Below are 71,921 nucleotides of genomic sequence, written 5' to 3'. Positions count from 1 at the left end.
GATTTATATTTTTTAGCTCATTTAGCTTTCCTAGGACAACGGGTTTGGTTTCTTTATCAGGAAATTACAGATCTCCATTTCTTTGGGATCAGCACTGGAAAATTGTTGTGTTTTTTGGTGGTGTCATTTTTTCCTGTTCCTTGAAGTTTTGCATTACTCTCTCTGCATTTGAAGTAGTCTCTTCTTCCAGTCTGTAATGACTGGCTTTAGGAGAGAAATACTTTCCTTCAGCTGTTACAATATTCTGAAGCTTTCCTTGGATACACCTACTCTACACTCCTTGTTTCCTCTTAAGGGGTAATTTTTAAGATTGTATTCTGCAAAGCCCGGTGGGTGTTAATAGCTTCCCTTGTCTTCACTGCAGATAAACCTGGCCTTTATGGGAAGTATGTGCCGCTGAACCATTTAACTGCCAAGAGAACCCTGTGTTAGGGTGTAAGTCACAGTTCTACTCTTGCTGGGACCATGCTTTAGCAGAATCTAAGCTAAGCCATAATTACCTGTCACTAAGTGACAGCCAACATTCTCTTCCTGTGCAGCTGCATTTGCCACATTGGGGTTTAAAGTTACTAGATAGACATATAACGTTCTGAATTTCATTTTCTTTTATTAGCATTCATTTTACAGTATACTAGAGGCCCAGTGCACAAAATTCGTGCAGGGGGTGGGTGTCCCTCAGCCCAGCCTGCACCCTCTCCAATCTGGGATCCCTCTCACAATCCAGGACTGCTGGCTCCCAAACTCGCCCGCCTACCTGATTGCCCCTAAATGCTTCTGCCTTCCGGCCTGATCACCCCTTAACCACTCCCCTGCCAGCCTGATTGATGCTTAACTGCTCCCTTGCTGGCCCTATTGCCCCTAACTGCCCTCCCCTGCAGGCCTGGTCACCCCTAACTGCTCTCCCCTGTAGGCCTGGGTCACCCTAACTGCTCTCCCCTGCAGGCCTGGTCGCCCCCAACTGTCCACCCCTGCAGGCCTGGTCACTCCTAACTGCCCTCTCTTTCAGGCCTGATTGCCCACAACTGCCCTCCCTGACGGCCATCTTGTGTCCACATGGGGGCAGCCATCTTGTGTGTTGGGGTGATGATCAATTTGCATATTACCTCTTTATTAGATAGGATAACATTTTATAATCTGTCTATTAATTGTATTATAGTTTAAATAATCATGTAAACCCATAACTCTTATATAGTAGACCCTTGAACAACATGGAGGATAGGGGCATTGATCCTCATGCAGTTGCAAGTTCGTGTAAAACTTTGGGCTCAACAAAAATTTGGTTTCAGGACCCCCCCTGGATAGTAAAGTCCAAGGATGCTCAAGTCCCTTATATAAAATGGCATAGATTATTGTATACAGTTGGCACTCTACATCATGGATTCCCAACCACAGACTGGAAACAATTCAGGTATTTGTAGAAAAAATTCACATATAAGAGGAACCTTGCAGTTCACAGCCAGTTGTTCAAGGGTTGCTGTAATAAGTTAGGAATTCAGGAGCACACCTTTACCGAGACCATCATATAATGACCCATAACTGTGCAGATTTAGACCTCCAGATGTTTGAACGCAGTCATGATATTAAATGCTATGTGCTAAGCTTTTTACAAATTTTATCTCAATCGTCAAGATTCAAACTTGGCTACTGCAAGGAAATAAAATTTAGGTGTTAGCCAAACAACTCATGAACTCTGTGAGGGTTTAGAATTTATAGGCAAAAACTGAGTGCCTACTTAGTGCCAAACACTCTTACTGAGCACCTGCAATCATATTAAGAAAATGAGAATAAATTCTTTCTTCCTCCATGACTGACCTGGCAATTGGTCATCCTATCTAATAATAGACAAACATGGTAATTAACCGTACCTCTGACATGCTTCCCATAGGCTAATCAGGGCGATATGCAAATTAACTGCCAACCGAGATGGCGGCCGGCAGCCAGGCAGCTGAAGCAAACAGGAGGCTTGCTTACTCCAGTGATGGAGGAAGCCAAGGTTCCCCACCTGCTGCTGCCCAGCTCTGAGCTGCAGTCTAAGAAACAATGTTGCAATTATAGAAGCCAAACAAACCCAGCTACCTGCTTTCAGCAGCTGAGGTCTCAGAGCTGGAGCCGAGCCTCAGAGCTAAAGCCAGCTCTCAGCTCCAGTGACAGCCATAGAAGGTAAATAAATCCCAGAATTAAAAAAAAAAAGAAAAAAAGGAGAGGTTGGGAGCTTCAATCACCCGCCAGCCTGAAAACGGCCCTCAGCCCCTTACCCAGACTGGCCAGGCACCCCAGTGGGGACCCCCACCCTGAAGCAACAAGATGGCAGCTAATTTGCATACTGAAGGCGGGTGGCAGCAGGCAAGGCTGTCCGCGGTCTGGGACCCGGATCTGTGACCCTGCTGGGCGGGGGGCACCATGGGAGGCTGTCCACGGTCTGGGACCTGGATCTGTGACCTGCCGGGCATGGGGCAGCACTTGAGGCTGTCCGTGGTCCCGGGACCCGGAACTGTGACCCTGCCAGGCGGGGGGCAGTGCTTGAGGGTGTCCGCAGTCCCTGGACCCGGATCCGTGACCCTGCCAGGCGGAGGGCAGTGCTTGAGGCTGTCCGTGGTCCCGGGACCAGGATCTGTGACCCTTCCTGGCGGGGCAGCAGCTTGCACAGGGGCGGATCAGCCAGGGTTGGGCAGGGCAGGATGCCTGGCTTCCGCCCAGCCCCAGTCACTCTGGGCAGGAGAGCAGCGCAGAGAGCCACTGGACAGGGGAGGCAGGCCGGTGGAGGGCGGCCTGTACTCCCACATGGCGGTGGTGACAGCTGTGAGCGCGCCAAGTGGAGCCTGCAGGCTGAGCTGAAGTAGTGCCTGCAGGCCATCAGCGCCCAGGAGTGGCTGCACAAGATCCGCCTCCTGGCCCAGAAGGTGCAGGATTGCAGGGACAGCCACCATAGCGGGCCAGACTGACGTCCTCCTGGCTGCACCACGGGGGTTTGCAGATCTGCAAAGCCAGAGGCCTCTGGTGTGCACATCCCCCCCCTGGTGTGCGAACATCCCCCAGCACACTGTCACCCTCCCACGCCTGCAACAGTTGCAAACCAAGGCGTGCATAAGTTCCCCCGCCTCTCCACCACACTTCCATCAACCTGGCATGCCTAACACCCCCACAGGATGTGCACACATCCCCTCTGATGCGCTCACGTCCTTTGGAGAGTGTCTGGGTATTCTGGGTGCTGAGAGTGGGCGCCTGTGAGATGACAGTGAGAGGGCGGAGTGGTGATGCCCTGTTCCCACAGAGGCCAGTGCAGCTACGAGATCACCTCTGGGGGGTTAATGCAGATGCTGAGGCAGGAGCAGGTGCAGACAGACACACCTGGTGGGCGCCGGTGGCCCTCTCTGAGGTGCCTTTGGTCAGCATTCAAGATCAAGAACCCAGAGGCAGAGAGGAATTCCGTCCTCTCAGTGAAACAGTGGGATAGTCGGGGCGACTGTAGAGGAGGAATGTGCACTTTGGGTGCCAGCACCCATGAGTGAAGGCTGCCCTGACTGAGCCTCACTTGTTTGGGGCCTAGCACACTCCTGCTGGGCAGTGGGTGACAGGACGTGCTTTTCCAAATAAATGAGAGAAAACGTTGATTCTCCTGCTGCCCACGAAGGTGGAAAGTGAAGTGGGGAGACATGTGGGGAGTGAGTGAGGTTCCCTGTCTGGGGGTTCCAAATCTGCTGTTGGTTTCTTTCACCACTGACTAGAGATATACAGGGTGTCCCCCCAAAATGTATACACACTTTGAATACTTACTAATTCCAATGGTTTTAAGCATAAGAAAGAAACAACAATGGAGCTGTTATATGTTAAAAGTGTGGGCACAAACAGGTAGTTGGACATTCCCTGAAGGGTCTCAGATTGGAGAGGGTGAAGGCCAGACTGAGGGGCCCCTTTGCCCCCCTACCCCAGTGCACGAATTTCGTGCACCGGGCTACTAGTCTATATATATAAAAGCCTAAGTGACCGACAGACCGAACAAAGACCGAACAAAGGACTGAATGTCCAAACAACCCGTCGACCGTTCGACAGGTCACTATGATGCTCACTGACCACCAGGGGGCAGATGCTCAATGCAGGACCTGCCTCCTGATGGTCAGTGCACTCCCACAGTGGGAGCACTGCTCAGCTGACCACCCATCCCAGCAGCCCAGCAGCCCAGCAGTCTGGTGGCAGCCACTCTCTCCCTCAGTAGTCCTGTAGGTCCAATCTCTGGAGAATGGGCCAGACACTGACAGACCAGCACCACCAGCATGATCCTGACAGTGCCACTGGTCTCCTGGAAGTCGGCCTCGGGTACTGCAGCTGCTTCCCCTCCCTAGACACTCAGCAAGAAAGAAAAATATAAAAGTGGCCGCCAGGTGGCTCCCAACAACAGGCTAGAATGTCAGCGGGATAGATCCAAATCCCGGGCCAGCAAGGGCATCCCACTGCCCACCCAGAGGGGCGATTGTGGTCCCGCACCCCCAGCTCCCTTGGGATGGGAGCCAGATGCAGGGCTCATGGCTGGTGAGCGCCGCTGCGGTGGTGTGAGCCTTTCTCAATTGGAACTGACAAGGCACAAGCCCGCGGCAGGTACAGCAGGGCCAGGATGAGCAGGAGCAGCAGGCAGGAGAGGCAGGTGGCTTTGTACTGCTGGTTTCTGCCCGATCCACGCAGGCCACCCTGAGGGACCCCACCCATGCACAAATTCGTGCACCAGGCCCCTAGTTCAGTAATAACTTTCCTTAATCACTTAGGACTTATATTCAGCTACAAATAACAGATACTCAGCATGGACAATAGTGTGATGATTGCTGAAGCGGGGGGGCGGGGGGGCGGTGGAGGTGAAAGAGGGCGTAGAGGGGATAAATGGTGATGGGATAAATAAAATAAAATAAAATAAAATAAAATAAAATAAAATAAAATAAAACAGTGGCTCATTCCAATGAAGGGTTTTTCTCACACAATGTGCAGTAGTCAGTGCAGAAGCGGAAGGGCAGCTCTGTAATGTCATCAGAGCCCAGGCTTCCCTCTTACTGCTCCATCACCTGAGTGCCTGCTTGCCTCATGGCACAATATGGTTGCCATCCTCCAGCCATCCCAGTTGCCTTTCTGGCAGGAAGAGAGGATGGGCAAGGGGTAAACAAAACATGCCCACCGAGTCAGCTCCCCTTCAATGGAGGTTTCCCAGCATCCTCACCTAGTAGCTTCCTCTTGCTTCTCATTGGCCAGATTTTTGTTACCTATTCACCCCTAAATGGAAAGGTGGCTGAGAAACTGGGGAGAGGGATGTTTACTATCCTAGGCCTGCCGTGCACCTTTGAGTGTTGGTAGACTGCTTCTTGCTTATACAGTCACTCTGGTAACTCTTGGACTGGGGCTCTAGGCTTAGGAAGACTCACAGCTGCCTGTACGTTGGGGATCAAGTAGCGCAGAAGGCTCAGAGGCCAAGTTCTGCTGCTTGGTATATATGACTAAGGTTTACCGGGTGAGTGACTTGCTCTAGGACATACAGGAAGTTTGAGTTAGCTTCTCATCCTGTGTCTTCCCCCACACTACACAAACCTCATAACAGACTTTAATCTCCTTGGTGCAATTAGGAACAACCTGGGGTGGGCGAGTTCAAAGGTCTGGTGAAATATTCTCTCTTCACTGTGAAGTGCATGGGAAATCCCCTTTTGGCCATGTTTGCGCTTGTCCAGGAGATGGCAGCAGACAGCTTCGAATCAGTTCCAGAGACAGCTCACTGGAGAGGGACCCAGCAAAGGCTCAGGTGCCCCTCCAGGGAAAGACTCTCAGTCAGACCCAGCACAGAGGCATGTAAGCACTCTCGATTGCTCCAGGGCCCTCTGGGCGGATGTGGGGGGGGGGGGAGGAGATCGCAGCCTCTGAGTGTCCAGGTGACAGGATGGTCACAGAGACGTAAATGAGGGCAGAGGGAACAGAGTCCACAGTATCGTGATAACTATGCCGGGGCCAGGTGGGTCCTGCTATAATCAGGGGAGCACTCTGTAAAGTACATAATTTTCTAACCACTATGCTGTACTCCTGAAACGAATGCAGATTGATATTGAATGTAAAGTGTAACTAAAAACAAAAGATGCTCGTGATGAGGGTTTTGGTAAGGGGACGGCCTTACCAGGTGAGGCTGGTTTCAGAAAAGGTGAGGCTGGCTGTGGACTCCTTAGAAAGAAACAACGAAACAACCAGCTTCAGTCTGTGAGGACATGGACCCTCCCTGGTCCGGGGAAATCTCCCCAGTGATCTCATCATGTTATTATCTAAATATTTGGTCTACACAGAGGAGTAGGAAGTGCAGGGCTGCTAAAGCCACAGGACAGGGAACAAGTATCACCTCTCAGTGGTGCCTGTCTCTTTTTGAGGCAAAACTGAAGGAAAAAAGGAAACCAAAACAAACATCCCCCAACTCCAAAAGAATCCTTTTCTGTGTGTCAAATGACACTGAGGCTTGTCCTCTAAAGCTGCTACCAGCAAAAGTACAGACACCTCCCCATCCGCCCTCCCTGCCATCACACTGAGCAGCCAGCCCACACAGTGTGAGGCAGGCCCCTGTCCGCTGGGCTCTGGGCTTGGTCCAGCTGTCGGGTGATGTCAGCTGCCTGTCCTTATTTCGGGAGCCCTTTCAGGTTCCATTTCACATTACAAATCAGTGCTTTCACCTGTGCCTTGAGTCACTAGGGCTTTCCCCAGTGGCCCAAAGCTGTCTCCCTCCACAACCCCTCAGGTGTTTCTACTTCTCCCTGTTGAGTCTATTTTCGTTTGGCAGGGTGCAAGAGTTTTTAGATGTATTTATAAATGTTAGCAAAATGATAGCAACTGAAGCCTTGTGAAGAACTTATAGATCTTTGAAGCCGTCTGATTCAGAAACAGATAAATGGACCATTCTACAGTGTGCCTTTAAGCTCCTGCTGTCTGCCACAGCAAGCCTGTGGGTACATGCATCTGAAGCTCAGAGCCCAATGTTCCCTGTGCCCTTGCTAACCAAAGTGTGGTCCATGGACCAGCAGCAGCAATGCCATCAGGGAGCTTGTTAGATGTGCATGATTTTGAAGCTCAACCCAGAGCTACTGGGTCAGAGTCTGTATGTTAAGAAGATCCCCAGGGGATTGGTGTGTTCTTTAGAGTCTGTGAAACGCAGCCCATGAGACCCTTTTTAAAGCTAGTTCCAATAGCTAGTAGTCTAAGACCGGGGAGGACCAGAGAGCTGGGCCCTGCCTCTCGGGTGGGCAGGTTATTATCAATCACCCGGAACTGTTTTCTGTCCCATCGTCCAATCTGAGGAGAGACTAGGGCTGGAGGTGGGTATCAGCACATTTCCTTAGATAATAGTCTGGGGCTACATCTCTGGGCCATTTTAGAGCAAAAGGCGTGGATTAGTGACCTAGAGACAAAGATAGCTCTACTGATGAGCAAGTAATGAACACAGAGTGTCCTGGAGGGAGAGGAGGCGGGAAAGGGCAGGAGAGCAGTGGGATGTTGGCACAGACACGTTAGTTCAGCAGCCAGAGACCTGGAAGTGTATGGCAGTTCCTCCCATGAGAGTGGGGTGAGCAGCTGGAGCTGAGCATACCCAGCCTTTGCAGGGAAAACCAAGGATGCCGTGGGATTTCCTCGGGCCAAGGGCTCCAGGCACCGCCTCAGACTGCCCAGGGCTGTCCCCAGGGTCGCTCTGTGCTTAGTGAGACAATTTGGCTGTAGCGTTGGGTGGCAAATGGAGACAACATGCAGGCAGCAGCCTGCAGGAGACAGCACTCAGGGTGAAAGATTTTCGTGCCCATGAAAGAGGATATTGGTGCCTAACGAGGCCATCCCTGTGCTTTCCCTGACCATTGCAAATGCCAGTCATGTCTGCCTCTGTGCAAGGGCCACAAGTGCTTTGAAGCTGGATCCAGCTTTTGTCTGAGGTGAAGACAAACTCCTCTCTATTAAATTCACAGACTAGTGCAATGGATATCGTCTCAGATCTGGATTCTCTTTCTTTTAAATAAGAGCAATATTCATTTCTACCGTTCAGGAAAAAGATGGAGTGAGGGAGGTGGTGCCGCCCTGCAGAGAGGCACGGCCCCAGCTTGGGTGGGGAGAGCACAGGTGGCGTGTTTGGGTGGAAGCAACAACCTGTTCCTTTCTCATCATTAGACACCAGGCTGCCCACTCAGATGCTTAGTTTCCTCCCTTACCCCTGAGCTCCAAGGCCAGCCAAGTCTTTGGAATTTAGTCTTGGCACAAGGAGAGGAAAGAGCACCCCTCTCCCCCCTGGCTCCTTTATTCCCGGGGCCTCAGCTCCTGGGCAGGCTCTAGTTCCCATCTGCAGGATACAACCAGGGAGAAATAGGACCCTGAGGGGAAGTGGTGCTGGCCGCTGCTGGGCAGGTGGGCCTTGAAATTAGGCCAGAATCTCAAATCCGGAAGCTGTGTCCCCTGCAGTCAGGCTGTGTGCCCCTGTGATTCCTCAGCAGCCAGCCAGCCACTGCTCTGGTCTCCGCCCCTTCAGTGTCTGCCCCAAGGACAGGGTCCTGCCATGTCCTCTTCTGCAGCTGTGTCTGTGGCTCGCCCCCCTCTGGACCCTGGCGGGGGAATCTGAGCCACTGGATGCTGGGCCCCGCCAGCTGTAATTAAGCAGGTGGTTTTATTCTGATGTTTTGACATCTGGGCCCTGGAGAGACTGTCCCCCAGGGTCACCAATTCCTCAGCACAGTGAAGATCCCACCTAGGAGAGACCCTTCAGATGCAAACTAACCAATCCAGGGCCCATACCCACCTCCTCCCCTACCAGGAACTCACCCTTGGGCACTGTCTCCTCCTGTAAGTGCAGCAGGGCCAGCTGCTGGACAACTAGGGGCAACCTCGATGCCCGGAGCCTGCCACGCCCAGGCTGCTCATCCATTCCTTCCCAGGGGAACCACGAGGAGGGTGGTGCCCACGTTTCCTCCTCACCCCCAGTGTCTCCTGGCTGCCCCGGTGCTCCCCGACCCAGCCCTGTGTCGCGTGCTATGGCTCCTGTTCTAGAAATTGTGAGTGTAAACACTCCTTTTCTGCTCTAGCTGATTTGCCTTGGTGGATAGAGCATCGGCTTGAGGACTGAAGGTTCCCGTTTGATTCTGCTCAGGGGCACATGCCAGGGCTGCTGGCTTGATTCCCCAGTGGGGGGTGTGCAGGAAGCAGCCAATCAATGATCCTCTCTCATCAAGGATGTTTCTATCTCTCCCTCCCTCTCCCTTCCTCTCTGAAATCAACAAAAATATGTTTTTAAAAACCATCTTTTTGTGTGACAGTTATTTGGAAATAAATGTCTGTGTGTCTTTCCATCCCTGTCTTTCCATTGAAATCTGGGATACATTTTAAAACATGAGCCATCCTACCCCTAGATTGAGACTGGATCCAGCTCCTTGAACCCACAGTTCATGTCCCCTCTGGGTACACTTTCTGTCCTTCCTGAATTCCAATTTGGAACCCACCCCCACCTTGTGATACTTTATTTTTATCTGATTAGCTATTCCAGTACCAGCGGCATCTGGAAATGAGGAACAGGAGTATGGTGTACATGCCAAACACTGCACCTGAGCCTCTGAGATGCATTTCCTGAACTGGGGCTCTTACTTCTGGTGGGTGGATTCCAGGAGTGAAACCGCTGGGCTGGGGGATGCCTCTGCAGTTCATTTTGGTAGATGTTTGCAGATAGCTTTCCAAAGAGCCTGTCACATTCACATTGCCACCAGCAGGACATGCAGTGACCTTTCCCTGCCAGCCCTGGGGATCCTGGCATTCTTTGGAGTCTAACCCTCCAGCGGCCCAGGAGTGTATCCTCTCTGCTAGGAGGGTGGGGCACCCATGGGGCTGGGCTGGGGCTCCTGGCAGCTCGCGTGTGTTGAAGTCACCCAAGAACTCAAGCTGACTGAAGGCTGGGTCCTCCCACAGGTGGTGCTGGTTCTTGAACTTGAGGTCATGCACTGACGTTGCTCTGGCCATGCTGCCCGAGGGGCAGTTACTGTGCTAGAATGAATCTACAGGGCAGGAGGAGAGAAGTCCCTCTCAAATGGCTTCTGCTACATTTGTTTTCATGAGTAGTTGGATACCAAGAATATTGTGGTTACTGTGTTGTCTGGTCTGTTTTCTGACTTTCTCATCTACGTTAATGCCAAGTTAAGACCAGTCTTGGTGGCAGGTAGCTCTGTAGGGTGTGGGATTTCCTGCTGACACTCAGGACCCAAGGCCTTGCTGCTTACTCCTCAAGACCATGCCAGTGACTTCCCCTGTTGTGCGGGGCTTCCCTTTAAAATTTTTTTAGACTGTCACACCATTATTATTTTATAGGGAAAAGCACAGTTAATCAGGAGGAAAAATTACTTAAGATCTCACTAATTAGAAATAGCAATTACTAGCAATTTTGGCTGGGTTGTTTTCCAGACTTTTTTATGAAAAAAATTAGTTTTGGTCTGTAACCTGCATATTTCTACCTGAACAAAGTCATGCCTGTTATTCCTTGTCAGAATATTGACTCACAGCAGCACTTTCTATGGATGCCTAAGTATTTTGTCATACCTCACATTGTTTAACTGCCTATTGTTGGTTGACTTTCCCTGACTTTTTGCTATTGTAATAACTTCTATAATAAACAGTTTTGCACATATGTCTGTATAATTGTCCAATTAAATTCTTAGGCAAAATGCCTAGAGTGAGATTACAGGATGAAAGCATCGTCACAATTTTAAGGCTTTTGTGTTGAATTGCACTCCAGAAAATGTGCATCAACTTACTCTCTTCCAATAGGTGTTTGAGTAACTATTTCCTCAAACTCCCCAACAGTTAAAAATTCTTACTATTTTTTTTATTGGACAATTTGTTAAGTTCATTTAATATACTTACCAATAAGGGCAATAAACCTCATTCTCACTTTTAATGAACCTCTATCCTTCACCACCTCACTGTCTCCCCTGAAGGGCTAAGAACTTGGGGTCTGCAGTCAGAAAGACCATGTGTATGTGATCCTAGGAAAGGCACTTGATTTTTGTGTCTCAGTTTCCTCAACTCTAAAATGGGCATAATAGAGAAACTTGCATCGCTGCATTGTTGAGGGTTTGAATGAAGTAATGTAGGGGAAGTGCTCAGCATGGCGCTTGGCACGCATGCACTTTCTCTTTATTAAAAAAGGATTTTTTGTTGGTTTACAGAAACATTGATGTGAGAATGAAGCACCAATCAGCTGCCTGCTATAGGCTCACTAGCAGGTCTGTGGCCTGACCAGAAATTGAATCAGCAACCTGTTGGTACATGGGACCTGGGACAATGCTCAACCAACTGAGCCACACTGGCTAGGGCAGGCCCATGCAGTTTCAATAAATATCTTTTTAGAGAGTCTTCAAGATGTCACCTGGTCTGTCTTTTGCCTTAAGCAAACCCCTACTCAAGCCATAGGGACCTCTCTTCAAGAGGCAAGACCCCAACACAGAGCTATGGGGGTGCATTTGACACTTGCTTACTAATGAGGAGCTCTATGCACACTTAAGTTCTGTTTTAAGTTTTGTGCACCCTACATATAAGTTTGCTCTTTGTGTTCTCTCTCTCTCTCTCTCTCTCTCTCTCTCTCTCTCTCTGTCATGTGCACACGCACAATCAGTCAGATTTTGGTTTGATCGAAAATTTATGAGGACCTACAATATGCAAGATTTGGCTTCTGGGAAAATTTGAGCAAATTTACCTTTTTGTGCCCCAGTTTCCTCATCTGTAAAATGGGAATAGTACCTACCTCAGAGTTAGTATGAGGATTAAATGGGTTGGCACATGGTGAGTGCAGTGTTTCTTACCTAAGGGAATGAGTGCTGGCCCAGTATGCCCATGAGTATAAGGGCCCTACAGGAAGTAGGGGAGAGGCCCACAGGCCAGGGTCCCTGTAGAGTGCATGCAGAGGATGCTGGGAGGGTTCCTCAGGTGCCAGCTGCACAGATGGAGGAGTTGATGAGGATACATTTGTATTCAGCCTTTCAATGGAGCGGACAGACAGAAAAAAAGGGAGATTTAATAGAGAGTTCTGCCAGTCCAAGGAGGGTCAGATGACTTGATCAAGCGTCTATCTCATCTTATCTCCCTCCTTGTCATTTCAACTCCAGTATCACCTCAGGAAGATGATTCCCCCAAGAAACTTGAAACTAGAAGCTCAGCTGATATCAGGGTCACAGGCTGGACACCTGACTTTCCATGTGAGAATAATCGGGGCCCGCAGCCATCGTTACCTTCCTCGTTTAGGGGCATAGTTGCAGTCTCCTTTCTCCCAGGTTGGGCCTCAAAAATGGAGAGGATGAGACCCTTTAAGCAGGGTTGTCACCCTGTCACTGAAGTCAGCATCAGGCTGGCCATTTGGACAAATCCACGCTCCATAAATGAGAAAGAAGGGCCCAGTGAGGGCTGTGGCTCTCTTGTGCGGCTGAGGCCTGGCGAGGGCCTGCAACCTGGAATCTGCCTCCCTCAGGGGTGCTGGCCCCAGAGGGGCTGAGTGTGTTTGGCTCCGTGTGTTCTAAAACTTCTAATTGGGATGCCTGTAGGGTGGAGGGTGAGTGTGGGAGTTGCCCTGGCTCTCTGAGCCCTGCCCTGTTCATCTGATTCATTGCCTGCTTCCCAGGGGACCTGCCTGTGGGGTAGCTGCCTTCACATGGAGGAGACCCTGAGTCTTGTGTGATTCTCACTGAGTGGCAGCTGGGCTGGCCCAAAGCACAGGATGTGGCCTCTGCCTCTTCCCTTTAGACCCCAGGCCCTGCAGGGTCCAGTGCTCTGTTCCTGCCCCAGCCTGAGGCAGGAACTCTCTCCACTGTGGCCTCCGACTGTGGGGGAACTCTGAGCTCCTCATCACAGCAACCTGCCGCTCCTCCCAGGAAGACCTTGGGAACTCCCTATGGTCCGCATTATCTCACCACCGAGCCCCCCACCCCCAGCTCCTCATAGAGGAGCATCTGCCAGAACTAAGACCAACTTCATGACACCCCCTCAGTGACTGCTAAGGGCTACCCCTCAGGGTCCAGCCTGAAAGTAAGGTCCACTCTCCTGGCCCCTCTCTCCCTCCCGGCTGCTCCCTTCCCGTTGGCCAAACTGTGTGGCCCAGACTCTAGAACAGTGATGACGAACCTTTTGAGCTCGGCGTGTCACCATTTTGAAAAACCCTAACTTAACTCTGGTGCCATGTCACATATAGAAATTTTTTGATATTTGCAACCATAGTAAAACAAAGATTTATATTTTTTGATATTTATTTTATATATTTAAATGCCATTTAACAAAGAAAAATCAACCAAAAAAAATGAGTTCGCGTGTCACCTCTGACACGGGTGTCATAGGTTCGCCATCACTGGCCTAGAATCCTCATCATGGTCTCCAATCTCTATTCAGAGCTCACTGATTCAGTTTAGGCTCTATCCTAGCAGCTTTGGTTCTCTGACTCAGCCTGCAGGGGGTGCAAACAATGAATTAGAAAGCAGGACAAAAGGTATCCAGAGGAAATGGAACAGTTGACAAAGTGGAAGTTGAGACCATTGAAACACCTCGGTACTGTGTGGACTCTACTGAGAGGCCGCCTGGAGCCCCACAGATGAGGTGTCAGTGTGCCTGCCAGTCAGTGAAGGCCAAGGGAGCAGGAGCCTCTGGGAGGGAGATGCTTGTTATCTAGGCAGGTGGTGTGCACAGGACTAAGGTGGGCACGGAGTTTAGAAATCTCCCCCTCCCCAACTCTGTCACCCATAGGGCAGACAAAACTCCAAATTCCTCATGGTGAGGAGAGGAGATCAGCCCCCTGTGTCTGGTGGAAGCCACTTTGAGAGCCAAAGCACTGCGGCAGGCACATAGTAGGCCTTCAGTGGGCACACAGTTCCCCTTCTGTTCCATGGGGCTGGGTTGAGATGGACTTGGACTTGGGACATGAGTGGCGGGATGGTACACTGATGACTTATAGTTTCATAGTTACTCATCTCTGTTTCATAAGCTCCATTGTAAGAGGCATCTGGATTTCAAAGATTTTAAAATGGGGAGTTGTGTGTGTGTGGGGGGCTTTGCATCTTAGAATTGATGCCATACTTCATCGGTTCAGGAAATCCTTGCCTTTGGGAGATCTATACTGCTCGTTAATGTGTGGATGGCACCAAGAAGTCCTGTATTAAAGGCACCTGCTTAACTCGAGTGAGCTCTCTTCTCCCAGACTCCCCCCAGAGAGCCTTCTCTGCGTGGCTCCGCAGCATTCTTCCACCCTGGAACACATTTTAAGTCATTTAGAAAAGTTTAAATTGTAGTCAGTATACTTCCTTCATTAACCGTAGTTCTAAGCCATGATACATTTTATAAAGATTTCCATTTAAAATGCTTAAAGAAATGTCACTTTTAGCTACAGATTTGCATGAATGCTTCAGGGAGCTTGGGACTCTCCAGGCCTGCTCCAGGGGCTGATTTGCATAAAGGGCCCTAGGCTTTGGGGAAATTGCTGTCAGGCCTTTCCACATTTAAATTTAGATTGTGCTCTCCAGAAAGGCTGCTGTGGAATAGGTCACCTTCCCAGATCCACCAAGAGCCAGAAAGAAGTACCTCCTATCCCACTCTCTTCCCATAGCCGGTGACCAGCTATGAAATCCTTGCCTGACAGTGGGACAGAGGGCAGTGTAATATCCACTCCAGAGCTCCCTACAGGATCAGCCTGAGGCTGAGACTTTACCTCAAATTGCACCCTTGCCCCATCTCTTCTCCTTCCCTCACTCCCTTACCAGGTTTTCTTGGGGGCACTTCCTTCATAAAGCGCTGACAGGTGAATTCTTGTCTCAGCGCCTATCTCCAGGAACCCTAACCCCAAAACAGGCATCTAAAAATTAATTGCACTTCCGAGGTAAAGTACAGCATAGGGAATATAGCCAACAGTATTGTAGTAAGTATGTACAGTGTCAGGTGCATATTAGAAATACTTTGTAAAGTATATGATTATCTAACCACTCTGCTGTACACCTGAAACTAATACAAAATAATTTTGAATGTGATGTGTAATTGAAAAATTAAAAAATACAAAGAAAAAACTCCAAAACATTTAATTATGCTTCTTAAATATTTTAAACATCAATTTATATTAAAACTAGAGGCCTGGTGCACAAAACTTGTGTACAGGTAGAGTCCCTAAACCTGACCAGTGGGGGGTGGGGGGTGGGGGGCCCGCCCCTGGCTGGCACCTGCCTTGGCTGGCCTGGGGGTTGGGGGCAGCTCCTGCGTTGAGTGTCTGCCCCCTGGTGGTCAGTGCATGTTATAGCAACCAGTCATTTTGCCATTTGGTTACTTTGCATATAAGGCGTTTATTATAAAGGATTTCTTCAGTATTTCATTATTTCTTTTAATAGCTGCCTGTTTGCATCCAGATCCAAATATGGTCCATACATGTAAGCAGGGTAACTTTTTAGGTCCATTTTAAGTTTCAGGTTCCCTTTGTTCTCTCTCCCTGCAGTTTTATTGTTTGGTTTGGTTTTTGAGAAACCAGGATGCCTGTCTTGAGAGTTTTCCGCAGTCTGGTTCCAAATGCTGGCATGGACTTGGTTTTATTTAACACGTTCTTCTGCCCTTGTTCTCCCTGTAAACAGGTAGTTGCCTCTTGAGACAGGATTAGAGTCAGCTTTGATTTTGGGGCAAGAGGTGTTGTGTCTTCCATTAGCAGGTGACTTATTTTTGGTTGTTTTTCTCTTTGTGATGTTAACATTCATTGATACTCAATATTCAGACACATTAATTTATTGGGGTTGCCAAATGATGATATTCAAATTCCATTATTTCTTTTCTATGGGATGGAATATTCTAGAATATTGACTGAAACATCCCCTTATCAACTATTTGGTAACCTTGAAGTACAATTTGTATAAGGAATGCAAAGAAGAAATGTTTGCTTTTATCCTTTATTTAACTATTTTCAAAATAATGAGTTGTTTCTTTTTTTAAAATATATTTCTTTATTGATTCAGAGAGGAAGGATGAAGGAGAGAGATAGAAACATCAATGATGAGAGAGAATCATTGATTGGCTGCCTCCTGCACACCTCACACTGGGGATGGAGCCCACAACCCAGGCATGTGCCCTTGGCCGGAATCGAACCTGGGACCGTTCAGTCCGCAGGCCAATGCTCTATCCACTGAGCCAAGTCGGCTGGGGCATGAGTTGTTTCTTGAACATCCTTGAAAGTTTTCTACTTGTCTACCCTGCCAGCATGGCTCTGTGGTTGAGCGTCGAGCTATGGACCAGGAGGTCATGGTTTGATTCCTAGTCAGGGCACATGCCTGAGTTGGCTTGATCCCTAGTGTGGGGCATGCAGAAGGCAGCCATTCAGTAATTCTCTCTCATTCTCTCTCTCTCTCTCTCTCTCTCTCTCTCTCTCTCTCTCCCCCCCTTTCTCTCTGAAATCAATAAAAATATATTTTTAAAAAATTTCTTCTTGTCTTATCCCAGTAGCATATTTGCTGTTTAAATTATAGCAGTTTCTTTTTTGTTTGTTTGTTTCTGGCCTAAGTTATGTTCTACAATAAATCTGAATCCCTTCACTGTCAAACTGCTACTTTCTACATACCATATCTGTATAATGTGTCTTGGGTTTGGGGGTAGGCTAAATAAGGACTCCCCAAAAGAGGTTCACATTTGTACCCCAGGACTTGTGATTATGTTAACTTACATGGCAAAGAAGACTTTGCAGATATGATTAACTTAATGATCTTGTGACAAAGATTATCCAGGTTGATTCAAGTGATCACAAGGGTCCTTAGAAGAGACAGATAGGCAGATTAGGGTCAGAGAGAAAAGAGATAAGATGATGGGAGCAGAGATCAGAGACATACACTTTGAATATAGAGGTAGAGGCCACAAGCCAAGGAATGCAGGCAGTCTCTAAAAGGTTGGAAAAGGCAAGGATATGAAGTTTTCCCTAGGGCCCCTGGAGGGAGTGTGGCCCTGCTAACATTTTGATTTCAGCCTATAAAAACCAATTTTGAGCTTCCGACCTGCAGAACTGTAAAGTAATATATGTGTGTTCTTTTAAACAATAAGTTTATGGTAATGTGTTATAGCAGCCATAAGAAATGAACACAACTTGACTTGTGAAAATATCTGCACCTGTTTTGAACTTCATGGTTTTATTTAATAGATCATTTTTGGATTTATAAATGTTTCTTAGTATTATGTTCCCATCATCCAAATTCAGAACAAAACTAGTGGGTTTTCACCAGACTGTTGCTAGCCTTAACTGCTTATCAATTGTTTTAAAATATTTTATGTAATGTAGGATTTCATGTGCTGAAAGGGTTTTATGTGCCAGGCACTGCACTATGAACTTGGAATGGGCCATCTTACTTATGTGTCACAACAAAACCATGAGGTAGGAACTACTATCCCCATTTTGCTGGGGCTTGAAGAAGCAAAGCAGCATGACCAGTCCCCAGCAGAGTTGATATTCAAGCCCAGTCTGCCAGATTTTAAAACACATCTCTGCTCTGCCACGTTGATCTGTCACTGTTCTATGTTCAATTTCTCTAGCTGGGGTAGAATATTAACAATCTGAAGGGCCATACATTTTCAGGAAAGATGTGTTACTATAAATGTATCTTTCTTTGGGAGGGGGGGGGAGCTAGTTTCCTAGAAATGTCATGTGCTTGTTCCAGATGTCAGATGGAAATGATTTCACACATCAAACTTGAAATTGTGATTGTTGGAAAAGTCAGAGGGATCACTCAAAAGAATTGAGGGAAAAGCAACAACTCTCTGGGGAGAAAAAAAATGGTGGAGGTATAGACGGACGTGTCCTGTGCCTGGTCCCGGAGCAGATAGCGTGAGCACCGGAAGCAGGTAACATACAGCCCGAATAAGCAGAGGATATTCAGCTGAGAGACAGTTTGCAGCTGGGAAAGGCAGAGGACTCCTGGAGAAAGCGGTCGGTTGGAGACTGCGGCTGGAATCTCTCCTGGAGCGCTGGCTCAGCCGCAGAATCCGTGCCATCTTGAGTGGCTGTTATTGGAAGCGTATACATCCAAAGACCCGGCATCCAGAGATCGGCTGCTAACCCGGAAACACCGGATCTGGGACAGTGCGACTACGTGTAGCCCTGCTTCTCCTAAGGAAAGGTCAGATTTCGCCTGAAGGTGCGGTTTGCAATTCAGGTTGGGGAGAGGAACGTGCACGGGGAGGTCTGCGCCCCACAAAGTCCGTGGCCTTTGGGGCCAGGATGATCCGCGAGTGTGGAAGGACTCCCACAGGGCTGCTGGCAGAAGGGAATGCTAAAAATAAGCCCATAGCTGGACTGGATGCAAAAAGGCAACCTCGGATTTTGCCAGTGTGCGGCTGCTTGGTGCCAGGGGAGAGAGGGCTCATGGAGGAGACTGCGCACAGAGCTGGAAGGTGGAGGGTTGCGAATTTGCACAACTTCTCAGGCTCTTGTTTTTTCCTCTTCCCCTTAAATCTTTGCGTTTGATTATTAAACCCAGTGCATGGGATTGCCCAGTTGGGGACACTCACAGAGACTGCAGGGGAAAGGTGTTTTTTGTGGAACCTGGGAAACAGAGCGGGGAGTAACGATTAAAGAACCAGCTCTGGGCAGTGGACTTTCCCAAACCAGTTTTAAGTACAATAGAGAAAATAAACCCTAACTACTGGATAGAGAGGACTTATAGCCTCGGAGGTCAATCCAGACACACTGCCACTCAGCGGCAGAGCCACGAACTGACTCTTCTGTAAATACAAATAAAGGCAGTCTGGGAAACAAACATGGTGTGCTTTAAAATCAGGACTGTCACCCTGACCGGTTTCGCTCAGTGGATAGAGCGTCGGCCTGTGGACTCAAGGGTCCCAGGTTCGATTCTGGCCAAGGGCCTGTACCTTGGTTGCAGGCACATACCCAGTGGGGAGTGTGCAGGAGGCAGCTGATCGATGTTTCTCTCTCTCATTGATGTTTCTAACTCTCTATCCCTCTCCCTTCCTCTCTGTAAAAAATCAATAAAATATATTTTTAAAAAATAAAAAATAAAATCAGGACTGTGGTTTACAACACGGAGGAACAGTGTATCACAGGGAAATTCAACACTCTCCTGAATACCTGGCAGGACTAAGGCGTGCCAGACAGAAGAGTAGAAGAACTGAAGGACCTTCACTACTGCACATTTTTATTTTTTTAATTCTTTTTTCACCTTTTAATTAAGAAACCAATTTTTTTCTTTTTTCATCACCTGATTTTACCCTTTTAATTACTACATTTTTATTTTTAACCAGTATTATTACTACTACCATTTTACCATTTTTTAAAATGTCATTTTATTTTCTCTTTATTTTATTTTAGGATTAGTGTTCTACATTCTATTTTCACCATTCCTTTAGCATCATTTTTCTCTCAACTTTACCTTTATGCCAAAACTCTCTTCCTCACTTTTCCCCTTTTGTTGTCCTGTTTCTCTTACCCTATTCCTGCTTTAGATTTTCCCTATTCCTTCTTTTTACCCCCTGCCAAAATTTCACCCTACTTATATATCCAATTTCCAATCCCCTGCTCTAAATCCATATACACCTCTCCCTTATCTTTCTTCACTATCCAATTTTTTTTCTCTCTCTGTTGTTTTGTTGTTGTTTGCTTGATTGTTGAATATATTGGGTTTTTTTTTATGGTTGTTTGTGAGGTTCTTTTGCTTTTTCTTTTTATTTTTCTGTTGTTGTTTTTTTTTCTCTCGCACTTTTTTTTTCTTTTCTGGTTATTTTTGCGCTTCTGTTTTCCCTTGCCTCGCTTGATATTAGTGGTTGTTTGTAGTTTGCATTCATCTCCAGGGATCTGTTGCTGGAATTTGTTGGGATTAGTGGCAGTTCTATCGGAGTTTTCTCCGCATATAAATAGTCTCTCCCCCTCTTCTACTTCATTCTCTTTTCTCTCTTACTTACTTTTTTTCCTCCCTTTTTCCAATTTCATTTTTGAACTCCTTTTTTTTCCTATTTCTCTTTTCTCTTTTTGTCTTCTTTCTTCCTTATCCCCTAATTCTCTTTGCTCGGGTGGTCACCTTTATTTGGGGTTATTAATATCGTGAAAACATTTGTGTTCAGTGCCTTGTACATTGTGCCTTGTTGTGTTGTATTTTGTGCCTTTAAATCAATGTAGCACAGAGAGAACTATATAACCAAACACCTGGAGAACAGAGATCATGGGGAGACCAAGAACCAGCCTGCATATAAAAGAAAAACAGGCATCACCAGAAAAGGAAGTAAATGAAATGGAGGCAATGGAGGCAAGCAACCTGTCAGAGAAAGAATTCAGAGAAATGGTCATAGGGTGGATGAAAAGAATAGAAGACAAATTCAACAATATGTGTAAGAACGAAGAGGAAATGAAGAAAAACCAAGAATAAATGAAAAATGACATCACTGCTATAAAGAACACAATAGAAAGCATCAACAGTAGATTAGAAGAAGCAGAGGACCACATCAGTGAGCTAGAAGACAAGGTAGGAAAAAATACCCAAGCAGTGCAGCTTCTAGAAAAAAAAATTAAAAAGCAGGAGGAGAGCCTAAGAGAACTCTGGGACAACACTAAACGAAACAACATTCACATAATAGGGGTGAAACTGAGGCAGTAATAGAAAACCTATTTGAATAAATGACAGAAAACTTACCTGATATAGGGAAGAAAAAACTCACACAAATCCAAGAAGCTCACAGAGTCCCAAACAAAATGAACCCCAAAAGACCGACACCAAGGCACATTATAACTAAATTGGCAAACACCAACTACAAAGCAAGAATATTAAAAGCAGCCAGAGAGAGACAGAAAGTCACCTACAAAGGAGCCCCCATCAGACTAGTGACTGATTTCTCAACAGAAACACACCAGGCAAGAACGGAATGGAATGAAATATATAAAGTCATGCAAAGAAAGGGTCTGAATCCAAGAATACTGTACCCAACAAGGCTATCAATCAAAATTGAGGGTGAAATCAGGTGCTTCACAGACAAAAAAGGACTTCAGGAGTTTATTACCACCTAACCAGCAATGAAAGAAATGCTAAAGTGTCTGATGTAAAAAGAAAAAATAGGAAACAAAGAAGGAACACAGGGGTAAAGAATAAAAATGGTGACTAACAAGTATCTATCAATAATAACTTTAAATGTAAATGGATTAAATGCCCTAATCAAAAGACATAGGATAACTGATTGGATAAGGAAACATGACCCATATATCTGCTGTCTACAGGAAACCCACCTCAGAAAAAAAGACGCACATATACTGATGGTGAAGAAATGGAAAAAGGTTTTTCAGGCAAATGGAAACAAACAAAAAAAAAGCTGGGGTAGAAATACTTATATCTGACAAATTAGATCTCAAATTGAAGGACATAAAAAGAGATAAAGAAGGCCATTTCATAATACTAAAGAGAGCAATCCAACAAGAAGAAATAACTCTGGTAAACATATATGCACCCAATACAGGAGCACCCAAATACATAAGAAATCTTCTGGAGGAGATCAAGGGAGAGATTGACAGCAATGCAATCATAGTAGGGGACTTTAACACCCCATTGTCACCATTGGACAAATCCTCTAAACAAAAAATCAGCAAAGAAACATCAATCCTATATGACTCACTAGATCAGATGGAATTAATTGACCTCTTCAGAACATTTCACCCCAAAGCCACAGAATATACATTCTTCTCAAGAGCACATGGGTCATTTTCAAAGATAGACCATATATTGGGTCACAAAGTCTCTTCAAATTCAAGAAAATTGAAATCATATCAAGCATCTTCTCAGATCACAATGGCATAAAACTGGAAATCAACTACAATAAAAACAATCCAAAAAAATCCAAAAAAATCAAACACATGGAGACTAAATAGCACACTATTAAACAATGACTGGGTTACCAAAGAGATCAAAACGACTATGAAAACACAACAATCCAAAACCTATGGGACACAGCAAAAGCAGTCTTGAGAGGGAAGTTCATAGCTCTACAAGCCTACTACAAGAAACAAGAAACAATGAGAATAAATTACCTAACCCTACAACTCAAAGAATTAGAAAGAGAGCAACAAGAAAAGCCCAGTGTAAGCAGAAGGAAGGAAATAATAAAGATCAGAGCAGAGATAAACGACATAGAGACCAAAAAAAAACAATACAAAAGATCAACAAAACCAAGAGCTGGTTCTCTGATAAAAGAGATTGATGAACCTCTAGCCAGGCTCACCAAGAAACAAAGAGAGAGGACCCAACTAAACAAAATCAGAAATGAAAGAGGAGAAATAACAACAGACCCCACAGAAATACAAAGGATTGTTAGAAAATACTGTGAACAACTCTACTCCAAAAAACTAGACAACCTGGAGGAAATGGACATATTCCTAGAAAAATACAACATTCCAAAACTTAATCAGGAAGAATCTAAAAATCTCAATAGGCCAATAACTATGGAAGAAATTGAAGCAGTCATGAAAAAGCTCCCTGCAAAAAAAGCCCAGGGCCAGATGTCTTCGCAGGGGAGTTTTACCAAACATTCAAGGAAGAACTAAAACTTATCCTCCTCAGACTATTTCAAAAAAATTCAATAGGAAGGAACACTTCCAAGCTTGTTCTATGAAGCCACCATCACCCTAATACCAAAACCAGGTAAAGACAACACAATGAAAGAGAATTACAGGCCAATATCCCTCATGAACATAGATGCCCAAATCCTCAACAAAATCCTAGCAAATTGGATCCAGCAGTACATCATAAAGATCATACACCATGAGCAAGTTGGATTTTTCCCAGGTATGCAAGGATGGTACAATATCTGCAAATCAATAAACATAAACGTAATACATCACATAAACAAATTGAGAGATAAAACCACATAGTCATATTAATTGATGCAGAAAAAGCATTTGACAAAATCCAACACCCTTTCTTGATAAAAACTATCAGCAAGATAGGAATAAAAGGACCATACCTCAACATAATAAAAGCCATATATGACATACCCACAGCCAACATCATAATCAATGTGGAAAAAATAAAACCATTCCCCCTAAGAACAGAAACAAGACAGGGATGCCCCCTCTCACCACTCCTGTTCAACATAGTACTAGAAGTACTAGCCGTTGCGATCAGACAAGAATAAGAAATAAAAGGCATCCAAATTGGAAAAGAAGTGAAACTGTCCTTATTTGCAGATGACATGATACTGTACATAGAGAACCCTGAAGACTCCATAAAAAAATTATTAGACTTAATAAATGAATTCGGCAATGTAGCAGAATACACAATTAATACCAAGAAATCTATGGCATTTCTGTACACCAATAGTGAACTTACAGAAAGTGAGACTAAAAAAGCAATCCCATTTATCATCACATCAAAAAAATTAAGATACCTAGGAATAAACTTAACTAAGGAGGTAAAAGACTTATATGCGAAAACTACAGGACACTGAAAAAAGAGATAGAGGAAGACATAAACAGACGGAAGAACATACCATGTTCATGGATTAGTAGAACCAACATCATCAAAATGTTCATATTACCCAAAGCAATCTATAGATTCAATGCAATCCCCATTAAATTACCAATGGCATATTTCACAGATCTAGAACGATCGTTCCAAAAATTCATCTGGAATGAAAAAAGAACTGGAATAGCTGCAGCAATCCTGAGAAAGAAGAACAAAGTAGGTGGGTTCTCAATACCAGATATCAAACTGTATTACAAAGCCACTGTACTTAAAACAGCTTGGTACTAGCACAAGAACAGACATATAGATCAATGGAATAGAATAGAGAACCCAGAAATCGACCCAAACCATTCTGCCCAATTAATATTCAACAAAGGAGGCAAGAGCATACAATGGAGTCAGGACAGTCTCTTCAATAAATGGTGTTGGGAAAATTGGACAGATACATGCAAAAAGATGAAACTAGACCACCAACTCACATCACACACAAAAATAAACTCAAAATGGATAAATGACTTAAACGTAAGACGGGAAACCATAAAAATATTAGAGGAATCCACAGGCAGCGAAATCGCAAACATATGCCAAAGGAATTTCTTCTCTGATAATGCTCCCAGGGCAATGGAAACTAAAGAGAAAATAAACAAATGGTACTACATCAAAATAAAAAGCTTTTGCACAGCAAAGGAAACCATCAACAAAACAACAAGAAGACCCACTGCGTGGGAAAACATATTTGCCAATGATATCACCGATAAGGGTTTAATCTCCAACATTTACAGGGAACTCATGAAACTTAACAATAGAAAGATAAACAATCCAATGAAAAAATGAGCAATGGACCTTGATAGACACTTTTCGAAAGAGGACATACAGAAGGCCGAAAGACATATGAAAACATGCTCAAAGTCACTAATTATACGAGAGATGCAAATCAAAACGACAATGCGGTATCAACTCACACTTGTCAGAATGGCTATCAGCAACAAATCAACAAACAACAAGTGTTGGAGAGGATGTGGAGAAAAAGGAACCCTTCTGCACTGCTGGTGGGAATGCAGACTGGTGCAGCCACTGTGGAGAACAGTATGGAGCTTCCTCAAAAAACTAAAAATGGAACTCCCATTTGACCCTGTGATCCCACTTCTAGGAATATATCCCAAGAAGCCAGAAACACCAATCAGAAAGGATATATGCACTCCTATGTTCATAGCAGCACAATTCCCCATAGCTAAGATTTGGAAACAGCCTAAGTGCCCATCAACACATGAGTGGATTAAAAAACTGTGGTACATCTACACAATGGAATACTATGCTGCAGTAAAAAAGAAGGAGCTCTTGCCTTTTGCAATAGCATGGATGGAACTGAAGAGCATTATGCTAAGTGAAATAAGCCAGTCAGAGAAAGATAAATACCTCATGATTTCACTCATTTGTGGAATATAGAGAACAACATAGACTGATGAACAGGGACAGATCCAAAGACAGAGAAATAGCGACCAGACTATTAATCCCCAGAGGGAAAGAAGGGGAGGGAGGGGACAAGGGAAGAGATCAACCAAAGGACTTGTATGCATGCATATAAGCCAAACCAATGGACATGGACAACAGGGGGATGAGAGCATGAGTGGGGCCGGGGGAAGAATGGGGGTTTACTGGGGGGGGGGGGATGAGAACACATTTGTAATACCTTAACTAATAAGGAATTGAAAAAAAATTCTAATCCCCAATGTGATGGTATTTGGAAGTGGTGCTCTGGGGATGTAATTAGGCCATGAGGATGAAGTAGTTATGAGTGTGATTAGTGCTCTTATAAAAGGGACTCCAGAGAACTCTGGGCGTCTTATTGTCATGTGATGACACAGCAAAAAGACCACTAGAAAACTAGAAAATGGGCCCTCATCAGACACCCTGCCATGGTCTTGATCTTAGACTACCCAGCCTCCAGAACTGCGTGAAATAAATGTTTTTTAAGCCAAAAAACAAAAAACAAAACACACACAACAAAAAAACCAAAAAACCGCAAAAACCTCTCTCTGTCTTGGCAATAACCTATAATTTCCCTGGGGTTGGGGTGGGGTGGGGGTCGGAGGGAAATCCTCTCTAAAGAGTAAAACTTTTGAATTAACATCCAGCAAAGTTATGGTGTAAACTCATATTCTGCCTATGAAGTTTTCTGAAACTGTATTATTCTTCGATTGGTTTTTGTTACCTACACACTAGACACGTTAGCCAAGGACAGATGCTATTTTTTCCCTTGTGCCCTCTTCTGTTTCTCAGTTCTCTCTGTTTGAAAGAGAAGAGCATGCAATTTCATTTTGCACACTCACCTTTCCCAGCTCTGTGTTACATGTAGTCTGCTCAGGGGGGGAGGAGATACAACGTTGTTCTTCAGGCATCTCTTCTGAACGAATCAGCTGACACATTAAACCAGCTACAGCAAATCCTCGATTTCTACCAATCAGCCCCTTTCCCTCTTTTCCATTTGAACAATTAGTAAATATATCATTTTCTCCAATTTTATATCATACATTTTTCAAAGTCAAGTCCTACCCCTCTTTCAACCATACTGCTCCTATGCCCTTCTTATGTATAAGGACACATCATTTGGGAAAAACCTGAAAGACCACAGAGACCACAGTGGTTTGTTATCTGTACCCTCATTTCTTTTTGTCTCTTCTTAATCCACTGTCAGTACATCTCCATCATTGTTTTGTGGGACAACTTCTAGTGGGTTCGTGTGGGGTACGGATGGATGTGGAAGCCAACTGGATATCTTTGTTATGACCAAACTAAACCTTCTGTTTCCCCTCCAGCCTCTAAAAACCTCCTCCTCATTCAGTATTTACAGCAAGTCCTTAAATAATATTGTTTTTTTCAATGTTGTTTTGTTATAACATTGATGAGATGCCACAGGAACTTAACTCTTGTTTGTATCAATTAGCCTATGGTAAAATTAGTTTTATTTTATGTTGTTGTTGTTTTTCTGCTGAAAGGCACAGAACCTATCAATGGCACTGGGTGGCATATATAATTACACATATCTGTACAGACAAATACATATATGTGTGGAGATAATAATAAAATAAATTTTTAGATCTCTTAATATGATATAATTACATCAATAAATTTCCTAATATTGAAACATTCTTGGTAATTTGGAATAAATTACACTTGGTCGTGGTGTATTAATGTTTTTAATATGCTGGTGGATTCTATTTGCTGATTATTTTTTAGGATTTCAAAGTCAAGATTCATAAGCGAGATTAGCCCATACTTTTCTTTTTGTTTCTTCTATCTTTATCAAGTGTACGTTTCAATGATATACTCAGTTTATTAAAAGAATTAGGTCATTCTTCTCATTATTTCCCCTAGCCTCTGGAATAATTTATGAAGCATATTATTTACCCACTCTTTGAAAGTTTGATAGATGTTCCATGCGAAACCATCTGGGTCTATACCATTTTATGAGTTGGTTCTTTAATACTTTTGAATACTTCTTTTATTGAAATCATTTTGATCTCTACTAGTAACAATTTTTTAAAATTGCATTAAAAATTGTGTCCATATCTCTTAGATTTTAAAATATTTTTATTCAGCACTTTCAGCAGTCTCAATTTTGTGTTAATTCACCTGTTTCAATGGTTATTTCCCAATTAATTTTATTTTATATATAAGGCTGGGAAAAGTAAGTTTATAGATGTAATACAAATAAATAATACAATAATTAAGAAATAATAATACAGGAATAAACTCTGTGTTTCGTGTATTTACAACTGTAACTCTGCTCAGCCCTGTATTGTTTACTTTTATTCTTTGCTTAGGTTGGCTAGTGCTGTTCTATTTTATTATTTTTAATAAAGTCCTAATTTTGATTTATCATTCCTACAAATTATTTTTTCTACCCAAGTAGTTAAAGATTTTAACTTTATTATTATTTTCTGAGGGTTTAACACAATGTTAATGGGTCTTGAATTTCATTAGGTGTGTTTGCTAAATTTATTGAAACAAGCATATTAATTTTCTTCTGTTTATTTCTGGTAGTGTTGTTAATTACATGGATTTGTAAAACATGATAAACCACCCAGAAATTCTTAGAATGCACCATGTTTGTATTGTTATATTTTTCTTATATATTGCTAGATTTGATTATTGATGTTTTGTATAGGATTTTTCACCTCTGTTCATAAATCAGATTGGTCTTTTCCTTTTCTATAAAATCTTTGTTAGATTTTTGTATCAATATTATCCGGCCCTCATAAAATGAGCCGGGAAATATTCCTTATTCTTTCCTTATTTTGAAGAGTTTATGTAATGTTGGTGTCTTTTCTTCCTTAAATGTTTAGAATAATTCACCTGTTAAGCCATCTGGGCCTGAAGTTCTTTCTGGAAAATTTTAAAAATAACACACCCAACTTTGAGAGTACAAAGAGGACTAATAAGATTTTCCTATTATTTGTGACTATTTTAGTAATATTTTTAAAAGAGTTTGTTCATTTCATCTAATTGCCAAATTTGTAAGGCATACATTTTTATGTCATAAAGAGGTGGGCAAGAGTAGCTTTATAGTTTGTGAGTACGCTAAACACAGAGTTAATAAAGCTATTGTAATAATCATAACCTACATGTATTTTTTCCATATGAACAACTGTAAACCTACTTTTGTCCACCCCTGTATGTTCTTATTATACTTTTATTGTTTGTAAAATGTTTAGAATTTTCCCCTTTTATTATATACTAGAGGCCCAGTGCACGCAAATTTGGGGTAGGGGGGTTCCTCAGTTTTGCCTGCGCCCTCTCACAGTCTGGGAGTCCTCAGGGGATGGCCTACAGATGTCTGGCCTCCCTCTGCAGGTGGTGACTGGACAGGCAATCAGGGGATGGCGCCGCCCCATCACCCTGCCTTTGCCGCCCAGCCTCCCTCTGCGGGAAGCAACCAGATGGGCCTATCAGAGGATGGTGCTGGCCCCCTTATTGCCCCTCTGCCGTTGCCGCTGGTTGCAGTCCCCTCCCACCACAAGGCCATTCCCTCCCTCTGCCTGTTGGCATGAGCCTTGGCTGGCCTGGCACAGCCTGCTTGCTGGTCCCACTCTCGCCAACTGGTCATTCTGCTTTTGGGTTAATTTGCATAATACTCTTTTATTATATAGGATACTGGTAACATTTTCTCTTTTTTTCTTTTTCTTGCCTAGTCTTGCAAGGAACGTATTAATTTTACTAATCTGGTCAAAGAACAAACTCTTGGCTTTCTTCATTTTTATTGGCAATTTTTGTGTATTTCATTATTTTCTTCTTTTTCATTTCCTCTAGTTTACTGTTTGAAAGTTGATGTTCTTGCCGAAACCAGTTTGGCTCAGTGGATGGAGCGTCGGCCTGCGGACTGAAGGGTCCCGGGTTCGATTCTGGTCAAGGGCATGTACCTGGGTTGTGGGCACATCCCCAGTAGGGGATGTGCAGGAGGCAGCTGGTCGATGTTTCTCTCTCATCGATGTTTCTAGCTCTCTATCCCTCTCCCTTCCTCTCTGTAAAAAATCAATAAAATATATTAAAAAAAAAGAAAGTTGTTGTTCTTTTTTTCAGTTTTTTGAGGTAAAAGTTAAGCTTTTTTTTTCTAATTTCTTCTCTTCTAACAAGTGTATTTAAAGCTATATTTTACCCTTAAGCACTGCTTTAGTTGTATCTCCAGTTTGTATTTATTATATCTTCATTATCATAGAATTCAAAAGTATTTAATTTAATTTTACTATGATCTCTTCTTTGACCCATGGGTTATATAGAAGTGATTGCCTAGTTTCAAGCAGTTGTGAATATGTAAGGTATCTTTTTTTTTTTAGTTTTTAGCTTAATTCAACTGGGTCAAAGATAATGCTCTAAATAATTTTAATCATTGAAATTTATTAATTTTTGATCCAGCATAAGTCAATCTTGGTAAACATTTAAAGTGTACTTAAAGTATTAATTTTATTATTCCTAGGTGCAATATACTATAAATATTAAGTGTATTTAGTTGATTGAGTTTATCAGATCTTATGGATTTTTCTGTTGGTTTGCTCTGTCACCTCAGCCCTGAGAAAGAAGGAAATTCTGCCATTTACCAACAACGTGAATGAACTTTGAGGGTATTATGCCTAGTGAGATAAGCCTGACAGAAAATAACAAATATTGTATAATATCACTTATATGTGAAATCTAAAAAGCCAAACTCATAGAAACAGAGAGTAGAATGGTGGTTACCAGGGCCTAAGGGTGGGGGAATTGGGGAGACATTCTTAAAGGGTACAAACTTGCAACTAGAAGATGAGTAAATTCTGCCATCTAATGCAGAGCATAGTGATTAAAATCCACAATACTGTATTATTTACTTAAAATTTGCTAGAAGAGTAGATCTTAAATGTTCTCATGCCCTGAAGAAATAATCATTATGTGACCTGATAGAAGGTTTGCTAAAACTAAGGTGGTAATCATATTGCAATAAATAAATGTATAAAATTTGCTCATTGTACAACTTAAACAATGTTATATGTTGATTATCTACACTAATAAAAGAGAAACATGGTAATTGGCGTACGACCGCTACCCTTCCCATTGGCTAATTAGCGAGATATGCAAATTAACCACCAGCCAAGATGGCGGCTAATTTGCATACTGCTGGCAGGCCCGACAGTGCCAACCGCCAGCTCCCCTCCATCCAGGGCTGGTGGCAGAGGTCCCTGCCCTCATCCGGGCCTCCCGTGGGGGACCCAGGGCTAGCAGGTGGGACCACGGTGTTCGGCACCTGCTCCGCCCTCATCTGGGCCTCCTGCCGGGTCCGGGGGTTGGCAGTGGGGCCGCAGCTATCGGGTACCCACCCAGGTATCCGCTGTGCTATGGGCGGGGCGGCAGCAGTGATCTGCCCGCTGGTGCATCCCATGTGCTACCCAACTCGGGCGGGCAGGTCACGGGCATGCCTGGCAGCCTCAGTCAGTGCCTCAAGCCCCAGCAGCAGCAGCAGCAGCAGCAGCAGCAGCAGTGGCAGTGGCAATAGCAGTGGCGGCAGTGCCCCCGACCTGCCCGCCCAGGTTTGAGCGGCCCCAAGCTGGCAGTGCTTTCCATCAGCTGATGGTTGGTGAACATGCATCCAGGTGAAATCACCAGCGCCTGCTTTCCCACAGGCCTGAGGGGCTCAGGCCTGTGGGAAAGCAGGCGCCATGAGCTGGTGATCCCAAAGGCCTGATAGCCGGGCAGTGGAGGCCGTGTTGGGACTGGGGAGTGGTGAGCAGGCAGAACATGGCCCTGATTGGGCCAGTCGCTATGACGCCCACTGTAGCCAGCACACCGCCTGATCAGGGGGCCAGCAGCCAACCTTGCAGCCCCTCCCCCCTGCAGGCCTTCCCCTGATCAGACTCTCCCATCCACATGGAGAGCAGGGTGCTCAGAGCCTGGACCCTTCCTGGCAGCCCCGAGTCCCTGGGGTTAAGAATTCTGATGGCCCTGCCCAGAGAGTAGAGGTGCCTGAGGGGCAGGGACAGGGACCACAGGCCTCCAGGGAGCACCACAGAGTTGGCAATGAGAGGAGAGGGCCTGTGAAGGGGGAGAAGGTGAAGTCAGTGGACATCAGCCCAGAATCCAGCCCTTCCCCTCCAGAGGCAGCAGGACCTAAACCCCAAACCCCAGCCAAAATTGGAAGAGCCTGAGGGAGCTTCAGGAAACTCTACGAAAAGCTGCACATTGAGAATGAGAGATTTCGTGAGGCCCTGACCCAGACCACGCTGCAGCTGGAGCAGCTCAAGGTGGAGCTGGAGCGCACCATGCAGAGGCAAGAGCACTTTGCAGAGAGGCCAGCCATCCTGGAGCTGGCGAGATTTGAGTGCAGGGCCCTGGAGTGCAAGGCCGCTGAGCTGGAAGAGGAGCTGAAGGGCCTGTCCAATCTCCGAGCTGGCAACCAGCGCCTCAAGGATGAGAATGTGGCCCTGATCTGCGTCATCAGCAAACTGTCCAAGTGACCCCGGAGGACTTGCTCCTGCACCCGCATTTATACAGCTGCTTTTGCCACATGCACTCCTTCCCTGTGTGAACATGAGTGATAGGGCTGTCGAGGAGTCTCTGAGAAGCCATAACCTTCCTTGAGATCTCCAGGTTAGGAGGGGAGAACACAGCCCCCAGGAGCCAAGGGGACCATCTGAGGCCAGGTAGGGGGACCAAGGCTGCAGGCAGGAACAGAAAGGAACTGGGGACCAGGAAGTGCCAAGACCAGTAGCCAGGACCAGAGTGGTCACCCAGAGGTCCCCTCTCACGTGTGCTGCCACCAGTCACCCCTCCAGGCCCTGAGCAGGGATCCTAGAATGTGCCAAGCATCCCGCCGGCCTGGGCCAGGTGAGCCTGTATATAGGGTCTGTGTGCAATAGGGAGGGATGTCTTCTATTTTTTGCTGCTCCCTCCCCATCGTTCTCCTGGGCAGGGGGAGAAGGTCTTTTTCAGACATAGCATAGGCACCACAAATTAAAATTGTGGAGTTGCCAAAAAAAAAAAAAAAAAGAGCAGGCCGGCTGGCCAAATACCCCCTCTCTTCCCACCCCTCCTCCCGCCAGCCACATCCTTGACCAACCTGCCCCACCACAATAGGCCCACAGCCCCTCCCCGTGGCTATCTGCCCCTGATTGCGCCCCCCCACCCCAAGAGGGGGCAGGGCTGGGCGGCCAATGTCCTGCAGCCCCTCCCCAGGTTGGCCCCACCCTTGATCCCCCCCACTCCAATAGGGGGCAGGGCTGGCCAGCCAATCTCCTGCAGCCTCTCCCCTTGCCCAGCCCCACCCCAGATTGCCCCCCCCCCCACCGCAATCAGGGGCAGGGCTGGCTGGCCAACCACCCATGGTTCTTCCCCCAGGCCACTGGCCCTGATCGCCACCCCCCAACCCATTTGGGGGGGTGGTTGCCCAGCCCACCAACCACAGCCCCTCCCCATGGCCAGCCCCACCCCCAATCAGCCCCCCAACCCCAATCAGGCTGGTGAGGGGGGGCAGTTGGGAGCAATCAGGCCGGTGGCAGGGGGTAGTTGGGGGCAAACAGGCTGGCAGGGGAGGCAGTTGGGGGTGATCAGGCCAGCAGTTGGGGGTGATCAGGCTGGCAAACAGAGTGGTTAGGGGCAATCAGGCAGGCACGCAGGCAGGTAAGTGGTTAAGAGCCAGTGGTCCTGAGTTGCAAGAGGGATGTCCGACTGCTGGTGAAGGATTGGGCCTAAACAGGCAGTCTGACATCCCCCAAGGAGTCCCAGATTGGAGAGGGTGCAGGCCAGGCTGAGGGGCCCCCTCCCCCCAGTGCACGAATTTCGTGCACCAGGCCTCTAGTCTCTAATAATAAAAGCCTAACATGCTAATTAGACCATTTGTCCTTCTAGACGACCTTCCAGATGAAGCCACAGCAGTGGCGGGGGCTGAGCTCCTTGCATGAATTTTGTGCATTGGGCCTCTAGTATTTCAATAAAAAAGAGAGAAAGGGAGTTGGCAATGCTGTATGTAAAAAACAAAAGTGTCTGGCATGGCAATCGACATCAGATTGGCCCAAGATACTGGACAATGCAGAATGGGGAGATAGGGTAAAGGGCATGATGGTTACTTAAATGTCAGCAGGTGCCAGGCAAGTGAGATGCATAAGTAAAGTGGGTCAGGGGAAAGTGCCTACTGTGTACATTACATGGGTGTGGGTATATGAGCACATATAAGTGTGCAGTTTGTGTTTGTGTGTGTATGTGTATGTGTGTGTGTGTGGCTGTGCCTGTGTGTGTGTGTGTGTGTGTGTGTGTGTGTAGGGGAACAAAATAATGAGCTGTGACTCTTCAAAAGGAGGCAGCTGGTATTCTTCTCCAGAATAGATTTGTTTTGTGGGTCTAATGTTGCCTGATGTCCTAATCTTTCAAGAGCAGCCAGAAAACAATATATTTATATAAAATATCATGAATGTCCAATGTTGGCTCAAAATGTTAACCACACTAAGCAATGCCTGGGTGCCAGACTTGGGTTGTGGACTTCAGGCTCAGGAAGAAGAGATGTTTGGAAGGAGTGGGGGCATGAAGAAGCGAAAACAGACAACAGTAAAGATGCTTGAAGGTTTTATTTAAGTATGTTTTTGATATACTGAAAGATGAGCATTTTTATGACAAAAGTTTCAAGAAGAAAGTTTTCTTTCCAGTTCCACCACTGTGGCTACCAGCCCAATCCTTATTTAAATGCAGAGATGCTGTGATTGGAATAATTTACATGTACAAATTATATCATAGAAAAACAATTTCATTGCTAACTATAAGCAGGTTAGGGTACTTCATCCAAAATAAGAAGAAAATAAGATTTTGCACTTTTATATTTTAAAGCTGATATTTTAGCAATAGTTTGATAATGGTTTATTCCATTTATACTCTTTTGGCAACACAACCTTAAAAGACATTCTATTCATTGGCATGCAAAGCAACATGGCTTCAGAATACACCTCTTAAGTTTACAGAACTTAAAATTTCAAACATCCCATGTAGCTGGTAGGTGATGTTATGAAGATGATCTTGAATAGTGACATACTTACTGCCTAAAGATAAAAGAAAAAGACAGTCATATAACAGAACTATCATACTCAGTTGATGTAGTTAAATTATCTGGGAAATATTTTAAAGATTTATTTTGGTAAAAGTTGTTTATTGATCTTTTTGTCTTATGAATCCCATAGTCTTTTGAACTTTTCAAATATTTGCACTCAAAGATGACATTCTAAAGTTCCCCGGTTAAGGAATATAAAGTGTATAAATAGTTATAAAAAGCCATTATAATCCATCAAGATAAGTGGTTACTTTTGATGTTTAGATTTTTATTACTATGCTTATTACATTAAGTATATAATACCAAATTTATTTGTGCTAAAAATTCAAAATACGTAGCAATCTTGAATGTCACATTATCACGTGAATGATGCATATTCCATGTTTTATTCTTATCTGTGTTCCTAATGCCCTGTCCCTTAATTGACACTTAGGAAATATTTTTGGAGTAAGTGGGTGAATGAGTAAATGTGTAATTATCTAAAACAAATATAATGATGTATTCTTAAATGAGTCATACTTTTGCTTATCTACCAAGAGAGGAAAGACTCCCCTCCCTCCCCACACTAGGAACAACCTGTAGCTGAATGATACAATTTATGAAAGTTTTGATGGTTTTCAGAATGCACTAAAATGCAATCACCTGTCGGTAATTTTGTTTTCATGCAGCCAGTTTATAAAGTCCAGGGTGATAAGAATATCAAGATATGTGCTCATTTCATCAGAGAAAGAGCCTTCGGCATGTCTGCGGTGGACATGTACAGGAGTGGCATGTAAGGATCTGAGGACAAGGGAGATAAAAATCAGTATTTGGTTAAATGCTTTATATACATGCTTTCTGACTTTTATCATTGGTAACGTGTGCGGGTCACTGAGAAAACAGGATGTCATATTTACAGGGGGCCAACTGTGGGAACCTGCATGAACTGGTGCATGTCAGAATGGACAAATCGGGAGGTAGTGAAGAGCAGAGCAGGACGGGAAACCCAGCCTGTAAAACTTCATGCCTTCTGCAGTGGTCCTGCTGCTCCAGAGATTTTATATATTAGCAACACAGAAGTTATTATTGAGACTATTAGTCAGTTTAAAATTCAGAAAAATGTAAAACTAGTGGTTATTAGAACAGCCTTGAAAAATGCAGTATTAAGAGATTAAACTTTATATTAGATTTTCTTTTTTATTAGTTTAATTAGCAGCATTTTTGGTGCCCCTTTAAAATATCATAAAATATCCTCAAGTATAAGCGACTATTTTACCACTGATTTTGTAAATTGGGTCATCAATGTGTAAAAAAGCAGTGACAATATCAGGTTATTAGCTAAATAGTAACACAATCCCTTTTGTCTTAAGATTTCTCCAAGTCTCAGTAAGCTTGCTTTAAATTTCACAAAAAATTGAGTTGAACATGAATTTCCTGCTTCTCATAATTCAAATGTCAATCAAAATGGTCAAGAGAAAATGAGACGGTCCAGGGGTCTGTTTGGTTGTGGTAAGATCCAAGAAGGTACTTAACGGGCTTAGTCTCATTTTCAGCTGTGAAACTTTAATGGCTATTTATAGGACAGTCCCATAAAAAATGGGGATGTTGTTAAATATATGGATGTTTGCACTCAAAATATTTGAGTGTCATTTCATTAAACATCTTAATTTTAATACCTTTTAGTCTTTATCAGATTATTAGCTAAACAGTAACTCAAATATATGTTGATCCCATATGTAAATACTTAACTTCAAACTTTAATTTTTCAGCATTATTTCTTTTTTCCTCATCCCTAGTTTTTCCAGTTTAAGCTTATCATCCTGATGTAGTTCTCAATAGCACCCTCTTCTCAGACGTGTCTTGGATTGACAAATGAATAGCCTCATTATAACACAACTCTAATGTGGGATAAAAATACCACCTGTCTGACTCTATCATTAATACTTGCTACTACAGATAAAACATATTAAATTCTTGTAGATTGTCTCCCACCAATAGGACTTATTTCCTTACTTTGCGAGACTATACTAATTGCTTCTATAACTCAAATCAATAAATGGATAACTGTAGTGTAATTTTTCAACATCATGCAAAAATAAAAAATGAAGTTAAATAAGAGTGTACAGACTTACTCTTGCCTTCCTAGGCCTTTCGTTAGCTGAGCAATGAATTCCTTGGTAGCTTTGTAATCCAAATAAGAACTGAAATCGCTGGTAAATGTCCCTTCAGAGTGTCTCTCAAATTCATCATGACGTTTGGCAATGCCATTCCTGATAGAAATGTGAACGTTATATTGAAGATCTGTCTCTTTAGCAATATGGTTCTCACCTATAAGTAGTGGCAGCTTGGGGTTGAAGAGACTGAAGGAGATTTCGGAGATGAGGGTAGTTAGGAGACTCGTCCTGAAACTACATGAAGTATCTGAACGGACGGTTGATGGGCGAGAGATAATAGCAGTTAAGGGGAGCATTGGACCACTCAGCACACCCATTTCCACCTCTTCTGCTTATTCGTGCCATTGATTATTCCTGTTGCATTTACTTCCGCCTCAGCCTATGTGGACTCTCCAATGTGCTATGCAGCTTGCAGACAAGGCAGCTGTTTGTTAATACTTACGGGATCAGATATAGTTAAGTGAGTCAAGGGAAAGCTAAGGACCATCTCAAAATGTCATCAAAAGAACCACGTGATAATGGATGAAAGGAAACAGGTGATGGGACAGCAGTGAGGAAAGCTAAGATGCTGACTCCATATCATCCTCAAATGTGATCTGTGTAGGTGGTTGACCAGCTGCCCTCCTGCATCTATTACCCTGGAAGGTCTCATCTTAAACACACAACAGAAACCGCCTGAGAGTGAGGATTATTTTACATTAGATTACCAAATTGTAGCATTCCCTTTCCAGAAATGAGGATAATTGTTTTCTTTCAAATTTCTCTTATTTCACCAATGGTCATGTCTGTAGTCACTAACAGGGACTTCTCCCAGTGTCTGCTCTGACTATGACCACATCTTTCCTGTCATGCCCTCCACTTGAAGAACTTTTGGTAAACCACTCTGTCTCTCCAATTCTTCCAGCTGACCCATATTCATTCTCTCTCTCTCTCTCTCTCTCTCTCTCTCTCTCTCTTCCTCTCTCGGCAAATCTATGTCTTTATCCTGATATTTAGATTCCTTCAGCTACTTTGGATGCACAACTCCCTTCCCCTGTGGGCCACTCTCCAAAGAAATTGTGAAATTCCACCATCTCTGTGAAACCCATGTGAAAGATTTCCCTCAGTAGCCTACATGCACCGTAAAACCCAACACTGTCAACAAAAATCCAACATTAAAATGTATGCCTTACTAAGGGCTTGTGCTCTTATTTCCCTTCTTCTCTCTTTATGTGGTGCAGCCAGGCTATAATTTTAAATGTGTACCTTGGATTGTATTCTACAAGAAAATGACTGCATCTGTTTCCATTCCTTACCACGATTACCTTGGCTAGGGGTTACTTTAAATGTGATTACAGTCATGAGTTTGAACCCTACAAGGGAATGTTGAATTTGCTCTTATCTTTTGGTCAAAAAATAGATTCCTAACCATTCATGTCTAAAAATGTCAGCTTTCAATTTTAATAGAAAATGGGTAAGAGAGTAAATATTGCTAAGACCACAGTGGGGAAAATGATTTAAAATCTACGTTTCATTACAGGGGGAGGGTAAGGCATTTTCAGGGTGAGAAGTGGGACTTTCAGAGGCATAATATGAAGGATAGCGTCACCAACCTTGAAATCATCAAAGCTGAATGCTTATACGCCCTATTTGATGAGCATAATAACATAATGAAAGTCAGGAGATATTTTAGACATATTGAAGTAATACACTTGTGTGCAAATTTGGGGCTAGGTTTAGACTCTCACTTGTGCTCATCCAGCAACCAATCCACAAACTCCCAGACACAGTCGGTTTCCAGAAACTTGTTGAGGTCACTGAGGATCATTTCTTTGGAATCGCGCTTCTCTTTATGTATCTGATCCAGATTATTGAGCGAGTCTGCCCAAGGAGCTGGGAAAGAGCTGTGAAGAACAGTGATTGGTGCAACTAAGTCTCTTCCTGAGTGGACTCACTCAAGAAGCACCTTGAAAACACAAGACCTCAGGAAATTGAAAGGCAGGTGCCTTGAGCATTTCAGTTGATATGAGTGACACCTTGTTTGCCACGGGAATCTCAGAGTTTTGTTAGAGTTGAATACACTCTGATTCTAAATCCTGGGAGCAGATTTTTAACTGGCTTCCTCTTTACGGAAATAAGATTAAATAAATAGTTTTTTAAAGTAATTAGTGTACTTATGACTCTGCTAGTATTGATAGAAGAGAGCAATGACTTGACTATTTTAAAAGAGTGAAGAACCCCAAATCATTTGGGCAGCTGATCTGTGTTCTGAATTTTTTTTGCATGTGTTACTATAAAAATGTAGCTCCATTACCTGGTTACATGATAGCTGATGATGAAAAAGCAATTGGAGAAAAAAATTAAAAGACAGCAGGAGAGCCTAAGGGAGCTATGGGACAACATGAAACGAAACAACATATGAATAATAAGGGTGGCAGAACAACAGAAAGAGGAACAAGGATTAGAAAACCTATTCGAAGAAATAATATCAGAAAACTTCCCTGAGGTGGAGAAGAAAAAAGTCACACAAGCACAGACAGTCCCAAACAAGATGAACCCACAATGACCCACACCAAGACACATCATAATTACCATGGCAAATGTTCAGGACAAAGAGAGAATCTTACAGGCTGCAAGAGAGAGATGGAAAGTTACATACAAGGGATCTCCCATTAGATTATCAAATGATTTCTCAACAGAAACACATCAGGCCAGAAAAGAATGGACAGAAATTTACAAAGTGATGCAAAGCAAAGGACTGAATCCAAGAATACTCTATCCAGCAAGGCTATCATTCAAATTTGAAGGGGAAATAAGAAGCTTCACAGACAAAAAAAGGCTAAGGGAGTTTATCACCACCAAGCCAGCCATGCAAGAAATGCTAAAGGGACTGGTGTAAAAAGAAGAAATAAAAAGCTCAGAAAGAAAACAGCCACACAAAAAAAGAAATGGCTACAAACAAGTACCATTCAATAATAACTTTAAATGTAAACGGACTAAATGCTCCAACCAAAAGACATCGAGTGGCTGAATGGATAAAAAAACATGACCCATACATCTGCTGTCTACAAGAGACCAACCTCATTAGAAGGGACTCACACAGACTGAAAGTGAAGGGATGGAAAAATATGTTTCAGGCAAATGGAAAGGAAAAGAAAGCTGGGGTAGCAATACTTATTTCGGACAAAATAGACCTCAAAGTGAAGGCCATAACAAGAGATAAGGAAGTCCACTTCATAATACTAAAGGGATCAATACAACAAAAAGATATAACCCTGGTAAACATATATGCACCCAATGCAGGAGCACCCAAATACATAAAAAACTCCTGGAAGATATCAAAGGAGAGATCGACAACAATACAATCATAGTAGGGGACTTTAATACACCACTGACATCACTGGATAAGTCCTCTAGACAAAAAATCAGCAAAGAAACAGCAATCCTAAATGACTCACTAGATCAGATGGACTTAATAGACATCTTCAGAACACTTCACCCCAAAGCCGCAGAATATACATTCTACTCAAGTGCTCATGGGACAGATTAAAAAATGGACCACATATTGGGTCACAAGCAAAGTCTCCCCAAAGTCAAGAAGATTGAAATCATAAAAAGCATCTTCTCAGGCCACGATGGCATAATATTAGAAATAAACTACAATAAAAACAACCCAAAATACTCAAACACTTGGAAGCTGAATAGCATGTTATTAAATACTGATTGGGTTACCAATGAGATCAAAGAAGAAATTAAAAACATCCTGGAAACTAATGACAATGAAAACACAACAATCCAAAACCTATGGGACACAATGAAAGCAGTCCTGAGAGGGAAGTTTATAGCTCTACAGGCCTATCTCAAAAAACAAGAAAAAAAATGGTAGTAAATCATCTAACTCTACAACTCAAAGAATTAGAAAGAGAGCAACAAGAAAACCCCAGAGTGAGCAGAAGGAAGGAGATAATAAAGATTAGAGAGGAAATAAATGACATAGAGACCAAAAAAACAATACAGAAAATCAATGAAACCAAGAGCTGGTTCTTCGAAAGGATAAACAAGATTGACAAACCTCCGGCCAGGCTCACCAAGAAGCAAAGAGAGAGGACCCAAATAAACAAAATCAGAAACGATAGAGGCAAAATAACAACAGACCCCACAGAAATACAAATGATTGGTAAAAAATACTATGGACAGCTCTACTCCAACAAACTAGACAACCTGGAGGAAATGGACAAATTCCTAGAAAAATACAACATTCCAGCACTCAATCAGGAAGAATCTAAAAATCTCAATAGGCCAATAACTATGGAAGAAATTGAAGCAGTCATCAAAAAGCTTCCAGCAAACAAAAGCCCAGGACCAGACGGCTTCACAGGGGAGTTTTACCAAACATTCAAGGAAGAGCTAAAACCTATCCTCCTCAGACTACTGCAAAAAATTCCAGAGGAAGGAACACTTCCAAGCTCATTCTATGAAGCCAGCATCACCCTAATACAAAAACCAGGTAAAGACAACACAATGAAAGAGAATTACAGGCCAATATCCCTCATGAACATAGATGCCAAAATCCTCAACAAAATCTTAGCAAATTGGATCCAGCAGTACATCAGAAAGATCATACACCATGACCAAGTAGGATTTATCCCAGGGATGCAAGGATGGTACAATATCCGCAAATCAATAAACGTGATACATCACATAAACAAATTGAAAGAAAAATACCACATGGTCATATCAATTGATGCAGAAAAAGCATTTGACAAAATCCAAGACTCATTTTTGATAAAAACTCTCAGCAAGTTGGGAGTAGAAGGATCATACCTCAACATAATAAAAGCCATATATGACAAACCCACAGCCAACATCATACTCAATGGACAAAAACTAACATCATTTCCCCTAAGAACAGGAACAAGACAGGGATGCCCACTCTCACCACCCCTGTTCTACATAGTACTGGAAGTATTAGCCATTGCAATTAGACAAGAAGAAGAAATAAAAGGCATCCAAATTGGAAAAGAGGAAGTAAAACTGTCCTTATTTGCAGATGAGATGATATTATACATACAAAACCCTTGGATGTGAGGGCGATCTGACTGCGACATCTGTCACCCCATTGATCGCCAGGGTTGATTCGGCTGATCTGGCTGGCTAGGCGGGTGTCCCCCTCCTCCCTCACTGATCCATGTGCGTCCCTCCCGAAGCTGCGCGCTCGGTCGAAGAGGACTACCTTCCCCCTGAGGAGAGGACCGGTCTTCAGTCAAGGGTATACGAGTAGCTGCGCTCCCCTGCTAGAACCTCCAAACAAGCTCTCAAAACCCTAGAGACTCCATCAAAAAGCTAGTAGACTTAGTACATTAGTAGACTTAATACATGAATTTGGCAATGTAGCAGGATACAAAATTAACGCCAAGAAATCTGAGGCATTTCTATACACCAATAGTGAACTTTCAGAAAGAAAGATTATAAAAACAATCCCATTTACCATCGCACCAAAAAAATTAAGCTACCTAGGAATAAACTTAACTAAAGAGGTAAAAGACCTTTACTCAGAAAACTACAGGACATTGAAAAAAGAGATAGAGGAAGACATAAACAGATGGAAGAACATACCGTGTTCATGGATTGGTAGAATCAACATCATTAAAATGTCCATACTACCCAAAGCAATCTATAAATTCAACGCACTTCCCATTAAAATACCAACGGCATACTTCACAGATCTAGGATGAACTCTCCAAAAATTCATCTGGAATAAAAAAAGACCTCGAATAGCTGCAGCAATCCTGAGAAAGAACAAAGTAGGTGGGATCTCAATACCAGATATCAAGCTGTATTACAAAGCCACTGTTCTCAAAACTGCCTGGTACTGGCACAAGAACAGACATGTAGATCAATGGAATAGAATAGAGAGCCCAGAAATTGGCCCAAACCAATATGCTCAATTAATATTTGACAAAGGAGGCAAGAACATACAATGGAGCCAGGATAGTCTCTTCAATAAATGGTGTTGGTAAAATTGGACAGATATATGCAAGAAAATGAAACTAGATCACCAACTTACACCATACACAAGAATAAACTGAAAATGGATAAAGGACTTAAATGTATGACAGGAAACCATAAAAATTCTAGAAGAATCCTAAGGCAGCAAAATCTCAGACATATGCCGAAGCAATTTCTTCACTGATACAGCTCCTAGGGCAGTTGAAACTAAAGAGAAAATGAACAAATGGGACTACATCAAAATAAAAAGCTTCTGCACAGCAAAAGAAACCATCAACAAAACAACGAGAAAACCCACTGCGTGGGAAGACATATTTGCCAACGTCATATCTGATAAGGACCTAATCTCAAAAATTTATAGGGAACTCATACAACTTAACAAAAGGAAGATAAACAATCCAATCAAAAAATGGGCAAAGGACCTAAATAGACACCTTTCAAAAGAAAGCCAAGAGACATATGAAAACATGCTCAAAGTCACTAATCATCCCAGAGATGCAAATCAAAACAACAATGAGGTACCATCTCACACCTGTCAGGCTGGCTATCATCAACAAATCAACAAATGACAAGTGCTGGAGAGGATGTGGAGAAAAAGGAACACTCGTGCACTGCTGGTGGGAATGCAGACTGGTGCAGCCACTATGGAAGACAGTATGGAGTTTCCTCAAAAAATTGGAAATGGAACTCCCATTTGACCCTGTGATCCCACTTCTAGGAATATATCCCAAGAAACCAGAAACACCAATCAGAATGGATATGTGCTCCCATATGTTCATAGCAGCACAATTCACCATAGCTAAGATCTGGAAACAGCCTAAGTGCCCATCAGTAGATGAATGGATTAGAAAAGTGTGGTACATCTACACGATGGAATACTATGCTGCTGTAAAAAAGAAGGAACTCTTACCATTTGCAAAGGCATGGATGGAACTGGAGAGCATTATGCTAAGTGAAATAAGCCAGTCAATGAAGAAAAAATACCACATGATCTCACTCATTCATGGATAATAAAGACCATTATAAACTTTTGAACAATAATAGATACAGAGCTGCCTCAAACTGATTGTCAAACTGCATCGGGAAGGCCAGGGAGGGTTGGGGGGCAGGAGGGAGGCGGGTAAGAGATCAACCGAAGGACTTGTATACATGCATATAAGCATAACCAATGGACGTAAGACACTGGGGGGGGGGAGGGGAGGCCAGGGGATTGTCAAGGGCGGGGGAAAAAAAGGACACACATATAATACCTTTTGTAATACTTTAAGCAATAAAAAAAGGGAAGATAATCCAGGTGGGTCTAATCTACTCAAATGGACATATGAAAGTAGTGAACTTTCTCCAGCTGGTGGCAAAAGAGGATGGTGGAGGAAGACAGAGGGAGTGAAGCATGAAAAGGAAAGGCAGGCAGCCCCAAGAAGCAGAGAATGATCAGACCTGACAGCCAGCAAGGAAGCAGGACTGCAGTCCTACAACCATTAGAACTGGATCCTGCCTACAACCTGAATGAGCTTGGAAGCAGAATCTTCCCCACAGACTACAGACAGGGACCCAGCTAGCTGACAGAAAAGCCCAGTGGAGCCCACCTACACTCCTGACCTACAGAACTGAGAGATAATAAATGTTTATTTTGGGTTTGTTTGTTTTACATTTGTTGTAATTTGTTATAGCATCAATAAAAAATATACAGTTGGCAAAAAAAATTTAAAGAATGCCAAGAAAAAGCCCACTTGCTAATTTCAAACTGTGTTGTAGATAATCCACATGCCGGTAATCAACAGTTGTTTGCCATGGCAAATATGGAGAAATATTCAATAGTATTAATACTTAGAAATAAAATTGAGATACTATTCTCACCTGTCAAAATAGCAAAGATTTAATATGGGGGAAGGTATTATGAAAGGAGTATTTCTATAAGGCTGAGCGGAGTGTGCATGTGTATGACTTTTCTGGATAGCAAGCTGGCAAGATATTATAAAAGACTTAAACTTATTCAAACCCTTTGACATAGTAATTTTAGTACCAAAAATCTAGCCTCAGAAAAGAGTACAAAAATGTAGGGAGAAAAATTATTTGCAGCATTGTTTGTAGGAAAATGTAAAGAAATCAAGTGTTCAATAGAAGAGGAATAGCTAAATAAATATTGTACATTTATGAGATGTAATAGTATGCATCTATTAAATATCGTACATTTAATAGATATTTGTAATGCTATACAAAGGCATAATATGAAGCTGTATAATGTTCTGAGATATGTTCTATATACAGTACATACATAACATTTTTGCATATTTTGTATCATGAGCATGTTTGACTATTACAATTAGTAAGAAGCAGTGTTATTTTTAAAAAAGGAATAGAAAAAAAAAGTTGGTGTGAGTAGTTAAAATAATCTACTATGCAGTGTGTGAGTAATGAATGGATAGATAGGATCAGCTGAAGATTTCAACAAGCTATAATCTCCCATGTAACACATTTTCCAACATAGCCTACTCCTTTAGTTTTGAAACAACATACTCTGATCTATACTCCAGAAACAACTTTATCACAATGATATTTTAAACTTTTTAAAATTGTAGAGTATTTACTCTCAGTTACTGAGACCTGTTCACAAATAATAGTTTTCACAGGCTGTATTATAACCATCGTGCTATGTTAGTTCAAGTCTAAAGAGTGAATACCTGGACTTCTCCTCTGTGTCCTGAAGGGAAAGCTGCCAGCTGCCTTGGACCAGCATCACAAATAATCCAGCCACAAAGTAAATGCTTTTCATATTGCTGCCTGTTGGTACACAGAGACTGGGAGAGGTTGGGGAGGGAGAAAGGCAACCATATTTAAACACGTCAGGCTCAATTCATTTAATTATGATAAAGTAAATATTAGAAATAAAAAGAAAATCTATTTTATTTTGAGTATATTTGAAAAAGTAGATTATATTTTCCCCCAGATTTTTTTTGGTGGTAAAAAAAAGGATTTAAAAAATGTGTATCACATTTAAGGGTTTTCATTAATGTAGGACACTTCTGTTAATAATTAGAAGGCTCATTTTCAGATTTGGAATGAAAAATGTCAATGATAAACATTTAAGATACCCACTGTAGATGATATGCTACATATGGTTAGCCTGAATGTCACCTTATCCATAATGCCACCCCCTTCACTATCAGTCTGGCTTTCAATGAATAGTCCTTCACTTTCAAGCATTTACATTATAATGCATTTCAAGCATCTTAAAGGAGCCTTGGGCTACAACTTGGCATACCAGCTGTCAGTTCAGATGTATTATTCATTTATATTTTAAATAGTATAACTTGGTCTCAACTTTGTAATTATAAAGCGGCCAACAGATTTGAGGTATTTTAGGGTGCTTTGACCTGTTCTAAATTAAAGGGAAAAAATTGTTTTAAAGACAAGCAACAAGAACTAATGCTACTGGCAACTTGAACAATCATAAGTAAGAAACTCAAGAGATCACTGTCATAATGAAAACTAATGCCTGTTTCTGAAGTCTCAGAAGTCCCCAGGTTGTTTTATAATTGGACTTAGTCCAGGACGTGTCATTCACTGCTTCTGACACCCTAGGCCTAGTTGTGGGATATACCTGGTTGCTTGTCCTTGTACCACAAGCAGATGCCCCATGAAGCCACAGGATGCCAAAGGCCTGATGAGGCAGTGTGTAAGGTGGGAACTAAAATGAATTTGGGGCAGGAGATCCCCACAGGGCAAGCTCCTCTTTTTTCTGAATAGAAACCTCAAGTCCAGCATTTGTCATGGATTCTCTCTGCTACTCAAGTCCCACCATGTGCCGTGAGATGTGGGGATTTCAATCCAAGTTTGATTATGTTTATCCATAAATAATTAGAATGAATATTTTTAGCAAATGGCATTTGGTTTGAAATAAGGATTTTACTAATATTATCATTTCAAACTATCAATCTTTTCTTTAACATCCTAGCCATATTTACTGTCTAGCTTTGGCACTCAAACATGGAGACTGGAATACCAGCAGTGGTATTTTTTTCTTTGAAATATTGTCTCTTTAGATTAAGTAGTTAGTTAAACAAAGCAACATAATAGTAATTACATATTCTCCCTTCTTCATTCATCAACATGAAATTACTAATTTGGCATTTTGCTATGATTCGGTTTATCTTGTCCGTAAACTTTGGAAACGTTGCCATATATGTAGGTAGTCTCTTCAGATTATACATCTCAATGATAAATTCATGCCTTCCAGAATTAAAAAAAAGCAAAGATTTCTTTTAGAATTACACCACTGTTGCAAAAACAAATTAGTCCCAAGTAATTTCTTCTATGCAAAGTCCGTAAAGGTTTTACAAAATCTTCACTATATTCTATATGGAGGGAGATTTAAAGCATGTGCTGTTCTGCTGCTATGGGAGCCATTGGAGGGGGAAACAGTAGTGAATGATCCAAGACTTCTATAGGCAGTGAGTTGAGTTCTACTGAAAGAGAAACTGATTTTAAAAATTTTATTCGTTCATTTGTAAGTTTATAGAATTGTGAAAAACTTTGAGAATGAGTTTAATTGCTTGAATGCCACTACTGAGAAAGCAAATGTTTATATTATTTTAGATTCAAAATCTTATTCAATAATAGAAGAATTTCCAATTACTCCCCTCCACATCCTTCAGATAGCCTAAGGAGAGAATGTGTAGTTTTGTAAAAACCACACATTTCCACTCAAATTTAAAGGGAAAATATGGGAACAATAGCATTCTCTGTGTAGGAAGTCTTTTAGAAAATTAATCTTAGACATAAGTAAGTGACATTATGTAATATCTCTGAATGTATTGGTGTTGTAGGACAAATACATACTTTTTAAAACTGAGCAGCTCATTTCCTCTCATAGGTCCTTGGTATTTGTAGGAAAACACACCATTTGTTCATTTACTCCATTGAGGATATTTGTAAAATCATTCTTTGTCCCCAAGAGCTTAAATAGGTGTTTTAGAGCATCTGATTTTGTTTCTATAGAGATTTACTAACATTATATTTCAGATTGTGGGCATTTTAGACATTTTATTTATTCCTATTGGTCCTGAATACATAGTAGACAATTATTAAGCAGAGGTTTCTCTCAGCTCCATTCAAAGAATTCCCAATAATTGATTAGTTCACTGCACCAAATATGCTGTCTTATTTACTAACAGCTGATTTCATGGACTTTGAGTTTTTGATAGAGTTATCAGAAATTTGAATATTTGAAAGATGATATTGATTCTTCTCTTTTAGTAAATGATAAATTTTCACTGGTAAGGAGCAATTGCTATTATAGCCTCTCTAATGGACACATTTCTGCTGATTGTAAAAGGGGCCTTCTGTTCAAAGTGATAGACACATTAATCAAATCTAAGGAAAATATTTATAAACTTAAAATGTTACCGTTATTTTAAAAACACAATTCTCATAACAGTTAAGTCTTATATCAAGTTCATTGATTTGAATCTTTGTTTTTCTTTCAACCTCATATCTTTTTATTGAATTAGTTTTCCGACTCATTTTGCGGCTTCACTGTGTTGACGTTTATGTTGTATCACTTTTTTCAACTCAATTCTACCCTGTGTATTATTAGTGAAAAGTAGAAGATGAAAGAACAACATTTGAATTCATACTTTATCCCCTTAAAAATACTTAACAATACCCAAATCTGAATAGACAGTCTTACAATCACTCAATAGGAATCTTACCTTCTGATATCAGGCTTAGAATAGAGCAGGTGGAGAGAGAGCGAGCCCTCTTTGGAACTGGAGATGAGCTGGGTCCTGAGCTCTGTGTTCTGCACCAAAGCGCACTGCTTTTATATACTCTCTAGCGCTGCTGAGCCCCACAGATATTACGCTGACAATATAAATTTCTCCTCTGTAAGTAATGGGCTTTTGTTACAAACGCTTTTACTCGCCCACTCCCTTCACTCTTCTCATTCTACCCTTGCACTGGGTGGGATCTCAGAGGCCAGGAAACTTTATTTACTCTCTTGCTTTTTTTTTTTAATTCCTGGGGAATGGAAAGGACAGTTGGGAAATTCAACTTTCACTCACCAATCAGGTATGAAAATTGCTGACAATCTCTTGTTGTAATGTACCCAGCGAGTTGAACAGACGACGCTTCAGTCACAAAATCGAATCATGGAGTCTTTAATTCAAAAGCCAGCGGCTACAAGGGGGCGTTAGCTCTCTCCAAATCTCGAAGTCCTGAGTGAGTACAGCAGCTAGCTGATAAAGGCAAAAACCACATCCTGCTAGATGTTGGAATGTGGAACTACCTTGTGAAAACAGTTTGTACAGAAGCCAAATTGAGCAAAGTTACTATCTCTAAAGGTTATCTATAGTTTCAGTTCCTAGAGCCACTGAGTCAAGGGAAAGCATTTTTGGGGCTCTGGTTCTCAGGCACAGGAGAATAGCCTTTGTAAAACCAAAAGGGGGCTGGCAACCAAATGGGGTGATTTATGTGAGTTTCCAGGTTTTATTCTGGAAACAGAGGTCAAAATGGAGTCACTTAGGCTAACTACCCTATTATTTAAACAAGCAAATGTTTACAGAAGCCAGAATATCAGGGTTAAAATTTGAAACAGCAGTTTTTACCCAAGATGGAGGTTACTATGCTTCACTCTGAAGTGAATTTTGATGCTGCGGGTGTGAAATTACTTATTTTATGGCTAACCTTTCTGTGAGGATGGCCTCAATTAAGGGTCTTACAAGGCTTTCCGTTTTGCTACTTAGTTATGATGAATTTATCTGAATATAATCCTTTCATCTCCCCAAATAAATACATCACTCACTTAAAACATGGTTAGTAATCTTCTCATCCACACTATATGGAATTAATTTGTATTTGGGGGCAATTTTAAAGAATATTCATTCGAACCTAAACTGTTCTATTGCAATAAATTGGAGTCCAGAAGAAGGATAAAGCAAAATGAGGATTAAACATCCAAGATAGGGGATGCTAATAAGACAGGGTTTAGTATTTCTTTTTCCTTCTAATGGATATTTAAAGGTTAATTCTACTGATAAGGGAGATGGACACTAATTTAGAAAAGGACAAGATACAATCATGCTATCATATGTATTTTTTGAGCTTCATCATCTGCCACTTAGGACTTCAATGATCTATAGGATTTAGCAGCTATGAGTCTGATCACTTTAGACAAAGAGAAATATAGGAAGTGACTGGACAGATAGCATGAGGACTGTGTAAGTGTGATTAGATTTTAGTCTGGCTTCTGTCAACATGTTGTGTATCTGTTTGTCTTAATTTCTCATAATGCAATGTCAGTAAGAGCTTGATTTGCCCTTCCTTGAGCCGTGCGCTATATAGGGGGGTTCTTAATACTTCTGTATTCTCAGAATGCTTATGGTGTGAAGCACCCCAAGAATCAGTGTTGGTGGGCTGGAGATGAAGCGAGAGGAAATTTCCTGGAAGAACTTGGGACCGTCACTTCTGAAATCATAGAAAGCACGTGGGGTGGAGGGAAAGAGACAAGTTTTCGTGAGATATTGGAAGAGGACATTTACTGAGATGCCAGATGAGGTGTTGGCTTAATATCTCTATATCTTATATCTTTACATCATCTGCAGAGCTCCCTCCTTAGGACTGCTCCATAAACTAGCAGCACCTGAAAAGAAAAGAAAAACAGAGACACAGAAAGTGAGAGGCAAAGAAGCATCTACCCACATGGGCAAGGAAGAAAAAGTAGAACTGAATGCCAAACAATAAACTGTAGCCAATATGCTCATGAGGATCAGGGCAAGAGGGAAGTACAATTTGATCATACGTTAAACTAAATCACACTCTCATGCCATTACTGCATTTATGTGTTCATCCAGATGGCCCTGAGTGTCACTGTTCTCTGCTCTCTCTACCCGCCCCCCGCCCCCCCCTGCCCTGCTGGCAGTGCCAAGTCACACATCGCTCTGTGTCTCAACTTCTGGAACTGTAACATGAGAGGGTGGCTTCAATAACCCTTCTAAAATAAAAATCTAATCCTATGTGACAAACCCATCACGGCATTTTCTAATTAGGTTTCAATCTTCTAATATCATCAGCAGCGTGATGAAGCTGATGACTTGTACAGAAGTAAATCACTGATACAAATGGAGGAACATTTCCAATGCACTTAAACTCTTCAGTTGTGGATTGGATCCACTATTGGGTAGAGAACTACTTACATGCCATAGGGACTAATTCTACATGAAATTGGAAAACCTCAGGAAGGGGTTTCCATGCTGGTGATTTCTGATGATAGAAGGCAGTGCTATTCAAAGCATTGTCTATGGACCGGAATCACCTGCTAGAAATGTGGACTCTGGGCCAAGCCCAGACTTACTGAATAAGAACCTGCATTTTACCAAGATTCCAGGCAATTCATATGCATATTAAGGTTTGTGAAGCACAGCTGCATAAAACACCATCTCATTTCTTCACCTCCTCCCTGGTGCTTGCTGCAGTTTTGACCTGAGGTATTAATCAGTAAGTATTTTCTTAAGATTTTACTTTTTCTTAAACCTGTAATCCCTCCCACAATTGAGCATTTAATTCATCTTGGAACTGGTCATTCCCATAGTTGCTAACTGAGTGCTTTTCTTATAGACTCCCTTCTCAATGAGCAATATGCTTCCTTGTATAAAATCTTTCTTGATAATGCATTAGTTTTTCTGTAGGTTAGTCAAAGTGCATTCTTGTTCTTTTATTCAAAGTTAATAAGTGCTTTCCTTAGTTTTCTAGAAACTAGATGTAAAAATCACGTGTTGCATCTCTACAGTTTTTTTTAAGTATTTTAGATATTCTTAAACAACGAGCCTTCTTACCATCACTGTCTTGCCAGACCCCAGCACTGTACCTTGGCCGCGGCTGGCCCCTCCACCTCCCTGTGTGGACACGCTTCCTGTTGCTCTGCCTAACCATGTACCTTTGGGTGGGAGGTTGTGACCTTGTGCTTGTGCTAACGACGTTCTGTATAGCTTACCCACTGGCAAGAACACAAATTGAACCTTTCAACCACTAGAACAACATTTTTTAAACTGACATTTGCAGACTTGTGGAGTGTTTTTACATTGATCTTTGCTAATGCAGTTAGCAGTATGTTTGCATGTATGACTTAAATCCTTGAATCCTAAAAAAAAAAAAAATGGAAGATCTGTACATTCAAGTGCATTTTGAATGTATAGATCTTCCAATATTGTCCCAACACCAGCCTCCACTTGGCCTCCAATTCCCATCAAAGCAGTAATTTATTTAGATGAGAGTTGGGAAAAGTAGTGGCCTTATATTTATACTAGTAGCCCGGTGCATGAAATTCATGCACATTAAAAGGGAATTAATTGCCCTAACTGGCTTGGCTCAGTGGATAAAGCATCGGCCTGCAGACTCAAGGGTCCCTTGTTTGATTCCGGTCAAGGGCATATACCTTGGTTGCGGGCACAGCCCCAGTGGGGAGTATGCAGGAGGCAGATCGATGTTTCTCTCTCATTAATGTTTCTAACTCTCTATCCCTCTCCTTTTCTCTCTGTAAAAAATCAATAAAATATATATTTTTTTAAAAAGGGAATGAATTAGCAGAGATATTTTAACATTGCTATTTGCCCTTTCTCTATAATAGAAGTGTGAGAGAGGAAAGGAAATTAGTAAAATGTATATGAAAATAATATATAAATTTATTAATAAATAAACAGTAACAAAAGGATATAACAACAACAGAGGCATGATATAAAAACAACAAAAACATGATATGAAAACAACAAAAACATGATATAAAAACAACAGTGATGCAAACCATGACTGATAATGTGATTAAACTTATTTTAATATCTCCCTGTATACCACATTAAGAGTGAAAACACTTTCAGAGAGCTTGACTAATTTCCCTTGTGATGAAGTACTTAGAACTTTAACGGAACATCACATGCTCTTCAAACTCAAGAGAAAGCAACATATAACTGACCATGTGCAAAAACAGGTTCAGATAGGAACATGCCTACTCTGTCTAGAGTTTATCTTTGTGATTTGTTAATAGTCATCACAAATGCTGGCATCACCGCAAACCATCATCGAATCAATTTGAATGGGAAGCCAGTGTCAGAGAGGGACAAGTTAATTCTTGGAATCAGAACAGCCTCTCCCTCTGCAGATCCTGTTAATACTTCAGTTTCTATAATGTTAGGTCGTTATCTTTTGAGAATAAATCTGGTACCATTACAAAGACCCCATTTACTATTGAGATTTTTCAATAGCATGATGATTGCACCCACTTTCAATTTTAATTTATGACAGGGCATTCCTGAAGGAGTAATACTATTCAGAAATTCAATGGGGAAATTTTCCTTTGTTTCTTTGTTATGGGGTGGGGCCATAACATTAGTAACAAAGAAACAGAATTAAAACTTTATTGTGGGAGCCGCTATAGTTTTTTGGACAGTTTCAAGTCTTGGACTGATGAGAGGGCACAGTCCTCTCATTGCCATGTGCAAGTCCCATCTTGGAGGGTAGGGCCCTCTCAGCACAATTATAACCAACAGCTGTAGTTGTAAGCTTGAACCTATGGTCCGAACACGTGGCCCCACGTGCCTGAGTGATGTGGGCTTGTTAGAGTTCAGGTGCATGGTCACACCCTTACTTTGCCTCATAGCATCTGCTATAAAATAAAGGCATGGCTGTGAGCTTGGTCGCTGTCTCTCTGAGAAGCAGCGTCCCACTGAGACCCAGCTTTCATTCTCTTGTCTGTTTTTTCTAAGCCTTTCAGCCGCCCCACTCAGGTTCACCCACTCAGGTGCGCACACTTTAGGAAGATCTGCCTCCACACTCCCAGGGTGGGTTCCTGCCTCAAACTTTGCCCTTACAGGAAACAGCTCCGGGAAACAGCTTGGGGGAGGGTGCAGCCATTGCCAAGACAATGCCTGTAGGACTGACTTCCTTCCTCTGGTCGCTGTTCATTCCTATGTGACAAAACCACCCATTGTTTTTATATAAATAGATGCCTAGTGTTACAAAGCTTGTCTGGAAGTAGGGAAGTTCTGAGAGATGTCACCTATCAGGCTACAAGGGGGGTGCTGGGGTTCTGAGCCAGTATATGTTTGACCTCAGGATATGAAAGGTCAATTTAATTTGATATAAGTAATATAAAACACAATAACTATATGGAATAGAGTGCAAAAATTTACACAATTTTAGATAAAATAAGGTACTTATTGAAATATTTTTTATTATGATACTTTGTAGCAGGGACAGCATTCATGGGATTACGACCAGTACCATTGCATGGGGTCACATACTTACAAGGGCTCCATGCTTGGTTTAATGCTGTACTCTTACTATCTTGAAATTTTAATGATTTGAACAAGGGTTCCATTATGTGATTTTGTACCTGGCCTCCAAATTATGTAGCTGGTCCTGCTCAGTACCTCACCGCACAAAATCATGGTGTGTGAGGTTTTTTTATGTTTGTTTCCCTTAGCTGTTCAGGATACTTAGGTTGAAATGTGTGAGGATGGTGAAGATCCAGGTACACAGTGCACTCTGTTGGCAAGAATATGGACAAGATTGATGGGAGTGCAACATGTCACAAATGATTGGAGGCAAAATTTGAAAATAGTATCAAAGTTATAAATACCTGTAACCCTTGGTCTACTGATGCTAAAGCACCATTCTGAAAATTAATCATATATGTATATATAATGGTGTCGGTACAATGTTCTTCATTGCAGTATTGAGGATAATAGTAACAGCTTGGAACCAATCCAAGGGACCATCAATAGAGCAGTGTTTAGTAAAAGAATGAAGAACAACCTCTTTGTTCACCAATATGGAAAGACACCAAGATATGTTGTTAAGGGAAAATAGGGAGATGCATTATGGATAGTATTAGGCTACCTTTAGTAGGAGGAGATGAAAGGGACAACAATGTTAACTTACTCATAATTGTATTTAAAAATTAGAAGAATGTACAGGAGACTAAGGAAAGTGTTTTCCTGTAGTTTGAAGCAGTGGGTTAGATGGGAACAAGGAGAAAATAATACTCCTCATCATATACTTGTTAAGGTGTTTTGATTTTCTTGGCCATTTAATTTAGTTATCAATTTCACCCCCTCCCATAAAAGCTATTTACAACCACTTTGGGAAAAGGTCAAACTTTAAAGTTAAAGGTACGACTACACTTTGACTCATAATTCCATTTTTATCCAAGAGAAATGAAAACATGTATTCACAAAAAGCCTCATACAAAAATATCCAGAACAGCTTTATATAAAGTAACTAAAAAGTGGAAACAACCAAACTATCCATCAACAAAAGAAAGAATAGACACATTATGGCATGGAATTGGTCCAAAGGGAGACTACTAAACAATAAGAACAAAAAGGAACCAATAACATACTGGTAGCAGCATGGATGAATTTCATAGTATTACTAGAGGCCCGGTGCACAAAAATTTGTGCACTGGCGGGGGGCGGGTATCCCTCAGCCCCACTTGTGCCCTCTCACAGTCTGGGACCCCTCCGGAGATAATGACCTGCTGGCTTAGGCCCGTTCCGGGGTGGCAGAGGGCAGGCCCAATCCCTAGGTGCCTGCCCCACAGCCCCTGGTCGGGCTCAGAGCAGGGCCTATTGGGGAGTTGGGGCACTGCCCCCTGTCATGCACAGAGCAGGGCCCATCAGGGGGGTTGGGGCTCCGTACCCTGTCACACACATAGCAGGGCCGATCAGGGGGTTGCGATGCCACCCTCAGTCATGCTCAGGGTAGGTCCGATTAGGGGGTTGGGGCACTGCCCCCTGTCACACTCAAGGCAAGGTCGATGGGGAGGTTGTGGCGCCACCCCCTGTCATGCACAGAGCAGGGTTGATCAGGGGGTTGGGGCACTCCCCCCTGTCACACTCAGGGCAGGGCCGATGGAGAGGTTGCGGCCCCACCCTCTCACACACAGAGCAGGGCCGATCAGGGGGTTGGGGCACCTTCCCCTGTCACGAACAGAGCAGGGCGGATAGGGAGGTTGTGGCCCCAACCCCAGTCACACACAGAGCCGCAGGGCGATCAGGGGGTTGGGGCGCTGCCCCCTGTCGTGCTGCTCCAGGGGCAGGAGGCCTCACAGCTCCGCTGATTCCGCTGATTCCAGGCCTCGCGGCTCTGCTTGACACAGGGGCAGTGAGGCCTCGCTGCTCTGCTGATCCTGGTGCTAGGAGGCCTCGTGGCTCCGCTGATCCCGGGTTCAGGAGGCCTTGTAGCTCCACTGATCCCAGGCTGGGAGGCCTTGCGGCTCTGCTGATCCCGGTGCTGGGAGGCCTCGTGTCTCCGCTGATCCCGGTGCTGGGAGGTATATTACCCTTTTACTATATAGGATAGAGGCCTGGTGCACGGGTGGGGGCCGGCTGGTTTGCCCTGAAGGGTGTCCTGGATCAGGGTGGGGGTCCCGCTTGGGTGCCTGGCCAGCCTGGATAAGGGGATGATGGCTATTTGCAGCTGGTCACACCCCCTTCAGGGTGGGGGTCCCGCTTGGGTGCCTGGCCAGCCTTGATGAGGGGATGATTGCTGTTTGCAGCTGGTCACACCCCCTTCATGGTGGGGGTCCCCACTGGGGTGCCTGGCCAGTCTGGGTGAGGTGCTGAGGGCCGTTTTCAGGCTGGCAGGTGACTGAAGCTCCCAACCTGTCCTTTTTTTCTTTTCTTTTTTATTCTGGGACTTATTTACCTTCTATGGCTGTCACTGGAGCTGAGATCCGGCTTTAGCTCTGAGACTCCACTCCAGCTCTGAGACCTCGGCTGCTGAAAGCAGGTTTCTGGGCTTTGTTTGCCTTCTGTATTTGAAACTTTGTTGCGACTCCAGATCTGAGATCCCAGCTGACAAAGCAGGTTTCTGGGTTTTGTTTAGCTTCTATATTTGCAACAATGTTTCTTAGAGAGCAAGCTTAGAGCTGGGCAGCGTCAGGCGGGGAACCTTTGCTTCCTCCATCACTGGAGCAAGCAAGCCTCCGGCTCACTTCAGTTGCCTGGCTGCCGGCCACCATCTTGGCTGGCAGTTCATTTGCATATCTCACTGATTAGCCAATGGGAAGGGTAGCGAAGTTGCGGTTAATTACCATGTTTCTCTATTATTAGATAGGATGCTGAGTAAAAGAAGTTGGACACAAAAAGCTACATACTGCATGAACCAATTTGTAGATGTTAAAAAACAGGTAAAACTAAGGTTAACAAACTCAGAACTGTGGTTGTGTCTTTCTCAGGAGACAGAAATATTCTATATTGTGTATGGGGTGTGTGTTACCGAGGTATGTTTGATTGTCAAAATGCTGTACCTAAGATTTGTCATTTCAATTTACGTAAATTTTAACTAAAGAAAAAAATAGTAAAATTAAAAGAGGGGTATGGGTGAAAGAATAAATAATATAAGCATGGCAGAATTATTGAAGCTGGCTGATGAATACACAAGGTTTATTGAGATTCTGCTTACTTTATATATATGTTTGAATTTTCCAAACTAAAAAATTTAAAACTATAATGAAAAAAAAAATGTGGGGATGGGGCATTAGCACCAATTAATCAGTTACTTTGGATCCTTCTGTTACTACTGATAAGTATGAGCTGGGTAAAGCAAATGTAGCTTGAAGACAATTGGGAGTATCAAAGCATGGATGTAAAATGGTAGCACAGGGCAGGGCCCAGGAATAGAAAAACAATTGCAATGAAGGCAGGGCAAGGGAGTTACCATTCATTCAAAGATAATAGAACAATGATTCCAGTTTCATGTTTTAATCTACTTCCAGGCCTGTCTTGAGGGTGCGTTTCCACTCTGTTACATGAGACCTAGTGATGCCCAATGAAACTTTCCATAGGACAGGGGTGGGAAATCCCTGGCATGCGTGCCAAACATGGCCCACCAGTAACTTTTGCTGGCACCTCGAAACCCTCTCTTATAATCTTCCATTTACAATTTTTGTGAACATTTGAATGGCTTAAATGTTAAATTACAAGTAACTGGCAAGACACTTGATGTTATGTTTGGTTACATAAAGGCTTTTGAAAAGAACCTGGAAGTCCTTAAGAGGGATGTGGATGATGAGAGATTTAGATATTTCCCAAACCTCAAGAGGCACATCAAAGACCTCCCAAAAGATGACAGAACAGATTGTCAACGCCTTCAAAAGCTGTTTTTAAACATCATCGAGTCAACTATTGAGCAGTTATTCTCAAGATTTGCAAAATTCAGAGAACTGGAAGAGACAGCAAAATTCATGAGGTTTCCAGACAGCATGAAACTGGAGGAACTAAACTTACAAATGTTTTCATGGATAGACATGGTAGACTTTGAAATGCTGTTGATTGAATTTCAGAGTAGCTCAATTTGGAAGCAGAAATTTATTGACCTTAGAGTTGACTTGGAAAACATTGAGAAAAAAAACCAAAACGATTAGAGGCAGGAGTACCAGAGAGAAGTGTCAGAAATGAACTATTGAGGACTTGGAATGCCATTCTAGAAAATTTTTTCTGTTTAAAACACTTTGCAACAGTGTTACTCTCCATGTTCTCATCCACATAGGCTTGTGAATCTTCGTTCTCAGTGATGAATTTTGTTACGTCTCATCATAGAAGTAGCCTGAAGGATGAAAGTAGTAGCTCGTGCATATCTCTGAAGGTCATGAAATATAAACCTGATATAAAATCTCTGTCATCAGTGATGCAGCAGCAAAAGTTCCACTGATAATATCAAACGGAGTCATAAAGTTTTCTGTTGGAATATCGGTGTACATGTATACATTAAAAAATAAATGTAATTTTCATCATCATATACTGTGTTTTTGTCACTCAAATGAATTTTATTATTTCTTCAAGGTTCTTCACATAAGTACACCTTAAGAGATATCAAGTAGGCGTAACACGTTTTCAAAAAATTATGGTTGACACGCAGAAGAATTTTGAGTCAGAGATTTTGCTGGCTTTGGCACGCACTCACAAAAAGGTTGCCCACCCTTGGTGTAGGAGAAAAAGCATTAAATTAGCTATTATGCATATTTTTGCTTATAGTATATATACTCATCATTAACTCACTAGAAAAGAAATCTGAGCACTGATTAAGAAATTGGTATTAAAATACCATTTCAAAGGTGGAAAGCATCTGAGATGAATATACCTTGAGGCTATCATTGCTGGAACTGGCACTTCTATGGGACCTACATGCTCAGCGTAAGTGGTATCGACAATAAATATCCAAACAACAGGATTCTTAGCTCCAGCCTGACAAGAAAATAAAGATAGATCAGCTCATAAAATTCTAATTATCACCAACATTTGAAAGACATTTTAAGAATTTAGGCATGTTTTTATAAGATAAAAATATTAAGTATATCCCTGTTGAAAAAATATAATTATAACATGACCAGGAATTTTATTTCAATTTTACATGCAGGGCAATTACAAATACTGTGTCAATTAGTGTGAAAACACATATTTTAAGTGATTAATTAAGAAGCTTTGATTCATAGATAAAATATTTTGTATACAGTTCTGTAATGGATATTCTCTTTTCTGATTTTTAAGGCATATTATTTCCCATTTATGATGATGATGATAATTATTATCATTACTATCATTTCTCCTTCTGCTAGGGACATTGTGGTTGGGAGGCAATTGTGAAAATACATAGTGAAAGATACTTTTTGCTTTTACCCTATAATTTGGTCCAAACAATCACCAAACAGTCTCTTAGCTGGTTACCTTACTACTGCTACCATCCCTCCAAACTTAGGAAAGTTTCATCTCCAAATATGGAATTTACAATTTTCTTGTTTTGTGTTTTCTATGCTGTTATACACACCCTAAATATTTATGACAGTATAGTTCACACCCAAACAGCTTCTTAGAGTTTCTCTTTTATTTTACCAAAGTTAAAGAGAATCTTGTAATTGTTAGATAACTTAAATCAACTGTTTAGGTCAGTAGTCTTAAATGACTCCGTGCGATTTGGATTTATCTAAGGACTGTGCAGGTTTTCCTCTGACCCCCTGTTCTACTGAAGACACAGCTGGAAATTCTTGCTTCTTCCAACTAGTCTCACCTCTCAGGCCAAAGTCAGATGATTTAGTAACTTTAGTCTTCAAAGAAACATGGGGATTTGGGTCCTAACTTCTCTGTCAGTGCCAGTTACTCCTCAGTTCTTCATCGCTTTCTGCTCCCTTTCACACTCTTAAGATCCAAGTCCTTTTACATCACGGATCCCAAGTATTACATCTCTTACTTCCAAACATCTCCAGCTTCCAGACTTTATAGTCAACCCTTGAGAGGTCTCCTAGCTAAACACTCACCTCTATTCCTTAATGTTTTCCTACGACTTTAAAATGAATTTTAAGCTGTGTAACATTTCTATTTCTGTCTCTATGGCCACTTCAGAATCTGCTAGTGTGTAGGTATATCCATCTCATCTCTGTCACAAAGGGACCCACTGGATCCATCCATGGCAGTGTCCCCTGGCAAGTAAAAACAATGGGGAGGAAAGGACATTGTGCTACTTTCTAAAATCACTTTCACTCCTTGTGCAAGAGGAGAATTTGTGATTTGATCTCCTTTCAGATTTATTGTTTAAATTAAATTAGGACATGATGTTCTCCACTGAGACCTGGCCATTCTCCAACTGCACATACAGGTCTCTCCAGACTTGGGAATGAATGAAAAGTACATACACCAAGACTTCTAGAACGTTTATGCAAAAGTGTTTGGGCTCACATCCAATGTATTTCACTCAAGGCTCACAAATATAAGCTACCTTTTATGTCCAGAAAAGAACATAACTCATGCTTGCTTCTACCTGACAGGAACATCAAGTTCAACATTTGTATTCCCTATTCAAGCCTGCATTTACATGAGAATTCAAGAAGGAACTGAAAAATAGAACTTTACCTTGAATTCAGAGCATGAAATATGAAAAAATTAAATTTAAATTAAGCTTGATTTTCCTCCATGATCTTGACCATATGTTTTTCATAGCTTCTCCAATAGTATTTAGCGAAGACGACTTCATCCAGCACACCCAGATGTCCAAAGCAACAGATGTCCACATAAATAATAGATCACAGTGCAATGTTTGCTTCACACTGCACAAGGATAAGAAGCTCTCCAAACTTGTTGATCCCACCTCTCTTCGTTGTATTGGTTGCTCATTTTGACACCAGGGAAATAGAAGCATCTGCTAAAAGTATTCAACATAACTTTGGGTATGGAATATTTATTGTCCTAGGACAGGGGTGGGCAAACTTTTTGTGAGTGCATGCCAAAACCAGCAAAATCTCTGACTCCAAATTCTTCTGCCTGCCAACCCTAATTTTTTGAGAACATGTTAAGCCTACTTTATATCTCTTAAAGTGTACCTATGTGAAGAACCTTGAAGAAATAATAAAATTCATTCGAGCGACAAAAACACAGTATATGATGATGAAAAATACATTTATTTTTTAATGTATACATGTACACTGATAGTCCCACAGAAAACTTTATGACCTCGTTTGATATTATCAGTGGGACTTTTGCTGCTGCATCATTGATGACAGAGATTTTATATCAGGTTTATATTTCATGACCTTCAGAGATATGCACGAGCTACTACTTTCATCCATCAGGCTACTTCTATGATGAGACGTAACAAAATTCATCATTGAGAACAATGATTCAAAAGCGTGTGTGGATGAAAACATGGAGAGTAACACTGTTGCAAAGTGTTTTAAACAGAAAAAATTTTCTAGAATGGCATTCCAAGTCCTCAATAGTTCATTTCTGACACTTCTCTCTGGTACTCCTGCCTCTAATCGTTTTGGTTTTTTTTCTCAATGTTTTCCAAGTCAACTCTAAGGTCAATAAATTTCTGCTTCCAAATTGAGCTACTCTGAAATTCAATCAACAGCATTTCAAAGTCTACCATGTCTATCCATGAAAACATTTGTAAGTTTAGTTCCTCCAGTTTTATGCTGTCTGGAAACCTCATGAATTTTGCTGTCTCTTCCAGTTCTCTGAATTTTGCAAATCTTGAGAATAACTGCTCAATAGTTGACTCGATGATGTTTAAAAACAGCTTTTGAAGGCGTTGACAGTCTGTTCTGTCATCTTTTGGGAGGTCTTTGATGTGCCTCTTGAGGTTTGGGAAATATCTAAATCTCTCACCATCCACATCCATCTTAAGGACTTCCAGTTTCTTTTCAAAAGCCTTAATGTAACCAAACATAATATCACGTGTCTAGCCAGTTCCTTGTAATTTAACATTTAAGTCATTCAAATGTTCACAAAAATGGTAAAGGGAAGATTATAAGAGAGGGTTTCACGTGCTAGCAAAAGTTACTGGCGTGCCATGTTTGGCATGCGTGCCAGGGGGTTCCCACCCCTGTCCTAGGATATTGCTCATCACCATAATAGGAATAGGCAATCACTGGAATTTCTGTATCATTAAAATCTGCATATGCCAAACATTTTCCATTTGTAGACCACCAGAGAGCATATTTTGTAGTAAGCATTTCCTCTGAAAAATAAGTAGTAGTATATTAATTATAATTGGAGCTTACACTTTAAATCATTATAATTATTTTAAAATACATTGTATATATTCATTATTGCCCAAAATAATTTATTTAATGTAGATGTGATATATGTCCTACTTTTGTTTTTAAAAGATAAATAATCTGGGTTTAGAGGAATAGGTTAGCCTTATACCCTTTATCAAACAGTCTTCTTAGGATTTGACATTAAGCAGAAATGTAATTTTAAAATAAATAATAAACACATTAACAAGAATTGATTTTTCCCTTTGGGGCAACTTCTGGTTCTTATAGTCACCTAAAATAGCCAAATCAAGGAAACTGTAATTATGCGACAGAGTAACATAAACATTGAATGTTGACTTTCACTCCTGGGAATATTATTTTTAAAAAAACCAGTTAAGTCATATATTTATTTAATAAAAAGTAAGGACCAGAAAACCTTTTAAAGTCCAGTTATTGCCTGGTTCTTTTTGAACCTAGAAAGAGGACAAAATTCATAGAAGTATAACAAATTAAGAATTTTTTCCTGCAAAATAATATAAACAGTTGTTTAATTTTGGAAAAATATTTCTTAAGAAAAAACAAACCTGAGAAAATGAAATAACACAGCATTTAAGAACCATAAACTTCTTGGAATATAAACTGTTACTACCACTTTATGATGCTCATTAAAAATAAACTCTAACAGTCTGATAAGATTTTGTTCTTTCAGAACATGCACGTTCTGTTCATAGACAGATAACAGCTTTCAGAAATGCCACCATTCATCTCAGCAGCATAGCACTCATCTAAATGCTACTAAATGTACTTAGTAGCATATCGATCTCTGTCACATAGGGACCCACTGGGTCCATCTATGGCAGTGTCCCCAGGCAAATAAAAACAATGGGGAGGAAAGGACATTGTGCTACTTTCTAAAATCACTTTCACTCCTTGCGCAAGAGGAGAATTTGTGATTTGATCTCCTTTCAGATTTTCAATTAAAAGCCTAACACAGCAGCAGTAGAAAGAAGAATATAGCTTACCTTCATAAACCCAGTCTTGGATTCCATTAATTATTTTATTTTCTTTCCCATTATATGTTATTTGGAAAGGTGGGTTTTCTGGTCTTTGTTTCAAATAGATATTGATCTGATACACATATGCCTGAAAGTGACGGTAAGCTAGTTAATACAGGGAAGTTCCATAAGAAATACAATTAAGTCTGTATATTTGTGTTAATTATTGACCTAATGACTTTTAAAAATGTAGCAATTCAGATGCAAAAAGACTCACAAGTACTATTTCACTTTAACAGGTCAATAAGCAACAACTGACTCACATTATCATCTGTTATGATTTTTAAAGTATATGTCAAATAAAGAATAAAGTCTACTATTTTATTCGTAGTTTTATTACCCAAGTAAATAATTATATATATACTAGAAGCTCATTGCAGGAGGATTCCTGCAAGAATAGGGTTTCCTCAGGTTGATTGTGCTGCCAAGCCCATCCGACCAGGGTCCTACACGGGGGAGGGGTGGAGGATCCCGGCTGGGGGCGGGGCTTAGGCGGCCCATTCACTCCACCAAGCCCCTTGATCCAGGGCCGCAAACAGGGGTCACGCCTGTCCAGGGCTGCACATGGGGTTCCCGGCTGGGGGCGGGGCTTAGGCGGCACACAGACGACCGGATGGCGGCTCATGCTGGCCTGCCCTGCCTGCAGTATGCAAATTAGCTGCCATCTTTGTTGGTGGCTAATTTGCATATTGTGCTGATTACCCATGGGAGGCATAGGGAAGGTATGGTCATTTACCATGTTTGTCTATTATTAGATTAGATGAACAGAAAGTAAAATCAATCTCTGAATATTAATAGCTAGCCAGATCTAATCTTACTTTAGAGTCCTTAAATAAGAGCTTAGACAACATTTCATGTTGTCTGCAGCTAAACTGGGAAACTTGTGAAAACCATAATTTTCCTGAGCTTTTTGGCACCACGCATTCTGGCTGAGTATAAGGATAAAGTTTCTGACTGAGATATTTAAAGAAGTCTATCCATGAGCTTGAGATTTTGCGGAATTCTCAGATGGGTTTAAATTTATCAAAACTCTTCTTGTTTTTAACCACTGAAAAATAGTAATACATTTATTTTTTTTTCTTTTAAGCAAGGGAATTTACCAAAGGCCAAAATCAAATGGCTCCTTTTTATTTAAATGATTAAATACTTCTATAATTCAAACACTTACTAATTTACTCCCAATAGGTGCCCAGCAAATATACTGAATTGGACAAGGAAGCTCATTTCTTCTTACAAAATCTCTAGAAGAAAAGAAAGACAGAAAGAAAAAAACACACACAAAACCTTGCTGCTCAATGCAAAAAAAAAAAAATCTTTATAAACCGAATAAATAAACAAACAATAAAAACGAAGAGGCTTTCTCTCTGCTTCTTCAAACCTAATGGAACTGGAGACTGGAGAGATGGGCTGGTAGTTGTAGCTCTTCACTAGTTACTTAGAAGTCATTTAACTTCTCTAGGTCTCCATTTACTGGCCTTTGTAGGGAGATAATAAGTTAAAGACTTATAGACTGTGAAAGTGGGAATATCTCTAGAAATTATCTAATGGAACTCCATTTTGTAGAAAATAAATGTGACGTTAGAGAAATAGTAGGACTTTTAAAAATTACAGTGTTAGTTCTTGGCAGAGGCCCAAATTAAACCCATGTCTTTGGCCCTCTTTTGTACACACCAGGGTAGGATGGTCGCTGGAGTGCCTTCCTGCTCTGAAATTCTACAATGGTGCTTGAGCATTCCCATTCACAACCCCAGCTCATGCATTTCAAATTTTTGAAAATAAAATGCCATTTTACAATCTCCCCAGAGATCTGACTTGAAATCAGAAACAGAAAGGAACATCCGATCTAAGCTAAAATGAAAAACAGATTTTATACTAGGCAGTATGCCTTTAGCTTGCAAAGTCCTACATCCATGGGGAAACTTCAAATATCCTTTTAGCCAAAAACCTCACTTTGATCCTTAGAATCACCTTGCAAATGCTCAATGGACTGACTTGCTTTGGGTAGCTTTTGCACTTCTTCAGGAAGATGTGTTCAGATTTCATTTATTAAAGAGTCATAAGATGCCATGCTTAAGTTTTAATTATCTTCTTGGAGATACATATTAATAGTTTCATTTAGATTTGGAAGCAACCCAAGTGTCCATCAGTAGATGAGTGAATAAAAAAGCTGTGGTACATTTACACAATGGAATACTACTTAGCCATAAAAAAGAAAGGAAATCATATCCTTTGCAACAGAATGGATGGACCTGGAGAACATTATGCTATGTGACATAAGCCAGTCAGAGAAAGACAAACACTATATGACTTCATTCATATGTGGAATCTAACAAACAAAATATAAACAGACTCATAGATAGAGAACAGACTGATAGCTGTCAGAGGGTTGGGAGGGTTGGAGGACTGGGTGAAAAAGATGAATGGATTAAGCAAAAAACAACAACAACAAACAAATTCCTCATAGAGAGAGAAGAGTGTGGTGATTACTAGAGCAGGAGGATGGGGGAGGTAGAAAAGGGTATAGGGGGCTAAATGGTGATGGGAGGAGACTTGCTTGGAGTGGTGAGCACAGTGCTATATACAGATGATGTCCTATAAAATTGTATACCTGAAAGCTATATAATTTTATTAACCAATGTCACCCTAATAAATTCAGCTAAAAAATGCTTTTGTGGAGACGTAAAGCAAGACCTACCTGGGGAACACTTGAAATCTTGCCCCTGGCATACGTTGTCAGTTTGGCTCAAAAAACTCTTATAAAAGTTCTAAAAAAAAAAAAAAGAAAAAAAAAGAAAGATGACCTACTTACTGGATGTAATGTGAGAAGCCTGAAGAAAGACTCCCTTCCTTCCCTCTCCAAAACAGTATCTCCAACCTGGACCTAAAATATACCTGATATTTCTACTTTTCTAACTTGTTTAAACTTTGGAAACTATGAAGCCTCATAATAAACATTGACTTAGCTTATTAGGTCATGCAGCATGAGGCGAGTGGACAATGAGGGAGCAGGACACTGGACAGACCCGCTTTGATTGGAGAAAGGGTGGAGGCCCCGGAGGAAGAAGACCATTGGTACGGTCATGGGAAACCTGACTGTCGGAGAGCAGTTGATGGCACCCGGCCCCTGGGAGGTCTGGAACATATTGAAAGACATCCGAGGGCACAGGCAAGGAAGTGACCCAATGGGAACACATTCTTCACCTGGTTTACTATTCTGTCTCAAGCCAGTGTGCCTGTGACCTTTGACATTGTAACACTGCCTGATGTTGCCAAATGCTGTGGCATCACCTACCCAGTCATGTAGACAGTGCCAAGCTGCAAATCTCAGCACACAGTCCCTTCATGACCAGCAAGTCACCAGGTGGTCATTTCTGTGTTTTCTAAATAATTCACAGCATGAGAGAAAGTGGCGGAGGCTGCTTTTCAAAGGCTGTCATCTCCTCAGTATCCCTTCCCTTGCCTGAAACCAGAACCATGTTCATTCTCTCTGTGGTAAATTTTTATAGACTCTTCCAAGGCACACAGAACATTTGCAGTTAATGGTACCCAATTTTATCTTAAATCTCAACAAATTTGTCATCCCCACTTTTGAAATTATTGTATATTTAACTGACAAAAACAATCTGCTAAATTAATAGTTGTGGTGGAGAAAAACCAACAACAGTGGTTTGATTAAATTCACTGTACAAAAGCTAAATATTTGCAATGATTCTAGGCTTTAAAGCTGATACACATCAGGATTAAAATATTAGTATTGCCATATAGTTTTGGAGTTCTGTTTAATTTGGTGAACCTCAACATAGGACTTGGAGAATTTCAAAATGATTAAAAGAAAAATAAGAAAATAATGCATGCTTATCTTAAAGCATTAAGTAATTCAGTACACTTTTTTAATTGTACTGAAAGAGTGGGTTTTCTCCTCGCTAGTCTAAATGTTTCTTGAGAGTAGGGTTGGTGACTTCAGCTCATTTGTATTCTTCCATATATGCTTTTCACAAAAAAGTCCTGAATTAGTAACTCTTACATTTGGTGACAAAGTGGATCAGAGAAGAGAAAGACACAATGCATTAGATGAATTTAGATTCTACTTTATGTAGTAGTTCCTATTTCTTAATTTGACAGGTTAAGAAGATCAGAGTTAGCCAACATGAGTCCATTCAGAACCAGGTGATGGCTCATTTGAGGCCAACAATGATGGTTTCTGCATGTTCTAATATCCCTGAGGCAGTCCTTGACCAGAACTCAAGAACTCTCCTTGTTAATGCCTTAGATAAGCCCCCTTGAGAACTAAAGGAGACTGTCTCCATGGACCAGAAGGTGACCTCCTTTGATCAGAGAAAATCCACAACAACCACCTGGATGATAGGTGGTACTGACAACCCAAAGACATTATTCACTGATTGCCAAAGGACAACCATCACTGCAAACAACATGACAATCTCCAAAGAAGGAAACCAGATGAAGACGCTCAGTGATGAACAGACTGTCGACGGAGGCCAGATGACCTTTGGTGGGGACCAGCCCCGTGATGGAGGCTAGGTGACCTTTGGTGGAGAAAAGACCCGTGATGGAGGTGAGACGACCTTCGGTGGGGACCAGACCAGTGTTTTGGACCAGATGACCTTTGGTGGGGACCAGACCCGTGATGGAGGCCAGATGACCTTTGGTTTGGACCAGACCCGTGATGGAAGCCAGATGACCTTTGATGGGGAACAGACCCGTTATGGAAGCCAGATGATTTTTGTTGGGACCAGAACTGTTATGGAAGCCAGATGACTTTTGGTGGGGAACAGACCCATTTTGGAGGCCAGATGACTTCTGATGGAGACCAAACCCGTTATGGAGGCCAGATGAACTTCAGTGGGGACCAGACCCACTATGGAGGCCAGATGAACTTCAGTGGGGACCAGACCTGTTATGGAGGCGAGATGAAAGCTCTTAAACGGGACTATCCAGTGACCTTCATTGGGAACCATAACCTCACTGGGGGCCAGGTGATAACATCCGGCAGTGACAAGACTCTCTATGGGGGTATAATGGGGACGCTTAAGGGGGACCAGATGAGAGCCTTCACTGATGACCACACTCAATCTGGGAGCCAAAGGGTGCCATGTCAATCGCCATCATTGCCATACCCAGGATTCCTGGACTGTTCAAGTTCCCATTTGACCCAAGGACAATCCCTAGGAGAGCAGAAGTCAGAACTCAAAACTCAGAGATGTCGGTTCACAAAGAATCATGACACTTTAAAGCCCTACCCTTTATGAATTCAATGTGGGGTATGAGAGAAAGAGAAGAGACAATAACATTCCCCAGGCTGTAAGGCTGAGCCATGGGACTCAGTTGCTGCTGTTAATTGAGGTATGGAAAATTATGGGTGGCCCAAGTTCGGGGTGAGGGGAGATCAGAAATTTCATTTGCACAGTTTGAGTTGTAAATTACTTTTCTGAGATGACTCAGAGAAAACAGTAGGATACATGTGCTTGGAGTTCAGGGCTCAGGATCAGCCGACAGATAAAATTGGGGAGTTGATAAATATAGGTTATGACTACATTTACAAAACTAAACATTCTTCTTGTAGTCGTTAGAATGGCTGCAGTTATGCTAGGTAACAAGTACTCCCACCTGCCAAATCTTAGTGGCTCATGACTTCAATAATTTCCTTTCCTGTTTATGTTATTTGCCCGCGGTAGGTCCACTGCGAGCTCTGCTCCGTGTCTCCTCACTCCAGGACTCAGGCTGGCAAAGCACACAGAGGTGAGAGAGCTGTGGGGAGGCTTGCATCAGCAGGGAAATCTCAGGTGTTATGTGCTAGTTATGGTTTGTCTACAGTAATGTACATTAAAATAAGGTCATAACTGTCAAAATAGACGTATTCATACATATGGCTCCTAAAACCATTCCTGGTACCATCACCGCGATACGTACATTTTGTGAAATGTGGATAAACATGAAAATTAAAGCCAGGAGAAGTGCTGATTTTCTCATGGAAATAGACTAGCAAGAAGATCAGGAAGCTAAAGAGAGGGAGAAGGAAGTGGCCAGCGAATTACAAAGAAAGAAACAAGCATAGGAGAGCATAGACAATACAATGTCATGGCAGTAGGTAGGGGCAGGGTGAGAGGGAGTGAGGTAAGAAAAATTCAAAGAAAAGGTGGTCACAATCCTGAATATCTAGAAGAATCCTTTTTTCAAAAGGCCACATTATTGAGAATTTCATAAGCAAAGGAGGGTCAGATTCTGGATATATTTTGAAAATATAAAAAATATTTCAAAGGGCACCAAAAAAAAAATGCGATTACCATTTCTAGGCGACCTGAGAAGACTTCGGCAGAGAAGTAATTCGTTAAACTCGCAGCTGTAGCATGAGCAGTTGATTGGCTGTTGAGGTGTCCCGGGTGTTTAAAACTCAGGCCGATGGCCCCCTGTGGGCCTGTTTCTGCATCGTCTGATGATAGACACAGAGTCCACCGGGTAGACCTGTGCGGAGGAAGAGGTGGGCTAATCCCTGTCCAATGCTTCCCCTGACGGTGGGAACACGGGGAAGGACTGCCATAGCGACCTCAGGCCATCCTTCATCCATGTTCCCAGAGCAGATAACAGCTGAAGCCCTGGACTCCGCCCTGGAGGGCGTGGCAAGTGAAGGGGCCAATAGGCACGCAGCGCACCTGGCTGCGGCTCCATAAATGCTGAACGCACCTGCCTGCAGTGCCATAAGTGACAGGCCCTGCACAGAGCAACTACGTGCCAGCCGACCTTATTACCTCCAGACACAGTGGCTCCTGACTGCGCGCTAGATGAACTGATGGATCCCACAGCTGAAGATCCAGTTCAATTATCCGGCAACTGCCAAGATACTCGCCCTTTATCTCAGGAAATTGCGGAGTTCCTCCGGGAATTCTGTGAGACACTAGAGTCAACAGCTCGAGCTGCAGCGGAGACACACATCTGCGTGCCTCTGACTGCCCCTGGTGACCAGAGCCAACATGAGTCCATTCAGACCCAGGTGATGGCTCCTTTGACGCCCACAGTGACGGTTTCTGGTGGTTCTAATATCCCTGGGACAGTCCTTGACCAGAACTCAAAAACTCCCACCTGTTAATGCCTTCGATAAGCCCCCTGGAGAACTAAAGGAGACTGTCTCCATGGACCAGAAGGTGACCTCCTTTGATCAGAGAACACCCACACCAACCTCCTGGATGATAGGTGGTACTGACAACCCAAAGACATTGTTCACTAATTGCCAAAAGACAACCATCGCTGCAAACAACATGACAATCTCCAAAGAAGGTAGCCAGATGAAGACCCTCAGTGATGAACAGACTGTCGATGGAGGCCAGATGACCTTCGGTGGGGACCAGACCCGTGATGGAGGCCAGATGACCTTTGTTGGGGAACAGACCCGTTTTGGAGGCCAGATGGCTTTTGGTGGGGGCCAGACCCTTTATGGAGGCCAGATGACCTTTGGTGGGAACCAGACCACTATGGAGGCCAGATGACCTTCAGTGGGGACCAGAACCCTTATGGAAGCATGATGACTTTTTGTGGGGACCAGAACCGTTATGCAAGCCAGATGACTTTTTGTGGGGACCAGAACCCTTAAGGAAGGCAGATGAATTTTGGTGCGGACCAGACCCGTTATGAAAACCAGGTGACTTTTGGTCGGGAGCTGACCCGTTGTGGAGGCCAGATGACCTTTTTTGGGGAACAGACCCGTTTTGGAGGCCAGATGGCTTTTGGTGGGGGCCAAGCCCTTTATGGAAGCCAGATGACCTTTGGTGGGAACCAGACCCACTATGGAGGCCAGATGAACTTCAGTGGGGACCAGACCCGTTATGGAGGCAAGATGACAGCTCTTAAATGGGACAATCCAGTGACCTTCATTGGGAACCATACCCTCACTGGGGGCCAGGTGATAACATCCGGCAGTGACAAGACTCTCTATGGGGGTCCGATGGGGTCGCTTAAGGGGGACCAGATGAGAGCCTTCAGTGATGACCACACTCTCTCTGGAAGCCAAATGATGCCATGTCAATTGCCATCATTGCCATACCGAGGATTCCTGGATGGTTCAAGTTCCCATTTGACCCAAGGACAATCCCCAGGAGAGCATAAGTCAGAACTCAAAACCCAGAGACATCGGTTCACGAAGAATCGTGACATTTTAAAGCCCTACCCTTGCACATACCAGGGCTGTAAGCAATCATATTCAATGTATTCCTCACTCGAAATCCATACTCGCAGACACACAGGAGAGACGCCCTACAAATGCAATGTGAACGGATGCACATGGGAATTCGCCCGTTCAGATGAGCTCAAGAGACACACCAAGAAGCACACTGGGGAGCGACCCTACCCGTGTGCTCTGTGCGACAGGCGTTTTGCACGATCTGATCACTTGAAGCAGCACCAGAAAGTCCACCAGTGACTACGAACCTGAATCCATCAGCCCATGAGCAAACAAGATTCTCCCTAAGCCTTTGTTTGTTTAGCACCTAGCTTTGTGCCACCACACTGGAGGTGCTTCATATTCCTTGAAATCTTTTAAGGTTTTCATTTTCTAAATCATAGAAGAAATAGCCCAGCTGGTGTGGCCCAGTGGTTGATTGTCGACCCAAGAACCAAGAGGTCACTAGTTTGATTCCCAGTCAGGGCACATGCCCGGGTTCAGGGCTCTATCCCAGTGGGGTGCGTTCAGGAGGCAGCCAATCAATGATCCTCTCTTATCATTGATGTTTCTATCCCTCTCTGCCTCTCCCTTTCTTGCTGAAATCAATAAAAATATATTTTAAAAAGATGTGTCTCTCTATTCCTCTCCCTTCCTCTCTCTCTAAAGATCAATTAAAAAACTTTTAAAGCATAGAAGAAACACATGTATGCATTTCAATAGAATCAGAAATTTATTTTACTTTCCAAGGGAGGGAAGGACCAGTCAATACAGGGCTGGGAAGAAAGTATGGCTTGCACTCTTAAAGAGCAATCAGTTGCTGTTGCTAAGCAACAAGTAAGGAATGGGAAATGTGTTGCAGTTGCCCAGATACCAAGAGGTTGTCTTGAAAACTTACAGTTTGTTTCTTTTCCAGGAGACAGTGGGTTTGGCAAATGTCCTCAGGAGGTGTTTTTATCAGCATCTTCTTCCAAGCCTGTGAAACATGTTTACAGCAAAAGTTACAAAGAGTT

The 71,921-nt window shown here is 42.4% G+C and overlaps 1 pseudogene; it reads right to left on the bottom strand.

The window, feature by feature from the left end:
* Positions 1-34,658: 34,658 nt before the first annotated feature.
* LOC102426923 lies at positions 34,659-44,934 on the bottom strand (annotated as a pseudogene).
* Between the last annotated feature and the right edge of the window lie 26,987 nt (positions 44,935-71,921).

This window comes from Myotis lucifugus, unplaced genomic scaffold (assembly GCF_000147115.1).
Source record: "Myotis lucifugus unplaced genomic scaffold, Myoluc2.0 scaffold_116, whole genome shotgun sequence".
NCBI lineage: Eukaryota > Metazoa > Chordata > Mammalia > Chiroptera > Vespertilionidae > Myotis > Myotis lucifugus.
Note: the sequence above shows the minus strand (reverse complement) of the source record. Positions and strands in the feature narration are given on the sequence as shown.